General features: G+C 38.4%; 1 protein-coding gene and 1 long non-coding RNA gene across 4 annotated transcripts; both read left to right on the forward strand.

Annotated features, from left to right (window-relative positions):
• The first annotated feature begins 19061 nt into the window (after positions 1-19061).
• Positions 19062-32328, forward strand: LOC110877393 (receptor-like protein EIX2). 3 transcript variants are annotated; one of them, XR_004866488.1, is made up of 3 exons: positions 19062-21933; positions 27733-27786; positions 32126-32328. XR_004866488.1 is itself a non-coding variant. In XM_035977326.1 (2 exons), exon 1 carries the CDS (start codon positions 19116-19118, stop codon positions 21930-21932), a length of 2817 nt encoding a protein of 938 aa, XP_035833219.1. In that variant the 5' UTR covers positions 19062-19115; the 3' UTR covers position 21933; positions 27733-27790. The 3 variants fall into 3 exon arrangements, 1 of the variants encoding a protein (XP_035833219.1); XR_002557005.2 differs by having other exon boundaries at positions 19247-19386; XM_035977326.1 differs by lacking the exon at positions 32126-32328 and having other exon boundaries at positions 27733-27790.
• A 228-nt stretch (positions 32329-32556) lies between these two features.
• LOC118481972 lies at positions 32557-34751 on the forward strand. The gene is made up of 4 exons (XR_004866490.1): positions 32557-33567; positions 33665-33765; positions 33874-33999; positions 34321-34751. It is a non-coding gene; the product is annotated as an uncharacterized LOC118481972 (long non-coding RNA).
• Positions 34752-72089: the final 37338 nt, after the last annotated feature.

Below are 72089 nucleotides of genomic sequence, written 5' to 3' on the forward strand. Positions count from 1 at the left end.
GCTAGGTAAACTGTACTGTTCACTGATTTTCCTGGGGTGTCACATCCTCCCCCCGTTGATCTGGAATTTCGTCCCGAAATTCCGAAGTAGTAGCTTCAGCCTCAGTAGTGGTTGCCTGGTTCCCGAATAACTGGGGGTACTTTTCTGTCATCCTGTTTTCGCGTTCCCAGGTGTACTCTGGGCCACGTTTGGAGTTCCAACGAACTCGGACAAGAGGGATTCTCTTGTGTTTGAGGACCTTCACATCCCGGTCCGTGATTTCAACTGGTTCCTCAACGAACTGCAACTGTTCGTCGATAGTGAGTTCCTTGAAAGGAATGATGAGGTTTTCATCAGATAGGCACTTCTTTAAGTTCGATACATGAAAGACATTGTGAACTGCCCCGAGTTCAGCTGGTAAATTCAACTTGTAGGCTACCTTGCCAATCTTTTCTATAATTTCGAATGGTCCGACGTATCGCGGATTCAGTTTGCCCCGTTTGCCAAAACGTACCACACCCTTCCAGGGTGAGACTTTCAATAGCACCCGGTCCCCGACCTCAAATTCCAATGGCTTTCTACGCTTGTCCGCGTAGGCTTTCTGACGGTCGCGTGCTGCCGCCATGCGTTGTCGTATCTGTGCAATCTTTTCTGTGGCGTCCACTACAATCTCTGGACCCGTGATCTGACTATCCCCCACCTCTGCCCAACAGAGAGGTGACCGACATTTACGTCCGTACAATGCCTCGAATGGAGCGGCTTGAATGCTGGTGTGATAACTATTATTATAAGAAAACTCCACCAAGGGGAGGTGCTTTTCCCAGCCGTTGCCGAAATCAATGACGCATGCCCTAAGCATGTCTTCGAGAGTTTGGATTGTTCGCTCAGACTGCCCGTCCGTCTGAGGGTGATAAGCTGTGCTCATGTCTAACTGTGAGCCGAATGATTTGTGCATCGCTCTCCATAATTCCGATGTGAATCGTGCATCGCGATCCGAAATGATAGAGATGGGCACTCCGTGCCTCGAAACAACTTCTTTAAGATAGACGTCTGCAAGTGTGGAGAACTTGTCCGTTTCCTTAATCGGCAGGAAGTGTGCAGACTTAGTGAGTCGATCAACTATGACCCATATCGTATCGTTCCCACGCTGGGATCTAGGTAGGCCTGTAACGAAATCCATGGAAATTTCTTCCCATTTCCACTGAGGTATCTTAGGCTGCTGAAGTAGACCAGCTGGTTTCTGATATTCGACCTTGACTCTTGCACATGTCAAGCATTTTCCAACATACGTAGCAATGTGGGCCTTCATACTAGGCCACCAATAGGTAGTGCTGATATCGTGGTACATTTTATCCGACCCTGGATGTACCGAATAGCGAGACTTGTGTGCTTCATCCATCACAAGTTCGCGTAGACCGCCATAGAGTGGGACCCAAATCCGGCCCGTTACATAGTAGGCGCCGTCTGCCTTCTGTTCCATTTGCTGCCGTGAGCCGCGTAAGGCTTCAGCCTTGACGTTTTCGGGCTTCAGTGCTTCTATCTGAGCAGCTCGTACCTGAGCAGGAAGGCTAGACTGAATCGTAAGCTGTAGTGCTCGCACGCGCTTCGGTAAAGTGTCCTTTCGACTAAGGGCATCAGCCACCACATTGGCTTTGCCTGGATGATACTTGATAGCGCATTCATAATCGTTTAGTAATTCGACCCATCGCCGTTGACGCATGTTCAAATCCTTCTGCTTAAGGATATGCTCGAGACTCCTGTGATCGGTGTAAATCGTGCACCTGGTACCGTACAGGTAGTGTCGCCATATCTTAAGCGCGAAAACAACAGCTCCCAGCTCTAAATCGTGCGTCGTGTAGTTGCGTTCATGAATCTTGAGTTGACGAGAGGCGTAAGCGATAACCTTGTCGCGCTGCATTAACACACATCCAAGTCCCCGAATGGATGCATCACAATAAACCACGAAGTCATCTGTGCCCTCTGGCAATGAGAGGATAGGTGCACTGCAAAGTCTATCCTTTAGGTGCTGAAAAGCAGTCTCCTGGGGCTCTCCCCAGCGATAGGTAACACCCTTCTGTGTCAGTAGCGTAAGCGGCTGAGCAATCTTCGAGAAGTCTTTAATGAATCGCCGATAATAACCTGCCAAACCCAAGAATTGGCGTATTTCTGTCGGTGTACGCGGTGCAGGCCAGTTCCTGATTGAATCTACCTTGGATGGATCGACATGGATCCCATCCCTGTTCACCACATGGCCTAGAAAGTGGACTTCATGAAGCCAGAAGTCGCATTTAGAAAGTTTGGCGTACAGCTGTTCCTTCCGAAGGAGTTCCAAAATAAGGCGGAGATGCTGCTCGTGCTCCTCCTGACTCTTAGAGTAAATCAGGATGTCGTCGATGAATACTATGACGAACTTGTCGAGATAGGGTTTGCATACCCTGTTCATAAGATCCATAAATACAGCAGGCGCGTTCGTTAACCCAAATGGCATAACGAGAAACTCGTAGTGGCCATAACGAGTTCTGAATGCAGTCTTAGAGACGTCCTCATCCCGGACTCTCAGCTGATGGTACCCTGACCTCAAATCTATCTTCGAGTAGTAACACGACCCTTGCAGCTGGTCGAATAAGTCATCGATGCGCGGAAGAGGATAACGGTTCTTCACCGTCACCTTGTTGAGTTCACGGTAGTCAATGCACATTCTGAATGTACCGTCTTTCTTTCTTACGAAAAGTACTGGAGCTCCCCAAGGCGAAGAGCTCGGACGTATGAAGCCCTTCTCCAAGAGCTCTTGTAGCTGCTTTGACAGTTCCTCCAATTCTGATGGGGCTAGACGATATGGTGCGCGAGCTATGGGTGCTGCTCCTGGAGCGAGCTCGATCTGAAATTCGACTTGACGATGAGGCGGCAAGCCAGGTAAGTCTTCAGGAAACACCTGAGGGTAATCACGTACAACTGGTATATCCTCCAGTTTCTTTTCCTTTGCTGATGCGTCTGTAACGAGAGCCAGAATGGCTGCGTGACCTTTTCGTAAGCACTTCTGAGCCTTCAAGAAAGAGATGACGCCAACCACAGCACCACTCTTGTCGCCTTGAACTTCTAGAGGTTCCTGACCCGAACGAGGAATGCGAATAACCTTTTCGCTGCATAAGATTTCTGCCTGGTGTTGGGACAACCAATCCATCCCAATCACGACGTCGAAGCTACCCAAAACTATGGGAATGAGATCAATAGAGAAGGCTTGACCAGCTAAGATAAGATTACAACCTTGAACTACGTGCGTGGCTTCTAGACTTTTACCGTTAGCTAACTCGACTACATGTTTGGTGGGTAAAAGTGTTGGTGCACGTTTTAGCAGTTGACACATTTTCACAGACATATAGCTTGTATCCGCACCCGAATCAAATAAAACAGTAACGTAAATATTGTCGAGGAGAAACTTACCCATAACAACGTTGGGATCGTTCACTGCGTCGCCTCGACCTAGCACGAATGCACGACCACGAGCTTCATTGCCGTTATTGTTGTTGTTCCCGCCGTTGTTATTCCCATTGCCCTGGTTATTGTTGTTGCGATTCTGGTTCAACTGAGGGCAATCGCGTTTGAAGTGACCTTCAGCCCCACACTGGAAACATCCTCGGTTCCCACGCTGTGGCTGCTGCTGCTGCTGCTGGTTTTGTGGAGCTGGTTGCTGAGGCTGCTGATTCTGATTCGCAGGACGAGGGCTCCTGCAGTCTTTGGCCTCGTGCCCCATCTTAAGACACCTTTGACAGCGACCCTTGTTACATGGGCCGTGGTGATGCCTGTTGCAGTTGTGGCACCTGGGTTGACTACCCTGATATCTCCTCTGTCTGTGACCACCAGAGGATTGCTGACTGGGACTCTGATAGTGGTCGATTTTCTGTTGCTGAGCTTGTGGCTGAACGGTCGCTGAACCTTTACTAGAATCTCCATCCCATTTTCTTTTACTGTCACCAGATGTAGTAGGAGTAACTGAGGTGGTGACGTTAGCAGTAGCGTTAACACGCTTGGGCAGTTTATTCTGATCAACTGCCTGATCGGTGATACGGTGAGCGAGACGTTGAATTTCCTGTATGTTTTCGAGGTTAGCCGACGTCACGTGGCTCTGAATTTCTGGCGCCAATCCCTTGAGGTACAACTCAATGCGCTTGTATGGAGGGTCCACCATAGTTGGACACAGAACGGCCAGCTCATTAGACCGTTTAGTATACGCCTCGATTTCCGATCCAACCATTTTCAAGTTATACAGCTCGTCTTCTAGCTTGTGAATATCTTCCCGCGTGCAATACTCACGCTTGATGAGTTCCTTGAAATCGTTCCATGGGGTGGCGTTAGCAGCTGCCAACCCTAAGATCTGGACTTGGGCGTTCCACCAAGTCAATGCTATCCCTTCCAAAGTACCGGTAGCAAACTTGACCTTGCGAGCCTCAGGGCACTCGCACATTTCGAATACTGATTCTAGCTTCTCGAACCAGTGGAGGAGTCCCACTGCTCCTTCTGTGCCGCTGAAAGAGTTCGGACGACAGTCCATGAAGTTCTTGAACGTGCAGACAGGCTGCTGCGCGTGTTGACCTAATGTGTACGAATAGGACGAGAGTTAAATACGAGCGTTAATGTAGGATCTAAAGATCCTAGTGTGTGCCTATACTGCAGGATATACTACCTGCTTGAGCTGCTGCAACTGCCGCAGCAACTTGAGCTTGAACAAGAGCCTCTAGCTGGGCTTGTGTCATGTTGATTCGTCCAGACATGATCTTCATAGTAACAAGTAGCATACGTAAGAATGGTTCGCGGGTAGGGCGATGACAGAAAAGCGTAGGCATATAGGTGTTCTCATGAAATCAAAGCATGTGTATCTAAGCGTAATGCGAGCAAAGTTCTAAACAATTCTAGCATACAGGCAATAAACATAAACCTTATTACCTAAGATGTCGAGTCTTGCACGTGGAGCGAAGCGTCGTTGTGGATCATTGAGAGCACTGTTCTGGTTATAGTCCGGTTTTAATAAAAACGTTTTCCCCATATTAAAACCAAGTTCTCTATAACCAATGGCTCTGATACCAATCTGTCACACCCCCAAAATCCACCCGCGGAATACCACCGCTTGGGAGCGTGACTGACCAGGATCAAGCCATCAATCATATCAAACATAGCATTTAATATAAAAGTAATTAACGTAAGTCTCCATGACATGATTGATGTTTCAAAACCAAATACTGTTTTAAGTAGCGGAAGCAATGTAAAGTAAACCCAAATAAAGTTATAAGTTCAATAATGTTCATGATCCATCTGCCACAACGACCTGCTCCTTCTTTGTGCAAGCTCCATAATTTACCTAAGGTCCTGTAAGGCATGCAGCAAATAATCAACAAACTAGTTGAGCGAGTTCACAGAAAGTAAGTTCATAATGTAATGCATAAGTATAGCTAGTGGGGGCTTCCCATACTAGTGTGTAATAAAGGTGGGGGCTTCCCATGTTTATCTTGGCTAATGAGGGCGTCTCATTAACGGTACTTACTAGACTAACTTCCGACCATGTGTTCTTCTTTACCGAGAACAGGAAAACGTACAGGGTCACGTAGGCTTTACGTGACGTGCCCTTCCCCGAGGACAGTGGTACGCGTGGGGGCTACGTAGGCTTTACGCAGCGTGGCCTTCCGACCTGGAAGCCAGTAGATGGTATTGGGTTACGTAGGCTTTACGTAACGTGTCCTCCCGACCCGGGAGACATATGGCAAATATACTGGGTTACGTAGGCTTTACGTAACGTGTCCTGACTAACCTGAGGACGATGGTCTATAGTCTGGTATATGCGTAAGTACGAGTAATCATTCCATATCCAACATATCCAACCCAATTCCCAACCCGGGAATCCCATGCCTTGGCTGTGTGAACTCACCTTGGTTTGCTCGGCAGATACACAAGGAATATAAGTAGCAAGTAAATGGTCACTCACGTCCTATCATGGTTATTATACGAGTCAGGTTCGTATATAGTACGTATATAGCAATCACGTATAGTCATGGCAAACATGTACGCACGTAAGCAGATAAGACATAGCATGTGAGGATCCAATTGTCTAAGTCCAACAATACCCGGCCCAATAGCATAAGCAGCCCAATAACAAAACAGTCCAGATTCTCAATCGGCCCAAATAGTAAACGTATATCGGTCCAATAGCAAACAGTCCACAATTCAAATCGTTGGGCTCAATAGATTGGGCCCATGACAGTGAAGGCCCAACAGTGTGCGTGCAACGGTGGTCTCGAGTCGCAACGGAGATCTCGAGTCGTAACCAGAGATTACGAGTCGCAACAGCTGGTTGCGAGTCGCAATGATGGTCTCGGTTCATCATGGTCTGGTTACGAGTGGTCATGTGCTGGTTGCGAGTCGCAACGGGACTCGCAATCGTGGTCTCGGCTGGTGCTGTTGTGGTTTCGAGTCGTGACCACGAGGTTTCGACTCGCAATCTGAGTCGCAACCGTGTGACGTGTGTGTGTAACCGGTTTCCATAAATCCTGCATTGACTTATCCGTGATTTCAGCTAACAGTTTGGTCAGTTTGGTAACCAGATCAATTAACAAAATTCTCAACAAATCAATAGCATGATATCGATCAAACAGAACAATTGCAACACAAATTCATAAGAACCCTAATTATAACATGCATGAACAACCAACAATTCATCGACAAACCAACATTCAAGTTAACCCGATGCATACTATAGCCGATTACTTGTTCATTCGGTAATACTACCAGATCATCGATCCTTATGCAATTCATACATTCGCACATATATCCGGTTCATATCTAAGCCAATTACATGATCATCAAAACAGCCGATTTCTATATATCAATACATTCGGTTCTAAACTAATCACAACTACAAACTGATTATATAACAATACATTCAAGGACCAACATAACCACATAATCTAACCGGCCCTAGATCATCATCATGCAAATTCTAATCGGTTCGATTTAAGCATGTAATCAAAGCATCACTTAACACACAAGCATAAAACATCATACTAACCGATTACAAGAAGGAGAGTGTGATCCGAGCAAGGGTGTTCCTTGGTGCCGTCGGGTTCCAAACGAACGAGAGAGAGAGAGCAAAGCTTCTAGGGTTTGTGTGTGTGTTTGTGATTTGCAAAAGTGGTAAAACAAAACCCCTAAACTCAGTTTTGTGTGTTGCGAGTGGGGAGTGGGCCGAGCCCACTCGATTACCTAATGGACCCGAGAACAAGGAGTGACCCAAAGGGCTCGTGTACTCGGTCCGCATACATACGACATACGTACGCACATAATGCATATAACATAACATCTATCATGAAATCAATTAATCATTCAGGTTTATAAAATCACATATCGTGCACAAACGTTACATCAAAGTAAGCCTAAAGTTCGAGTTGTCACAACTTTCCTCTCGTATTCTCAGCTGATGATAACCTGATCGCAAATCGATCTTCGAGTAGTAGCTTTAACCTTTGTCTAGCAACTCTTGGAGTTGTGTTGACAACTCCTGCATCTCTGACTGTGCAAGTCGATAAGGTGCCTTAGCCACAGGCACGGCGCCTGGAACTAAGTCAATGTGGAACTCCACTTGCCTTTGGGGTGGCAATCCTGGCAAGTCTTCTGGAAAGACTTCAGGATATTCCTTTACTACAGGGATGTCTTTGATCTTCGGCTCAGCAGCTTCCTTATCCACGATGTGTGCCAAGAAGGCAACACATCCCTTCTGTAAACACCTTCTAGCTTTCAGACAGCTAATGATTCTCAAAGGCGTATCACGCTTCTCCCCGTGAATTACGATCGTCTCTCCATCTTCTGTTGGGATGCAAATGATCTTTTTGTGACAAACAATCTCAGCCTTGTTGCTTGACAACCAATCCATCCCTACTACCACGTCGAAGCTTCCTAACTCAACTGGTAGTAGATCCAAAGTGAACTCGCGTTCCCCCAGCTCAATCACACAACCTCTGACAACTTCATTAGCTTCGACTAGTTTTCCATTAGACAGTTCGATCGAGTATGGAACATCTAACTTACTAGCAGTTAACCCAAGCATACTCTTAAATTATAACGATACGAAACTATAGTTGGCACCAGTATCAAACAGAACAGATGCAAAGCGTTGATTTATAGGGAACGTACCAGTGACAATGTTGGGATCCTGGCGCGCTTCCCTTGCTACAATGTTAAACACTCTTCCATGGGCTTGATTCAGCTTTGGGCATTCTTTCTTAAAGTGCCCAACTTCTCCACAATTAAAACAGCCCGGTCCGTGACCATTACCACCTCCGTTTCCAGCTTGAGTGTTGTTTTGGTTGCGATTCCCATTACCAGCTTGATTCGCAAGTTTCCCTGGTTTCCATCTCCACCGTTTCCTCCTTGCTGGCGGTTTCCATTACCATTCCCAAACCTTCGATTACCAGTACGCCCTGCACCAGTTCCGGCCCAACACATATCCTTTGTGTGGCCGTTCCTTCCACATGATTCACACTTCCTCAATCTACATTGGCCATGATGATGGCGCTGGCACGTATTGCACTTGGGCATAGTACCCATATAACCCTTCCATTTATTTTCAAAACCAGTTGCAGCTTTTCCCGGTGTGCTTGATTCACCTTTCTTGTTCGCGTTGCTTGTACCCTGCTTGAAGTTCGAGCATTTCCTTTTATTTTCACCAGACGACTCCACGTGAGTCTCTTTCTTCTTCTGCTCAGTAACGGAAAACTTGTTCAAGCGAATAGCTTCCTCAGTAAGAGCCACACTGAGATCGATGGCTTCTGTGATGGTTGCGGGCTTGGAAGTAGTAACCATACTCATGATCTGAGGTGCCAATCCCTAGATAAAGCGCTCGATACGTTTGAACTCCAGTGTAACCATGTATGGCACTACGTGGGACAAATCATGGAATCTCTGAACATACTCTGCGATCTTGAGAACTTTCATTTTTAGGTGCCAGAATTCAGTCTCCAGCTTCTGAATTTCAGTACGCGAGCAGTACTTCCTTCGCATGAGCTCTTTCAGCTCATTCCATGACATCGCATAAGCAGCAGCTTCACCAAGAGTTTGCACTTACAAATTCCACAAAGATAGGGCTCCATCCAGAAATAGCCCTGAGATGTAGGTCATTTGTTGCTCAGGAGCACACTTGCTCATTCTAAGAACAGACTCAGTCTTCTCAGCCTATCTAACAAACGCAACAGCACCTCCTGTGCCGTCGAAATTCACGGGCTTGCAATCGAGAAATTGCTTGTAAGTGCACCCTGCACATACGTTTGAATTTACAAATGGTACTAGCGAACGTGCTAAAAATATCCAAATGTATCATAGTATATCTCAAACGACTTAACATTACCATTAGGTGGATTGTTATTGCTATGGTTTTGAGAGATATTTCCACTTGTTTCTGCATGAGAAGCAGCATACTGCGCGATAGCGGCAGCAATGATTCCTTGAAGTTCTGCCTCATTAGTGGGCATGCGCGGATCACGTCTTGGTGGCATCTTCTAAAAGATGTTTCGCGTTGGTCAGGTCATAGTAAGTAAACGGTATACGTACGCAACAACAATATCAAGCACATAACATCTCATGTTGCAAATAGATCAAGCACATAACATCACATGTTATAGAATATAAACAATCATCCAACATCACATATATTGAGAATACTGCGATTGTGCTATCATAAATCAAGACCATAGTACAATGTTTACAAGTTTTGTGACTGTATCATACATCAAAAGTGACTAAGGGCCACATCGCCCTTGTCTGATCTGTCTAGTCAAATACAACAACAATCAAGAACTAAACATCAAAAGTAATGTCATCAAAATGCGGTCTTCCAAAAAGCTGTATAGTCTGCACAATCGCGGTCCTCTCACCAAAATTCTACCTGCGTCGAATCAAAATGCCTATGCTGATGGCGGAGGAGGAGGGGGAAAACGAGAGTAATACAGGCGACGCATATGTAACCAATCCTGCTCTAAAGCACGACTGACACGCAGCAAATATGCTATCTGCTGCTCAGAAGTCATGAAGCGAACGTCTGAATCGGGTGAAAGTGGACGTGGTGCGTGCGGTGCTGAAAATGGGGCCTGACAATGACATGGTGGTCGTTGAGCTCTCTCCAACTCCTATATGCGACGGGTCAGTGTCTCCTGCTGTATCATCAATGATGTGAGTATGTCCTCCGTAGAATACCCAACATGGTATGGGTGGTACGGATCAGACAGTGGAATGATAGGGGGGCGTAGTCCATAGAAGTGATCGCTAGATGGAGTGAAGGATGGTGTAGTAGATGGTGCAACAGTGGGAAACTGTGGTACAAATGGAAAAGGTAATGATAGCATGGGTGGAGCAGGAACAGGCAGCTGTCTAGATGACCCCTCTCCAGGACACGGTGGCGGTATGTCTAGAAGGAACGTAACAGGAAGATCTGTGCGATGAGCATCTGTGGTGTGTGGGGGGAAATAGTAGGATATCAGTGGGTGCTGAAATGGGTACTGAAACGGGTGCTAAAACGGGTGCTAAATCGGGGGCTGCTGGAGGTGTAACAGGTAACACGAATAGTGGGTAATCGTCATCGTCATCGATCCACCCGTTACGGGTGTCGGCGTAACGTGGATCTATATGGGTAGCAAAAGGTGCACGGTCGAACAGCACCGGCATAGGATCAGGAAATGGTGCAACAACAGGATCCTCTATCAAGAGTGGGCGTCAACAGGAGCGTCAGCAGCAGGTACATCATCAACAAAAGGTGCAAAGGCTGGTGCATCATCATGAACAAGGTCATGCTCTAATGCAGGGTCAGAAGCAGCTAAAGGCTCTGGGGCCACAGCAGGCTCCGGGTCAACAAAATCCATGTCAAAATCAGCTGGATCATCAAACAAAGGATCGATAGGGGCTACAGGCTCCTCTAGGGGTTGGTCTAAGTGAATGAACTCGATATCCTGGCCAGGATCAAAACCAGGGGGAAAGACAGGATCAAAATCATCGTCAACCTCGTGATCAAACTCAAGATCATGTGCGGGAGCAGGTGCAGCTGATGACGCCATGTCAGGGTCGGCGTCGTGGGAGTGATGCTGCACTCCCTGAGTGTGCAAAGATGCAGACGCCACAGACTCAAATGAATCTGGGACAGGTGAATGAACAGGAGCCTCCTCTGCAGGAGCATCAGCAATGGGCAGGATGACATCAGCAACAATAGGGGCCCCGCCCTCATGATCAGCCTCAAATGGGTCCTCCTCAAATAGATCGATGTCATCGTCAGAAACAACATCGAGTGGCATATCTACGACTGGATAAGCAGCAAGCGGTATAGGAGCAGGGATCACCGCAAGTGGTAAGTCCCCGACAGGAAAGCCATCAGCAGGCTCAGGTCCGATGTCAGGCAGCGCAAAGGGCTGGAAATCGTCATCATCGGTACTGGTAGTGTCGGAAGTGTAGACCTCTCGCTCTGACGAGACTCTGTCATCTGATACGATCGCCATAGGATCTAAAGTGTCTGAAACTCCAGTGTCTGATGAAGAAGGCATGATGTCTGTAACACAATCACACATATGTACAAATAATCAACATATAATCAAATAAACATGTTAGTCACCAATAAGCAAACAAGTAATTCTCCTAGTCTCACTAGACTACCCTCCCAGCCTCTCAGACTGAACCTCCTAGTCTCTCAGACTAACTCCCAGGCCCCACAGACCAAAACCTCCCCAATCTCAAAGATTGGCCCCTCAGTGTACATGACTGAACCTCCCCAGCCTTTAGGGCTGAACTCCCTCAGTCGCCACGACTGAACCATAAATTTTGAAAAGTGCTCATACTTTTTGTTTGTAAAAATGTTTGTGTCCTGGATCTGGACGTAATGTATGCAATGTAAAAATGTTTTCGTGAGAGCCCTAGTGATCATAGTCTAGACTCGAGAAGGAATCCTAGTTCGCTGTGATCAATGCTCTGATACCAAGCTGTCACACCCTGGCTTTGCGGAAGCGTGGGTTTATTTGGTGTGACTTCTTAATACCATAGCTTAATCACAACAAAGCTATATGAAAGTAAAACCATGATGATCATCCATTAATTCAAGTTTTGAAAATAAAACATGACAACATTGTTTTCAAAAGTCGACACATGCAACGGAATTACAACATGACATAATAAAAATCTTGTTCATACGACACAATCAAAAGACTTGAAATAAACACAGTTTAAGACTTGTGACTCGTCCAAGCAAAAGTCACAAACCCTAAACTTGGATGACATCATTTCTCCTACGCAGCTTGATGACATAGCATACCTTGCCAGATCCCTAATTTCCTGAAATACATGTAATTTGAAAAATCAACAAAAGTTGAGCGAGTTCATGTAAAAGTGAGTATGAATAAACCTTTAAAGTGTGTATAAAAGTCCCTGGTATGTAGCAATAAGAAAAAAGAGATCACCAACGGGTTGCAAAGCCACTGGTATGTGTGAGAAAGTGCAGGTAAACTCAAACCTAGCAAATTTGTACCGGGCTTCCGGCTGTAAGACACAGTCACCTCTATGGGCCTCCCCGGCCTCAGGGGTGTGGGCTCGCTACACCCAAATAGATCTATCACTGTTGTGTCCCTCGGTCCTAACAAAGAGGATTAATGGCCTCGAGTGTTGTACCCACCCCTCACATGATCTAGTAATAGTATAAACCCTCCCTACGCTAACCATACCATGTAATAAATGTTTGTAATAGTTGTCGCATATATTTCACCCCCGAAGTATAAAACTGAAAACAGTAAAGAGAAAAGGGGGACATGAACTCACAGAAGTGCGTCTCGAAGTAGTCGGTCCCAAATAAACCTGCTGCGTGACGACCTACACGTACTAACTTCTATTAGACGGATTGCCATGCCTTGGCTTAAGGTTTAACGTTTTTGGGAAATAGTTAGACAACTATTTCGTATTTACACTTCTTAATTATTTAATAAGTATATTCCTTCCCAAGGATGGGGGTATTAATACATGTGTGTTTTATAATTCCGAAAATATATTTTTATGTCTCTCTTGAAAAATATATTTTTAATTGCTTTGTCTAAAATGTTTTAATTCCCAAAATATATATATTTTTCCCAAAAATATTATATTTTATTCCATAAGTTTTCCCAAAATATTATTTCACCAAAAATATACTAATGTGAGTATTTTTCCGAAAAAAACATAAGTTACATTTTTAAAGTTCGCGTTGTATTACGATACTTATATAACTTAAATACTTATTCTTGTGAGCGCGTTGGTATTATTTTGGGAGTCGTAATTTCATGATATTTCAAGTTATATTATTTTTACCCTAAAAATAATATATATCTAGTTCACAAAATAATCACATAGTCACATAAGCGTTTTACTATAAAATATATATTCTAAATATATACTTAACGAGTTTTATTTACGAAAATCCACCTCCGGTACTTGGTATTTTGTAATAAAAATCATGGCGAAGTTTATTTTGAAAAACAAGTTAAAAGTATATTCGTAAAAATATTTCTAAGTGTTATATTTTTAGAAAACTTTCGCCAGAGTTTCCTCTGTAAATGGAGGTGTCCATGCTTTTAGCATATCATTTTCTTTTTGTAAAATCCATCAAACAATTTACCAATCGACAACATACAATGTTTATTCATCAAACTTGACAAAAATAAGACTAAACCATAACTCATGAACTTGAGAGTTTTGTAAAAACATGTAGTAAACCACCGACACATTTAGTGGGTCTTGTTATCTTTAAAAAAAAACATGTTTAGTTTCCCAAAAACTTTATTTTTAAAGAACTTGAAGTTTCACAACTTCTAGTCAAGATTTACAAAAATACTTCTTTGTTAAATTTCTTGTTACACAAGTGTTCATACACTTGTTTATTTACCAAGTATGCTTCTAGTTTATAAAATATCCGGGTTTTAACAAAACTAGTATTTTCCGCTTGGTTCTTCTGAAAAACCACTTGTAGATCTTTAGATCCACAAGTTTACAACTTCATTTTACAAGAAAAATCATGTTTATTCAAGTTTCAAGTTCATGGTGGATGGTTTCATCATCTTTCTTATTTCTAACACCAACACCCTTCTAGCTCATGTTCTTGAACATGATCTAGTATGTCTAGATGATGATCCATCCTACTTTTAGTAACCAACAACATCAAATAATCACAACCACACAAGATTCACATGATTTACACACATATCTTCTCTTTATCCACCATTAATCACTTATGTTCAAGGCTTTAATGCAAGTTCTTTAGTGTTTCTAAATTTTAACCATTAAATCAACTATTAACCACCATAAACAAGATCAAGATGATGATTAGAAGCACTTACTACTAGCACAAGGCTAGGGAAGAAACAAGATGTAAATGTGGTGGATAAAAGAAAATGAGAGTGGTTCTTGAACTTCCGTAAGCTCCGAGCTTGTTTGTATGATCTCTTGCTTCTATGGATGTATGAAAAATGGTTGGAATGGAGGTTGATGGTGGTTGAAGGTGGCGGCCGTGAGGGGGGTTATGGAGGAGAGAAAGTTGATGTTGTGTGGGTGTTGAAGTGAGAGATGGGTTATCTTGTGGGTGTATATATAATCCAAGTTCTCATATTACCCAACATGTATAATGTTCACTAGATATCCAACAAAAACAATAAAATAATCAAGGAAAACACAAGGGTGTGTCCCACTCTTTTGACCGTCGAAGGTGGGGGGAGGTATGGGTTGGGGTGTAATGATATAGTTAAGATTAAGTTGAAATCTAATGGTTTTAGTTAGTAGATTAAGTGTGTTATGTAATATAAAGGGTGTTAGGGTGTTCGGGGACCCTAACTAGCTCAAAAAAGTGAAAACAATGTTTTTGGTAATATTTTTATGTTCCGGGTAAAGTCCGGTTGTTCGGTTGGATATTAATCCGTTAAAGTGTTAAGTAAAGCTATAAAGTGTCGTTTATGTTATTTTTAGTGACACATTAAATCCCCGACACTTTGGAAAGTGTCTAGGACTATTTTACCAAGTTTTTGCACTTTACTAGTTATATTAAAAGCTGAGTTTTTTTATGTAGTGCAGAATTTTGCAATTAAAGTGTATTTTAGGCAGTTTCGGTCACTATAACTATCACCTAGTGACGCAGTTTTATGATCCTCACCTCCCTACACTCCCTAATAGTGTAGTAATCTATTCCCGGCTCATACTGGTCTCAGAAACAATGTATGTCTAGTGCTGGCAATGTCAGCATGTTTACTGGGTTATCCGCTCACTGTGCTAACTGTTCTTTTGTGCATCAAGTTTGTCACTATTGTTTGTGTGTAATAAATGGAGTGACAGTAATAAAGTATGATGCATGAATATGTATGTATCAGAAAACAGAAAGCAGTTTATTCATAATTGTAATCAAGCACAGTAATTAGGTACTAATTAAATATTAATTAATTTGTACGGATACCTGGATTTGTGAGGGTTGTCACACTAGCAAGATCATATGATGATCAACATCATTTTCACAAACAAACGATGATCAACAAGTATATCAACACATAAACAACTTAGTTTCTTCATGATTCAAGCTTATGTTCTAGTTCTTTTCTTGTGATTCTTAGGGTTCTTCATGATTAACTTTATGTAACATCTTTTAACCACCTAAAATAGAAGTAAAATGGAAAGATCATGGTTCTTACCACTAGCTCAAGGCTAGGGATGATCAAGAGGAGAAAACAAGTGGATAAAAGCAAATGAAAGAGGTCTTTGAACTTCCGAAAGCTCCAAGCTTCCTAACTTAGCTCCTTACACCTTAATATCACTTGGGAATGGATGGATTGGAAGTGAAAATAGAGGTAGTGTGGTGGTTGATCATGGCCGTGAGGTAAGGGAGGAAGAAGAAAGATGATGTTGGTGATATGAAGATGTAAATGAAGCTTAGTCTTGTGGTTATATTTATAATATGCCAACACAAGTTTACCTAGTGTATAATATGTTTAATAAAGTGGAAGCAAGATCAAATAAATTAACCAAATATAATCAACGTGGGGCCACACGAAATCCGGTTATATGTTAGGGGGGGTCTAGACTAGGTTTCAACCAAATTAGTTAGTTTGTGCTTAGTTTTCAAGTATATAGTTAGGTGTTTAGTTATTAGATATTTATATAGTGTGTTATGATGTTCGGGGACCATAACTAGCTTGGTAATGCTAAAACAATGCTTCTAGTGAAAAATTGGTGTTTCAGGTAATGTCCGGTTGTTCGGTTGGTTACCGGTTCGTTAAGGTGCTAAACTTCGCAGTTTAATGTGCTTTATGTACCCTTTTATGACAGTTTCGATTCCCGATACTTAGGAAAGTATTCAGGACCATTTAAGCATATTTCTGCATGATATTAGATTGTTTAAATGCTGAATTTGCTGATTTTCTGCAGAATTCTGCAGTTTATGTAAGTTTTAGACACTTTCCGGCACTTAAACTATCTCTCGGAAGGCAGTTTGTGATCCTTACTTTCCTACACACTATACTAGTGTAATACTTCGTTTCTGAATCATTCTGCGTCTCAATACAATGTCTGTCTGTCTACTGAATTCTGTCTGCATTTTTCTGATTTGTCTGATAACTGTGCTAGCTTTGTTTCGTGCGTCATTTCAATCAATAAAGTTTGCATGCAATATTGTTATGTCATTTGCAATATATGATGCACATGTATGTATGGTAACAAAAATCAGAAAGCAATTCAAGTCATAATTTGTAAATCAGCACAGTCATTAATCATTAATTATTGTCTAATTATTGTACAGATGCATGCAAATTTGACAGTTGTCACAAACATAATATGCAACGCTTTCTTGTCCCTCTTAATCTTCTCTTTCTGAATGTTCTGTTCATTCTCTGATGCATTTGACGGAAGTTCTGTATATCCTTCTTCCACTATCGTCCATAAATCTTGTGATTCCAGTAAAACTCTCATTTGTATGTGCCAATGATAGTAATTCTGTCCCAGTAATTTTGGAATCTGGGTTTGGATTCCTCCGTTGGTCGTCATGTGTTGATATCTTAAAAAAACGCAGGGTTGTGCACTTGATAATGTTTTGCAGAATTGTAATTGTTGATCGGTGGCTCTGATACCACTTTATTGGAATAAATACTCTACCAGACTTGGATTCCGAATGAGAGTAATTGAAGATGTTCTTGATTGAATTGGTAAATGAATTCGTTACATTATGTTTACATATAATGATAACCGCCTCAAACTAGGTTAGAGAAATAATAATAATGTTACATACTTTATTTATAATAATAAAACTAATAAAGTATAATCTAGCTTATAAATCTTGTTCGTCTAATATAAATACTATTTTGGGTTTGGGGTTCCACCTTGTTCGGGTTAGTCGAGTAATGCCATAATCGGGTTTCAGTTAGTTTTATTTAGGTCGGTTTTAGGGCTTCAGTTAAAAAACCCACCCCTGCGTAGTTTGAATTTCTTCTTTACGAGTTATGAATTGTGTAGTGCAGCTACATGCCTTCAATAGGAATTATAAATATATTGTTCATTTTACATTCCTAAACATCATTAAAAACGTTTGGTGTGATAGTGGTGAAGAAATCCTACCACACCTGCAGAAGTTGCTGAATTATTTGACTTATTGGCGGCTATTCACGATCACGAGTGGAGTAGATGGCAAGATCGCTGGATATGGAGGGGAGATAGCAATGGGTGGTTCATGGTCAAGATGGCTAAAAAGTTGATCTCTCACAGGTTTGATTCGGGGCTTACTTTTAAAATGAAATGGATGGGTTGTACTCCTTTAAAGTGTAAAATAATGTCATGGCGAGCGGAGCTGAATAGGCTTCCAACGAGGCAATGAGAGTGGAGTTGGTTAGGCTTGGAATTCACATAGATGAGGTGTCGTGTCTTCTATGCGCAGCAGAGCCGGAAACGTCAATTCATCTTTTCACAGGATGTATGTTCACCTCGGAACTGTGGTCAAGGATAGGAAGTTGGTGTAGAATGTCTCATATTTTCGCGTTTGAGACAAGGGACCTTCTTAAGTTGGCAGATTGTTATACGAAGACTAAGAAGGACAATCAGATCATTCACGGCATTATAATTACCATGTTGTGTCTTTGGAATGAAAGAAATGTGCAAAATTTTGAATCGTAAAACTCGGAGAGCAATCGAAGTGGTGGAAACGGTTAAGTCATGCTCGTTTTTTTGGTACCGGCATAGGTCTTGATTGAAATTGTTTGATTAGAATGTTTGGTATAAATATCCTTTGGATTTGATGTCATTTTGGCTTGGCTAGGGGTCCTTGTTTTGAGGACTTGCTAGTGGCGTTTTTTCTTTGGTTGAATGAAGGTTATCTTAAAAAAAAAAAAAAAGAAAAAAAAGCCCTTGGGATTCGAAGAAATTTACAAATTCAAAATTCTATATGTGCATTAAATTTTTTGATTGATACGTGTTTAAATCTTTAAATCTGGAGAAGACTTGTAAACATAAATATGAATTCGTCAACTGTTTGATTTTTTTAAGTTTGAATTCGTCAACACTGACACTTCAAAATTTGGTCACATACTTTAAATAGAATTACAAATATGCATTTAATGAACTTGTGGAGTAATATGATTCCGAATTTAGAAACTCAATTAGTCGTTAGTGATAATTATTTTTTATTTGATTTCCCTTTGAAAAACAATTTCGGTTAAGCTAAAAAAGATATAATGAAATGTTATCCGAAAAAGATATATAACCAGTAAAAAATTGATAGCAAAGTTAGACGTGCAAAAACCTGCAGCCAGATAGGGTTACCAGCATGTGACCACAAACTCTTTCAAGACTTTCGAAGATGACTCTAAATATGCTGTCACAGTCTTGTAGACAATTCTAGCTAAGTAAGGTATACGTTGTTATTTAGAAAAATTGGGTTATAATATCTACTATTACGTATGCTGTCACAGTCTTGTAGATAATTCTAGCTAAGTATGGTATACGTTGTTGTTTAGAAAAATTGGGTTATAATATCTACTATTACGTGTTTCATTTTTTTTTCCTTTTATAAAGGAATTATTTTATTATATGCCATATATCCTCCCCTGTTTTGAGACTGAACTTCATCCTATTCCAAAATGAAAACCAGTTTTCTTCTCATTTTTACATCCCTCTTATTCCAAATAATTGGTTTAAGCATCATTACAGCTTCTTCAAATGTTACATGTATCCAAAGGGAGAGGCGGTCCCTTCTTGTTTTCAAACAAACCCTCACAGACACATCTAATCTTCTGTCAACATGGAGCGGAGTAGAATGTTGTCACTGGCAGGGAATTGGGTGTGACCGTCTGAATGGTCATGTTGTGAAACTTGATCTTCGATCTTTGAATTTCAGCAGACGCCTTGTAGGTAAGTTGAGTCCTTCTTTACAGAATTTGAAACATCTGCGTTACTTGGACTTGAGCGTAAATCAATTCTCAGGAAGCATTCCTGAATTCATGGGTTCGTTTAAACATTTGGAATACCTTAATTTAACACACTCAGGTTTAAGCGGGGTAGTTCCTCATCATCTAGGAAATCTCTCAAGGTTACAATATCTTGATCTTAGTCATGGTCCTCTCATGGATGATCTTGATCGTAGAATTTCATATGGATATGATATTGGAGCCCCTAGGCCTGTCATAGATGATTTAGGATGGGTGTCTTCCCTGCGGTCATTAAGGCACTTGGATTTATCATATATGTCCCTTGAACATATTGATTGGTTCCATCCAATCAACATGCTACCTTCTTTGCTTACACTGAACTTGGCATCGTGTGATGTCAATATCCCTTCAGTTAAAGTCGTCAATTTCACGTCTCTTAATTCACTGGACCTCTCCTCCAATCTTATTAATTCAACCATTCCTGTCTGGTTATCAAACCTTACTGGCCTCATGCATCTAAACTTTGAACTCAACCACTTCCATGGTAAAATTCCTGATTTCATGGGAATGTTCAGCGCTCTTGCTTCCATCGACCTCTCGACCAATTCCTTTGAAACTTTGATGCCAGATACGTTATTTAATTTGAGCAGCCTCATTCATATGGACCTTTCGGGGAACAAGTTTTCTGGTCCTATTCCCGTAAACCTTGGACTACTCTTAAGGCTAGAAGACCTAGCTCTTGGTGATAATCAATTGAGTGGGAACATTACCTTGAGTCTTGGGGAGCTTTCAAAGCTCAAGACTCTAGATCTCTCCGAAAATTCGTTGGTCGGGGTCCTTTCCCAAACTCATTTCACCAAGCTAAAGAATCTAAATTGTTTGATGTTGTCTGATAATTCGCTAGCGTTGAATTTCAGCTCTCGATGGAGGGCCCCCTTCCAACTACAGGTACTCTATGCAAGTTCCGTCAACATCGGACCCCAATTCCCGAAATGGCTTCAAACACAAACAAATCTTCAGAGATTAGATCTTTCTAACTCGGGTATTAGCGATACAATACCAGAGTGGTTTGAGAACATCTTGTCTCATATTCTTGACTTGGATTTGTCATATAACCATATCGGTGGCAAACTGCCACGATTTCATTTCAAGAGTAGTGCCCAAATATTGGATGGGATTTCCCTAAAGTTGAACTCAAACAAGTTTGAGGGGTCACTAGCAAACTTTCCAGAAAATTTGTTGATTTTGGATCTATCAGATAACTTACTGTCAGGACATGTGCCCCAAACAGATGGAGCAATGAGCCCAAGTCTCCAAGTTGTTAATCTCTCAAAAAATCGTTTCACAGGAAACATTCCAGTACACTTATGCAATGTCCTTAGCATCCAACTTTTAGATTTATCACAAAATAAGTTTTCTGGAAGGCTTCCTGGATGCTTAGGGAACTTAACTAATTTGCAGGTGATAAATCTTGCAAATAACACCATAACCGGTGTTGTTCCAAGTTCCTTGGGTTCTCTAATACAACTAAACTCGTTGCACTTGCACAACAACAGAATTGAGGGGGGTATCCCGCTATCCTTACAAAACTTGACACGACTTGTTACAATGGATTTAGGGAAAAATATGCTCATGTGTGATATCCCTTTTTGGATTGGTGAAAAGCTCTCTGACCTCAGAATTTTAAATCTGGAGTCGAATAAGTTTACAGGAAAGATTCCTTTACAGCTTTGTAAACTCCATGCTCTTCAATATTTAAGCTTGGCACATAATAACATAATCGGAACAATCCCTCATTGCTTTGGGAATTTAAGTGGTATGATCACGAGTTCCAACTGGATAACATTTGGATCGATGCAAACCTATGATGAAAATATTTTGGTTTCCACAAAGGGAAGGCAACAATCGTACACCAGAACAGTACTAAGGTTTTTTATATCAATAGACCTCTCTAACAACAATATCGTTGGAGAACTGCCTGATGCTCTAATGTATCTTCTGGGGTTGAAGAGCTTAAATCTCTCTGGAAACCTTCTAAAAGGACATATTCCAGTAATCATTGGAAATCTAAAGCAACTGGAATCTTTAGATTTGTCGATGAACAACCTGTCTGGTCGGATTCCCCAAAGTTTGGGTAGCTTGACCTTTCTAAGCTACTTGAACCTGTCATTCAATGATTTATATGGCCGAGTTCCAGCTGGAAATCAGCTTCAGACTCTTGATGACCCAACTATTTATGAAGGGAACAATGGACTATGTGGGCCACCAGTTTTAAGAAGTTGCAATGAAGATGATGTAAGAGACAATCATGTTGGTAAGAATGAAGGTCAAGATGATACTGAAGACTTGTGGTTTTATACTGGCATGGGCCCAGGGTTCTTTGTTGGATTTGTTGGACTACTTGGGAGTCTGCACTTCATTACTAGGTGGAGATTGGTTTACTTTGGGACTCTTGAAAACGTTTACAGTTGGTTAACGTTGTCAATTCTACTTAATCTTGGTCACCTAAGAAGGAAACTTTTCAAATGAGGTATGTTCTTTAACATCAAAAAACTAGAAAACTAACATTAAAAAACCAAAAATTAACAATACGTATATTCTTTAACAATATATATATTACAAGCAGAATTCTTTAACATGTCATGACAATTAAAAAAAACAATTCTTGAAGATAAAGAAACATACCTGTTTCGGTGAAGTAGCAGAGGAGAAGGGAGGAGATCGATGACGTGGCAGGGGAGGGCAGAAGCCGCAGCGACGGCGTGGCGGAGGGCTGCAGCAGCAGCGACAGCGAGACAGATTGAAGGGGAGGAGGAGGGGGCGCGACGGCGAGGTAGGGGCGGAGGAGGGAGGCGATGGAATGGGAGGAGGAGGGGATCGACGGTGTGTGAAGGGGAGAAGGAGCTAGGGTTTTTTTTTTGAGGTGTTTTGTGTTTGTGTAACTGGGCAAAAAGAAAGAAGAGGCTAGAAGACCCAAGTCCACATCTGCCCCAAGAAGAGGTCTGGAAGACCTTTTTTAATAAAATCACTTCGAGAAAACAAACACACTGCAAACTCAAACGTCTGCACGTGGTCTGCGTGGGGCAGACATAAGAGGTCTTGAACAACTTTTCACAAAAAAAAAAAAAAAACAAACACCCCCTTATACTGTGCATGAGTCTGTTATTAGTTTAGCTCACCCTTTCCCTATATATAGATACTAGATGTCTAGCTTGTACTTACACTTTTAATATGTTATGAGACATGATGAGTTTGCATACCTGATTATCATGTATTTCATGGTATAAGAGCTCAAGAATCTTAGGTGACCTTTACATTGATTTTCTGGCTAGATCTCATCTCTTTCGGCCAAACTCTGTCTTCTCCGATGAAGATTCTTCTCTTCCGGTGAGATTTCTTTCTTTCTATTGTTCTGTTTCTTCCCTGTTAGATCCTTTTTCCTTCTTCATCCTCTTCTGCTACTGTCATCAAATCATGGCAACAACAAGTGATGTGTCTTCTAATTTGACCTGCAATCCTTCACCACATCTACCGAATTTCACACATTGCATTCAAATAAAACTTGATTACAGCAATTTTCACAATTAAAGCATCAAATCATTACTGTTTTGTAATTTTTTGGACTATTTTGATATTTCATAATCATAACAAGTGACGGACAATTCTGAAATTTCTCAATCACAACACACCTACACGAACCATTAGATCTGAAGGTCGAGAACTTTGGGTCAAATCAGACGGATATGTGTATGTGTTTATCATTGCTACTATGTCTCCATCTCTTCTGTATCTAGAAAGATGTTCTACGTCATCTTCAGAAATTTGGAAAAACCTTGAAGATTTGTTTAATAAACAGGTTTTCGTGAAAGAAAATCAATTTCGGACATAATTTGTCTTCTAAATCAGGAATTAAAGTCACCTTTGGACTCTTTATCACGAGCAAAGGAATTTGCAGATTGCTAAGAGCCTAAGATGCCGTCACATACACAATTTTCAATCAACGTCCGGTTCAGCAGATGCTTGATGGATTAAAGGAAGATTATAAACAGTCTGTTCTTAACATCTAAGATAATGATTTCAGTTTTCATAATCGTCACCTTCAATTGCAGCTACGGTAGCACTTCAAATTAAGCAACCGCGTCCAGAACATCATCAACATTAGGCTATTTGCCAAATTTGTTCAAAATCTGGTGACAACACCATTAACTGCTATCACTGATTCACTTCCAGGGATTCAACGTTCAATAATCGTAATAGTGGTGGCCTTGGTGACTTGGTCAATTTGGTGGCAAAAGAGGAGGTCAACCGTGGAATCCTGGTGGCTGTCGTAATTTTCACCTAATATTAAAGATACCGGATGGATCAAGGGTTCAATGGGTGTTTAGGATTCCTTATTTTCATCAACTTATAATTTATTAACTTTTTGAAAAATTAAAAAGAACTTGTATTGGGATTGCTTGTGTTGTGGGCGAAGAAGTTAATAAGTCACAATTTCTGACTTATTAACTTTTTAGAGAAGTAAAAAAGTACTTGTAATAAGTAATCCAAAACAAGCTCTTATTTTGGGCTCAGATGAGCTACTTCTCACGTTCACGGTCATAATTTTGTTCCTTCCGGGTTATCCACCACTCAAACCAGGTCCAATTCTTGCCCACGCACAATTTGGGCCTACTAACTCAACGGTGCCTATTCATTTGATAATTCTTCAATGGATCCGAGCATCATACGATTGCTATACATGGTTTCGGCCTCATGCGACCGCTACGCATTACTTTGGGCTTCATGATACTTCCTCGTAGGGTGTTAAGAATTCGTTTCGAATTCAGAAAATTCGAAATTCGATTAAATTCGAATTTATAAAGAATTCGTCTCGATTATAAGAATTCGAATTCGATTCAATCCGAGTCAAGTAAATTGAATACAATTTATAATTTCAAATTCGATACGAAATTTGAATAAAAATTATACATTTTTATTTATTATTTTTATATATAATACATATATAACTTTCATTGGTCTATATTATAAATTATTTTCAAAATTTATTTCAACTATTAAAATTACTCATTACTAAACCCAGCCCAAAAATAAAACTAAGTAACAAATCTATCAATAGATTTCTAACCTTAAAAATATTAACTTGTAATGTGGAGTAGGTATTCCCGACTTCTCGACTTGAATGTTAAACTTATGGTACTTGATTTGAAACTTTTTAATGTGAGATCGTGCTTTATGACTGCTTTAAAATTGATGTTTCATTTTAATAGTTTTTTACATGTTTTAAAAGAATCTGAATCAAATTGAATTTATTTGATTTCGAATTATTCAAATATGAATTGGGTTTTTTTACTGAATATGAATTCGAATTGAGTAATTCGAAAATTTGATATTCGATTCGATGAACACCCCTACTTCCTCGTTTGGATTGGGCCTCAACACTTTGCTTCTTAGGCTAGTCAGCAGTCTTCTCCGCATTTCGGGCTATGTGCAGCTTTATCCGGTATTTGTGAAGGTGTTGATTCATGGATTCCGGATTCCGCCCACATGACTGCAGATCATTCATTCTCTTATATTTGATTCTGCTCCATACACTAGTTCCGAGAAAGTTGTTGGAAACTATATGTCTCTTACTATCTATCACATTGGTACTACTTTACTTCATTTATTTGGTCATTATCTTATTCTTAGACATGTTCTTGTGCTTCCTAGCTTAGCCAAGAACCTTTTATCAACCATTCGGCTAGTTACTAGTTAATGATTATCCTATTGAAGTTATTTTCACATATTTTGGCTTGTCTACTCAGACTCTGGTTGGACAACTCCTCCACCATACTCATGGTAATGCACATCAGCTACACTAGTTGACCGCTTTCACATAGAGAGACCTGGCGTTCCCGACTAGGTCACCCATATGTCACTATTATGTCTAGATTTTTGTTTTTGAGTTTACCGGATAAATCCATGAATAAGCATTGTATAATTTGTAGTGTATTGAAATCATCTAAATTACCATTTACTTCTATTGTATCTCATTCCACTTTAACTTTGCACATTATTCATTGTGATATTTGAGGTACTTCGCCGGTTGTATCTAGATCCAGATATCCATAATTATTACATTTATTGATGAGTATAGTTGGTTTACATGGTTTTATTTATTAACTTATCATTCTTAGGCGGTTGATTCATTTTGTTACTTCAAAATAACCTTTTCTCATGCACCATCAAACATATTCAGTGCGATGGTGCTCTTGAACTTATTTGTGGCAAGATGATGGCTCGATACCTTTCTGATTCTTGTATTGCCTATCGTCATGGTTGTAAAAGTCCCGCCTACGCTCCGAGTACTCCCTGAGTACTCGCTACAAGGTTGGTTGCCGAGGCTGGAGTACTGTTCGTCTAGGCCAATTACTCCCCGAGTAATCTCCGCCTAGGCCGAGTACTCCTGAATCTGCCTAGGGAGCGCCTAACGACTTTTGCAACCATGCCTATCGTATCTCATGTCCATATACACCCCCACAAAATGGGTTGCCCAATTGAAAAACCGTCATCTTTCTGAGGTTGCTCGTGCATGGTTTTTTCATGCTTCTTTACCAAAGAAGTTTTGATATGATGCGTATGCCATAGCCGCTTCATCATTCCTCTCTGTATAAGGTTGTATTCGTTTCACGACCGGATTACACCATTCTTCGCACTTTTGGGTGTGTGTGTAATCCATTTCTTGCTGATACCCGACCGAATAAACTCTCACCCAATTCTACTCCATGTATCTTTGTTGGCTACGCTCCTAGTTATTCTAGACTCTAGTTATCTTGGTTATGATCCTCATACATGATGTACCTTCACTTCACAACATGTTATTTTGCATGAGACTTCTTCTGCACCTATTTCATCCTTATTAATTCCTCCGCCTTCCTCATTTGTTTCTCCTTCTCCTTCTTCATCTTTTACTTCTTCTTCACCTTAAAGGGATAAGCGTAATCATGAAGGATATATGAGCCATTATAAAGCCCAGCTTGTTGCCAAGGGCGTTCACTAGATAAAGGGTGTTGATTATAACAAGACATTTAGCCTTGTAGTTTAACCACTACTATCTACCTTATTTTCCTGTTTGTATTTTCATGTGGACAGGCTATTCGAAAAGTCGATGTCAATGTCTTTCAACATGGTGACTTATCTAAGATTGTTTACATGTAACAGCCTCCAACCTTTGTTGACTTCGCTCGACCTCATTATATTTTTTTACTGTAGGAGGCCCTCGATGGTCTCAAGCAGGCACCCCAAGCTTGGTTTTTCAAGCTACCATCTGCACTTATTACTAGTGGATTTTCTGAGTCTAGTTGACACCTCAATTTTTGTGTATAGTCAAGATTCCATTATGCACAATGTCTTGGTCTATGTGGATGATATTATCATCACTAGGAGCTCATTTACATTAGTGATGGATTTGATTTGTCGCATATGCACTGAATGATTTGGGCACCCTTTCATATTTCTATGGTCTATATGCCATATTCTATGATGATGTGTTACAACATTAATGATGTGTTACAACATTCCTAGCAGTGGTATTTACTTGATTTATTGCAGCACATTGTTCTAGCTGAGTGTGGTTTGTTATCTACTCATGTCACTTCCGGATGACAACTCTCTCGCCACACTGGTATTCCATTGGTCGGTCGAACTTTATATTAGAGTACTGCTCGTGGTTAGTATCTAGTTTTGACTAGACTCAAGATTGCTTATGCAGTATTAATGTGTCCCAGTTCTTAGAGACACCTACTACCTACTGATCGTAATTGGGTTGTGGTTAAGCGTATTTTAAGGTATCTTAGAGGCACGATTTCTCATGGAATAATTATTTTTCGATCTAATAGTATTGATCTCCATGCTTATTCCGATAGTGATTGGGCTGGATGTCCTGACGATCGTATGTTGACTACTGGTTACCATGTTTTTCTTAGGCCCATTGCCTCATCATTTGGAGCTCCAAGAAAAAGCATGGGGGGGGGGGGGATATTAGTGTATATTATATATGTTGAGTTGTTTAATCTGTTAGGGTTGTTGAGTTAGATATATTGTGCATGAATCACTTATTAGTTTAGGTCTCCCCTTCCCTATAGATAGACATTACATGTCTTATACTTACACTTTTGATACATTATGAGATATGATGAGCTTCCAAACTGATTATGTATTTCAAGTATAAGTATGTAAATTTTAACAAAAACTAAGGTTAATTAATATGCCAATATCCATTTAATTACACTAAACAAAACACAATACTTCCATGTAAAAATATCTAATTTTTAGTCAATTTGGCATGTAGGTTGTTACAATCGTCAATATGGGTGAACTTGAGATACTACTGGAGTTCATTAAGGTACGCACATCTTGAACTTTTTTTTATAAACTGAATCTTTTGACACTAGGGAATCCAATATTACACGAATATATTTATACATTTGAACCTCTTGCATGCAATAGGTGTTTTCTTACTTGATAAGGAGAGGTTTAGATTTATTTGAGAAGAAAATTAAATTAAGAAGTAAAAGAAAAAACAAAAGAATAATTATAAAACATTAAATAATATGTTTTTTTTTCTAGTTTATTATTATCTTTGACTTAATTCGTCATAAAAACTATCATTCTACACACTAAAATTTTTGGATGCACACATCAAAATTGTGTTTACACATTTTGGAATTTATTCTACACATATTTAAATTTATCCGACACAGCGCGCAATTCATTCTACACACCTCATAGTTTATCCTACACTTTAAACTATTTTTTTTCCTCTTTGAAAAAATATATTTTTTTTAAAATACGTTACAAATTTAATGTAATTAGATATTAAAAAGGATGGCTAACAATTAATAATCTATTTAAGTTTCTCAATATACTTTTACAATAATATTAAACATAAAAAATAAATAAAATAAAATAAAAATTCTTATTGGTATGTTATTGGTTGTTAAAATCACATGTTCGAATATTTGCAATTCTAGTAACATATCCGTTGGGTCTCATACATACCCAATAAACGTTAGTTTGTTAAAATCACATGTTCGAATATTAATTACATTTCTTATTGTTTTAAATTTGATACAATTTTATTACCTAAACAAATTAGATTTTTTGAACATCATGAAATTAGATATATAGAAGCAAATAAGTGGATTAGTAATAACTCTACTAAGAGAAATAGAATGTTTACAAGGATGGTTTAAATAAATGGGTATATGTGTTCCAGGTAGAGAGCCAAGTACTACCTAATATCATACTTACAATTTTTTTAAATTCGGGATTATATCTGCCTGTCCTAAATCTTTAGGGTTTCAGCTTAACCCCTCGGGTCGGGCAGGGGTGGACCCACAACGAGCGGTTCAGTTCTCGAACCTAATGTTTTTTAAAAAATTAATAGATTCGATATATTAAATTTTATAATGACCCATAAATATAATTAGGTGGGAACCATAAAAAAAGGAAATTTGGTATAATGATAAACCCCCACGTTTTACCAACAAGAGGTGTCATGGGTTCAATCGTTGTGTAGTCTATTTTTTCTGTTTTTTTTTTAATTAATTGATTTTTTATAGTTTTATTACTTGAATTTTGTTAGTTGTATTTTTTTTAGTTTTATAACTTAAATTTTGTCACTTGTCTTTTTGTTTAAGGATTAGTTACTAGGAATATTAAGTTTAGAAATTAGAATATACTTTCTATTTAAGGATATTAGTTACTTGTCTTTTTGCAATTACTGATCTATTTAAGTTTACCAATATACTTTTACATTAATATTAAATATAAAAAATAAATAAAATAAAATAAAAAATTCTTATTGGTTGTTAAAATCACATGTTCGAATATTTGCAATTCTAGTAACATATCCGTTGGGTCTCATACATACCCAATACACGTTAGTTTGTTAAAATCACATGTTCGAATAATAATTACATTTCTTATTGTTTTAAATTTGATACAATTTTATTACCTAAACAAATTAGATTTTTTGAACATCAAGAAATTAGATATATAGAAGCAAATAAGTGGATTAGTAATAACTCTACTAAGTAGGGCCGTTCAAATCGCTCGCCGCTCGTCGCTCGCTCGACGCTCGTTCGGAAATTGCTCGGAAAATGCTCGTTCGATTTGACGCTCGGTTGTAAACGAGCCGCTCCGCTCGGTTCGATTTGTAAACGAGCCAAGCATGAGCAAAGGTCCGCTCGGCTCGGTTCGGCTCGAATTATTATTTTTAATTAGTATACACATAAATATACATATACATATATACATACACATACACATACACATATAAACATGTATATACACATGTATATACTCAAATGTAAATTATAAATATATATACAAACACACACCTATATATATATATATATACACATTACACATACATATATACTTAAATATAAATTATTTTTATAGTTTTATATATACCACTATATTAGATTTTGGTTCACTATATACAAATTTACAAGTACATCTATACGTACTAGACCAACCACACCACTAAAAAATTAATATCAAATCTAAAAGTTAAACCCTAAACCGATAAACAACAGTCTGCTTATCATCTCAATATTTCATGTCGTTACCCTAAGTCGATCATCTATTGCTCTCAACGTAATTGCTCGTGCAATATGATCATCATCTCGTCGGCTACAACATTGTTATTCACAAGAAAAATATTATACCATGAAATGTGCATGTTTTTAAAGACATAAAAACTTGAGACCAAAATTGTCACTATCTCTCTCTGCAAATTTAAATCGGGCAACATGGTTTTCCAAATTGCTCGAATTTCGCTCGATGCTCGCTCGGAATATTTACTGCTCGAAAAACGCTCGTTTGATTTGAGGCTCGGTTTTAAATGAGCCGCTCCGCTCGGTTCGGTTTGTAGACGAGCCAAGCACGAGCAAAGGTCCGTTCGGCTCGGCTCGGCTCGTGAACAGCCCTACTACTAAGAGAAATAGAATGTTTACAAGGATGGTTTAAATAAATGGGTATATGTGTTCCAGGTAGAGAGCCAAGTACTACCTAATATCATACTTACAATTTTTTTTAAAGAGTGAATTGCAAGTTTTGTCCTTTATCTTTAGGCCATTTTGCAAGTTTTGTCCTTTATGTTTAAATTTGACGAGTTTTGTCCTTTATGTTTAAAAATCAAGCATGTTTTACCCTTTGGGCCTTAAAAATCAAGCACGTTTTGTCCTTTATGTTTAAAAATCAAGCACGTTTTGTCCTTTATGTTTAAAAAATCAAGCACGTTTTGTCTTTAAAAATCAAGCACGTTTTGCCCCAAAGGGTAAAACGTGCTTGATTTTCAAACATAAAGGACAAAACTCGTCAAATTTAAACATAAAGGACAAAACTTGCAAAATGGCCTAAAGATAAAGGACAAAACTTGCAATTCACTCTTTTTTAAATTAATCTCTTATTCGGGATTATATCTGCCCGTCCTGAATCTTTAGGGTTTCAGCTTAACCCCTCGGGTCGGGCAGGGGTGGACCCACAACGAGCGGTTCAGTTCTCGAACCTAATGCTTTTTAAAAAATTAGTAGATTCGATATATTAAATTTTATAATGGCCCATAAATATAATTAGGTGGGAACCATAAAAAAGGAAATTTGGTATAATGATAAACCCCCCACGTTTTACCAACAAGAGGTGTCATGGGTTCAATCGTTGTGTAGTCTATTTTTTCTGTTTTTTTTAGTTAATTGATTTTTTTATAGTTTTATTACTTGAATTTTGTTAGTTGTATTTTTTTTAGTTTTATAACTTAAATTTTGTCACTTGTCTTTTTGTTTAAGGATTAGTTACTAGGAATATTAAGTTTAGAAATTAGAATGACATCACATTTTTATTGTTTATTGTCTCTTCTAATAAGTAATAATTATAAACTAGGATCATCCCGAAAATTTGAACGTTGTCGTGAAAATTTTGAGGGAAATTAGCCTGTAATAATCCTACCTAGACCTTATTGGCCATCAATAATCCCACCTTAGAATATTCTCTCCACCAGTTCCACCTTTCGCCTATTTTTTCTAGAATGGTCCCCGTTAAAAAAACTTAACGGAGTTAAGCTTTTTTCCAAATTGCAAACAGATTTTTAGGGCTTTTGATTAGAACGACGATACGAGTCTATTGATGTAAAACTTGCCTCGAAACAGTGCTCCTAATTTAATTTAGGCTTCTGCACTGAGTTGTATTAAACTAAAAAAATGTTCCACGTCAATTTTAAAACAAAAACATAAAACCTTTTACCTACCAAGAAGCTTTGTGTTACTATATTTGTTTTGTTCTTTGGTCTATGCGTAACTCCTTATGATATCTTAAATTTCTTAGTCGTTGCTATTGAAACATCGGTTCCGATAATCAAATATCTTCTTGATGGTATACTACCATTCCTCATATTATTAAAACAAATTCAATTATCTTCGTATGTTTTCAGATCCGTATCATAAGATTTATGGCTTGACACGTTTTGAAGATTACCTTACAACATTATTTAGAATAGTTAAATTGTTCCTACAATCCAACTAATAAAAGTATCTTAAATAATGTTAAGTTAAGTTTGAATACAAAAGAAAATATTTCTCACATATAGTTTATTCATTATATCCGATTTATAATATTTATGTTTGCCTGTTGAAGTGAGCGATATTCTTAAACATACTTTTCCTTTTCTTGTTCATCAGGTTATTACTATCAATGTTGTGAATGGAGGGTGGCTCAAGCGTTAAAAGCCATTTGTTTTAATAAATGTAACGAGTTAAGACTTTTAAATTCCTATTAAGTTGTTAAAACCTCTTATGTTTTGAATATTTATAAAATTATATTTGTAAAATTACCATTTGGATGTTATAGGAAGAATGAATAAAATGTAAGATTAAATATATTATAATGTGGTATTTAATCTTGTATGTGACAATTCGTATTTTTGACTCTAATATAATTATAAGCATATATATATATATATATATAGGGTAGGGTTCTAGAGTGAACAAGGGTTAACTTGTGAACAAAATGAACAGATCTGGGCCCTTCATTTGTTAGATGAGCAAAATTTAGGATAATGACAAACTTGTAAATATAAAAGAAAATATAATAAAGAAAAGGGGTGCATAGGGGCATTAATGTAATTGTGTACTGAACTAATTTTGGGAACCTGGAGAATTTGAAGAGGTTTTGTTGAAAAGTTGAAAGATCTTCTCCTCAAACATCGCAATTCTTTGTTGTAGATATAATCTCATTATATCTCTCTAGAAAAATAACAGACATTTCATCTAAACATCCTTCTCTCATAATCGATAGCGAATTAGGGTGGTTCTTCCCTTAATACTCACGACTCTGCATTCCGATTAGGTTTAGCATCAAAATCGACGGCAAAGGTAAGTTTGTTTCCAGTTATTAATTTCCGGTTGTGTATGATTCGAACTTGTTTAGTGAATACGTAGCGGAAAAGTTAGGGTTACTTTAGTCCGATGTGAAAAGTTAGGGTTTCTTTAATCCGATGTATAAAAATCATTTTGGAGTTGTTTTTGTGTTGCTTAATCGGAAGGATGTTGTCGTTTTTGTGGTTTGATTGTAGTGTATTTAACTACTTCAGGATTACATAAGGACAAATTGGTCTATGTACATTTGTGTATAGCAGTTATGTGTGGGTATAATTTCTTCGATGTACACCTGTGTATAGCTTTTATGTGTGAGTATAAATTTCCCGACTGTACTCTGTTTTTTTGGCATTATTTGTTACATCCTGATGTTATGCTTTTGGATTGTGTTTGATGATTGACGTTGTCTGGAAGTACACATGTGTATATCCTCTGGTTTTAGTATAGAGTTCAGTTGTGTACTTGTGTACTGATAGTTTATTTGTGTTTGTTTTTTGGATACCCATGAAACGTGTATGTTCCGTTTATATTACTCTTTTAGTATACAGTAGGTACATAATCTTAAAATTATTGTACAGTTGTGTATTATGCTTCGAAAGATGATTTGTGTAAAACTTATACGTGCCTATTAAAATTCATTTGATTACATGAATATAAGATTAACACCTTCATTTAAGTTTTGTACTTGAGCAATCCCATCTTGTGTATATTTTGTAGGTACAAAAAAAGGGATACAATGAGGAAAAGTAAGTTTTAGGAAATTTAAGTATAACAACGTTTTATGGTAGGAATTCAAATTAGTAAATATAATAATAGTAACAACTTTTTTATGTATTCACGTAGGGGGAAAAGTGAGAGGATAGCCTGTATAAAGGCTCGTAGCCTTAGAAATACAAAAGAAGACCCGATTGAGTGTTCTGACGACGATGTAACGGAAAACATAGGTGAATTTTAATTCTTAATGTAGCCGAAACTATAGTTTGTCTTGTTTAACATAATTCCTTCAAGATAGTTTTATAAACGGTGTTTTTAACGTAATTATGTTTCAATAGTAAATAAGATGTCAACAGTAAAAAGGGACCATAAGGAACCGTTACGTGATGGAAAGGATGGGTCGAAGCTGCATGTAGATAGTGTCCCAGTACAAAAGCTTGATAATGGGGATCAGAGAAATAAAGGTAATTTTGCGTACAGAAGAGGATTTTTTCGATTTATCATGGACACCCATTATTAATTTTTTTACTCGTAGGTTGTGTACTATAAACTAATTACATTTATTTTCGGTTATATCGGTCAGACATAGCTTTTTAGTTTGTTAAAACTGGTGTTATGAGTATTACGAAGTACACATGTGTATAATTTCAGATTAATCCGTTGTACACAAGTGTATTTTTCATCTTACACATGTGTATTGTTATGTTATACATATGTGTATTAGTGTATGTACACAATGTACAATTATCTATCGTAGCTGATATAGCTTATACTTTATCGAGCAGGGACTTTGTGTTCGAAATCGAATCTGGTGTTGGACTGTATCATTTCCTAATGAAGATTTACAACCAAGTCAGTGGATTGAATTGATGCTTCCTTAATTTCTTTGCGCCAATGCAACAGTTGATAAATGGAATATTGGCTTCCCACTTGAGTCGGGCCCAAAGAAAGCAGCATTGACACGTTTAAGGAAGAAATACGCTGTGAAGCTGGTTACTTCAGGCGTTAACAAGCATCGTGACCGCATATTGGATGAAGCCAAACAATACGGGAAAGCGTGCAAATTGGGTTAATTAGTATGTTTTATGGTTGTAGAGAATAATATACGTTTTATGGTCGATTGTTTTGCTAATTTTTTGGTCTGTCATGGAATGTGTGTTTGCTTGGTTATGGTTGTAGACAATAGCATACGTTTTATGGTCGATTGTTTTGTTAATCTTGATTCTGTTATGGAATGTTTGTTTGCTTGGTTAAACACACGTTGAGGAACTAGTATTGAGTAGGAAATATAATATGGATAACTGGAACGTACCCTATTTATGTGTACAACTATAAAAAAATATGTGATTCACATATTAGCAGAAAGTGGTGATTGCCCTAGTTTTCTTAGTACACTTGTGTACAGTTAATTAAAATGCAAAGTATACATGTATTAGTAACAGTGGTTTACAAGGTTTTTATTCACAACTTGTATTGTGCAATTGAATGCGAATTTTACATTTGTGAATATGTGTGTACAGTAAGTACATAGGTCACTGGTGTTAATTAGATGATTAAATAGTACACATGTGTATATATATACTTTCGGATTTCTCTTTTAGTACTTAAACAATAGGCTAGGGATATGAAAATGGGTTTGTTCAAAGTTAGATTTAATCATAGTAACTAGAAAAGCATTAACAAACATTATGAATAAAGGAAATGATAGAATGTAATCAAATTTAGTAGTAGAGCAATGTACATTTGTGTACATTTATTTACAATGTAATGTACACATGTATGTAGTTCCAGTATATTATAAGGCTTTTGTTCACAAGCTGTAAGGTGTCCGTGAATGCACTCTTAACATTTGTGCATATGTGTGTTCCGTAAGTACATGTGTATATATGTAGTTTCATACTTTTTTTAATACTTGGACAGTGGAATAGGAAAATGAAAATGTGGTTGTTAAAAGTTAATATTTGCTCAACAGTAACTAGCAAAAGCATTAACAAACACTATGACTGAAGTAAATGATAGATTGCAAAGTATTAAAACACAGTCAACAAATAAATGTAAGTGTGTCATGTATTAAAATTGGAAAAACTTGGAAAATGTGATTGTCAAAGCATATTCTAATTTTTGCTATCGTTGGCTTCGCTTTCTGAATCGTCCGATCCTAGCACCATGTCTTCCACATTTTCTTCTTCCTCGTCGTCCTCGTCGGTAGACGAGTCATCCTTAGTTCGATTACCTTTTTTCAAAGGGTTGTTCCTTTTATCGTGTTTTCAAACTCTTTTTCCACAATAATTACATTTCCTTCATGGCCAACTTTTTCTTTCTTAGAAGTACCCAAACGTGTATAAAACCCTGCTAGTTGTGCGTAACCCTCAGACATTGCAATTGCGGCTTCCATTGTACTAAATCTCGACTTTGTAACGGGTTTGCAACCGGGGGGAACAACTAGCGTCCAATACCTACTTGTCACACCCCCAAATTACCACCTAGGGAGTGTCCCTGTTAGGCGTGTGACGACTAGCACTGAGCCACCAATTACATTGAATCACAAGTTTGAAATAAAGTTCCATCATTTAATAATACTGAAATCCCAAACATAATTTGTTCAAAAACCATAGGTTCAGCGGAAGCGTTAATGTATCATACTGTAAATACTATCCAAACAACCACAATAAATAAATGTCTGATAACTAAGTTCATTAATGTAACCATGACCACTCTCGCCCTCCAGCCAGCAAGTTCCTGTGTTCCCAGTACCTAAGGACCTGCGAGCATGTAACACACGTATCAGACAAAGCTGGCGAGTTCACAGTTTTAGAAAACGTTTGGTACCCGTTGTATGTAAAACAGTTTAGTAACCAATGCGAGTAATATTGTTAATATCTCATTTCCGAACAATGACGGCTCCTGAAATACACGACTGCCCTTCCCACGTACTCCTATCTAGTACTGGGCCAGACTGGGTCATTAGTTCACCTCCGTCCTCTTACAGGCACGGGGTGAGGGTGCCAAACCTAAGTAGCGCTACTAACTAATACCCGATGAGGGACTTACAAAAGATGATAGGTGAGAATATTAACCAATATACCCGTTTTTACCCAAAGACTTATTCCCCCATAGAATACCCACTGACTGTCCCCAACCACTGGGACGCATGCTCGAATGTAGTGAACTCACCTTGTTTTGCTCGGTGGAATTATTTACTCGTTTAACAACAGTGATTAACCAAGCCCTATGATAGTTACACATAACAGTCAGTTTGCATATCAGCACAACACGTATCATTTCACATTTAATCATCAACTAGTGTACACAAATACAATGTTAGCACCTCAATATCTTTCGGTTCACATTTTTCATTCGACACATCAACTATCTTCCGACATACTATCTTTCGACATACTATCTTTCGGTTTTCAGTTATGTTTCGACACACAGTTACCTTTCGATACAATGGTTATGTTTCGACACACCAGCTATCTTTCGGCATATCAGTTATCTTTCGATTATGTTTCGACACATCAGCTATCTTTCGGCATATCCGTTATTTTTCGATACAATTAACAAACAGTTACAGCATCTTTCGGTTACGGTAACCCTAATCATGCGATCTAACTGTTATCATCCGGTTCATATGATTCAACAATGATATTCAAACAATTCATGCTCATACAAATATGTGATCGTTAATTTTCCAATCATTGCACATAGCATGTAATACACCAAAGGCACCTACTTAATTACCAATCACGGCCGACAGTTGCAAGGCATCTCATTAGGTTATTGGACCAATTATGACATGTAATAGTTATTAGAACAATATCGATTTACATCACAGTATTCGGCGGCACATGTGTTGAATCGGAACTCGTGACCCTAATTTTCATTATACAACAATATCATTACTACTATCAAAGCCGTAACAGAACTCGTACGTATCAACACATAACCTAGGATCTTAAGCATCGGCTATCATGCAACCATATATAATTCAACAGTTTGTTTATCATGATTGTATGTTCACACAGAATCATAGTTAGCATGGATAAAGAATTACTAACCAAAGCTTTAATCGAACAAGCTGTTATCTCGAAGGGGGGTCCTTGACTACTGCCGTCGCACAGGAGAGGTTTCTAGGGTTTGGAATATGATTGAATGTTTTGTGCTAGGCATTTACGTAATGTCTTATAACTGATGGGGGGGTTTGGGCCGGTGCCGAGTTGGGCCGAAAGTTAAGGCCTTTCGTCGAAGGATTGGGTCTTATCTCGAAGGATCCTTCCTAGTCCGAAAGATTGTCGAAGGATCTTATCCTGGGTCGAAGGATAGGTCTCGGGTCGAAGGATAGATCTTACGGTCTTGGGATCCTTCGAAGGTTAGATCTTTCGGTCGAGGGATCCTTGGTTGAAAGATGTGTTAGCATAAATCAAGTATTTCAATGCGTTACTCACTAACAAGTTTGCAACATAATCCCACTGGCACAATGATCTAGGATATGTAAATACAACAAAGGAGTCGGGGAATAGGATAATACTAACCTCAAGAAGTCGGGTTGTCACATCATCCCCAACTTGAAAGAAATTTCGTCCCGAAATTTAGCAAATAGGTACAAGAGAGTGAAGCGACAATTCAAGATCGTTGCGGAATTTCCTCAGGTGTTACATCATCCCCAACTTGAAGGGGAATCTCGTCCCGAGATTCACTAGTTTTGCTTGACTCTGCCTTGTCTTTGGGAAAGAGGTGAGGGTACTTTAGTTTCATCTGATCCTCGCGTTCCCACGTGAACTCCGGTCCACATCTTGAATTCCATCGGACCCTAACAATCGGAATTCGACTGTGTTTACGCACCTTGACTTCCCGATCCATGATTTCAATAGGCTCTTCAACAAACTGTAGCTTGTCATCGAACTTGAGCTCTTGGAATGGCACAACTAGTGTCTCATCAACCAGACACTTCTTTAGTTGAGAAACGTGAAACACATCGTGAACGTTACCTAATTCCGCAGGTAACTCGAGTCTGTAAGCGACTTTACCGATCCGCTCTAGAATTTTGAATGGCCCAACGTAACGGGGATTGAGCTTGCCACGCTTCCCAAAGCGTACAACACCCTTCCACGGTGAAACTTTCAACATGACCCGATCATTAACTTCGAACTCTAAAGGCTTCCTACGCTTGTTAGCATAACTTTTCTGACGATCGCGTGCTGCTGCCATACGATCCCTGATCCGAGCTATATTTTGTGAAGTTTCCAGAATGAGTTCAGGACCTGTGAGTTGGCTGTCACCTACTTCAGCCCAACAGAGAGGAGAACGACATTTCCGCCCGTACAATGCCTCGAACGGAGCTGCCTGAATACTTGTGTGGTAGCTGTTGTTGTAGGAGAACTCTATTAACGGCAAGTGTTTCTCCCACCCCTTCCCAAAATCGATCACACATGCCCGCAGCATGTCTTCAAGCGTCTGAATAGTGCGCTCACTCTGACCATCCGTCTGTGGATGGTAAGCGGTGCTCATGTCGAGTTTCGAACCGAACAATTTATGCATAGACTGCCATAGTTCAGAAGTAAAACGCGGATCTCGATCTGAGATGATAGAAGTTGGCACTCCGTGCCTAGCAACTACCTCCTTAAGATATACTGCTGCAAGTTGCGAAAACTTATCTGTTTCCTTAATTGCTAGGAAGTGCGCCGATTTCGTGAGTCGATCAACAATTACCCATATAGTATCGTTTCCAGCCTGAGTCCTCGGTAATCCAGTAACGAAATCCATAGCGATCTGTTCCCACTTCCATGTGGGTATTACTGGCTGCTGCAGTAGACCCGAAGGTTTCTGATGTTCCGCTTTAACTCTAGCACAAGTTAAGCATTTACCCACGTATGTGGCTATGAGGGCTTTCATATTCGGCCACCAATACATAACTTTAAGATCGTGATACATTTTGTCCGACCCCGGGTGAATAGAATATCGTGACTTGTGTGCTTCATCCATCACAAGTTCTCTAAGATCACCAAACAGAGGAACCCATACTCTTTCCATGATGTAGTAGATACCATCAGATCTCTGCTCAAGCTGCTTTTCCATACCGCGTAAACCCTCAGCTTCGATGTTCCCTTCCTTCAATGCCTCAGTCTGAGCCGTACGAATCTTATCAGGAAGGTTGGAATGAATAGTGAGTTGTAATGCGCGAACACGTTTAGGCTTTGCCTCTTTGCGGCTGAGTGCATCAGCTACTACGTTAGCTGTACCTGGGTGATATTTGATGGCACACTCGTAATCGTTGAACAACTCTACCCAACGACGCTGTCGCATATTCAATTCTTTTTGGTCAAAGATGTGCTGAAGGCTCTTGTGGTCGGTATAGATGGTGCATTTCGTGCCGTATAAATAGTGTCTCCAAATCTTCAGCGCAAACACCACTGCTCCTAACTCCAAGTCGTGTGTCGTATAGTTCTTCTCGTGTACTTTCAATTGTCGAGAAGCGTAAGCTATCACCTTCTCGCGTTGCATCAACACGCAACCGAGACCCTGAATCGAGGCATCACAATAAACTACAAAATCCTCAGTGCCATCTGGTAGAGACAAGATTGGCGCGCTGCATAACCTTTGTTTCAAAATCTGGAAAGCATCCTCCTGCTTCGTCCCCCAAGAGTAAACTACTTTCTTCTGTGTTAACGAGGTGAGTGGCTGTGCAATCTTTGAGAAGTTTTGAATGAAGCGACGATAATACCCTGCTAGACCGAGAAATTGCCGCACCTCCGAAGGGTTCTTTGGTGCCGCCCAATTTCTAATGGCGTCAACCTTGGCAGGATCCACATGTATGTCCACCTCATTGACTATATGCCCCAGAAAATGTACCTCCCGTATCCAGAAATCGCATTTAGAAAATTTTGCGTACAACTGCTCCCTCCTCAGGAGTTCTAGGATAAGGCGTAGATGCCGTTCGTGATCCTCCTTGTTCTTGGAGTAAATTAGAATGTCGTCAATAAAAACGATCACGAAGTCATCAAGGTAGGGCTTGCACACGCGGTTCATGAGGTCCATGAAGACCGCTGGTGCGTTGGTTAACCCGAATGGCATAACCAAGAACTCATAGTGACCGTATCGCGTCCGAAACGCAGTTTTGGGGACGTCTTCCTCTCTGACTCGCACTTGATGATAACCAGACCTTAAGTCGATCTTAGAGTAAAAGCTCGACCCTTGTAACTGGTCAAACAGGTCGTCAATACGAGGCAAAGGGTAACGGTTTTTAATTGTCATCTTGTTGAGCTCGCGATAATCTATACACATTCGTAAGGACCCATCCTTCTTCTTTACAAATAAGACTGGAGCTCCCCAGGGGGAAGAGCTAGGTCGGATGAAACCCCTATCCAACAGCTCTTGAAGTTGGTTTGATAGTTCCTGCAGTTCTCCTGGCGCAAGACGATAAGGAGCACGAGCAACCGGGGCTGCCGCTGGGGCGAGGTCGATCTGGAATTCCACCTGACGATGTGGAGGTAAACCAGGGAGTTCCTCAGGAAATACGTCAGGGTATTCACGAACAACTGGAAGATCCTCAATCTTCCTTTCTTCAGACGGTGAATCAGTGACAAGAGCTAAAATAGCAGGATAGCCCTTACGCAAATACTTCTGAGCCTTCATTGCCGAAACAATACTAACTGGGGTCCCACTGCGATGACCCTGAACTGATAGAAATTCCCCACTAGGAAGGGGAACACGTATGATCTTCTCCTTACAGAGAATCTCTGCTTGATACTTGGACAACCAGTCCATCCCAACGATCACGTCGAAGCTTCCAAGAGTAATAGGAATTAAGTCAATGTCGAAGACTTGACCCAGAAGATCGATTTTACACCCAAATAGAACATGTGTAGCTTCGATTGTTTTACCATTTGCGATTTCTACTATGTGTTTCATTACGAGAAGTGTAGGACTTAACCCTAACTGGGAACTAAACTCTAAAGACACGTAACTCCAGTCGGCGCCAGAATCAAATAAAATAGAAGCAATAACACCGTTCACTGAAAACGTACCAGTAACCACGTTGCCGTCGTTCCGCGCTTCCCCAGCTCCCAACACAAACCCGCGCCCACGCGCGACATTACCCGCATTGTTCCCTGCATTGTTGTTCCCGTTACTACCCCCTGTGTTCTGCTTCAGCTGAGGGCAGTCTCGCTTGAAGTGCCCCTCGGCCCCACACTGATAACACCCTCTCTGAGTACCCTGAGTTTGCTGAGGCTGTTGCCTACCCGTCTGCTGCGCTGGCTGCTGCTGAGCTGGAAGTGTGGTCCTATAATCCCTGGCCATATGGCCTGGTCGATTACATCGATGACAAACCCGAGCACACTGTCCCTTGTGATGATAGTTACACTTACTGCACAAGGGTAGCTTCCCCGCATATGATCCCTGCCCTGACTTGTTACTCGAGTTCTGATTCACTGATGCTGTCTGACTGAAACTGCGGGTGCTGCCAGTATCCGTCTTCTTCTGAGGCTGTGCAGAGTTGGACCCTTTGTCCGTATCGTTCCACTTACGTTTGCTATCAGCAGCAGATGCAGTGGAAGTAGCGGCAGCTGTGGTAGTGCTAGAAATACGAGGTGGCAATGAGTCGCTCTCCACCTCCTGGTCAACGATCTTATGTGCCAATCTAACAATCTGAGTTAGGTTATTGAGGTTCGCTGCTGTAACTAGACCCTTCACCCGTGGAGGTAACCCCTTAATAAACAACTCGATTCTTCGGGACATGGGTCGGGACAAATTCGGGCACAAATCAGCTAATTCATACGACCGCTTCACATACGCTTCAATTTCAGACCCCACCATTTTCAGATCATAGTACTCATTCTCTAACTTCTGTATTTCGTCTCGAGGGCAGTATTCCTCTCTCATCAGTTCTTTAAAATCGTCCCACGTAGTGGCGTTCGCCGCCTCAATACCTAGCAGTTGAACCTGGGCATTCCACCAGGTCAAGGCACCATCCTCAAGCGTGCCTGCTGCAAACTTTACTCTATCCCCAACTGGGCAGTTACATATCGCAAACACTGACTCCGCCTTTTCGAACCAGCGTATAAGTCCTACAGCCCCTTCAGTGCCACTGAAGGTCTGTGGCTTGCAATCCATGAAAGTTTTAAAAGTGCAGACCGGTGGGTGAGGCTGGTTTTGTGGCGCTGGCTGACCTATTAACGAGAGAAAATATACCAACAAGTAAGACTCAAGTTTACGATTCAAAGGAAAGGAATGTCTGGTACATGTCATACCAGCCTGATAAGCTGCCAAGGCTGCAGCCACCTGGGCGTTGAGTAATGCTTCTAGCTCAGCTTGGGTCATATGGATTTCGCCACGCCCACCACCGCGGCCTCCACCACGTCCACCACGACGACCTCCACCACGTCCGTTCATGATTCTATAAGCATGGGAAGAAGGAACGAATTAACAGACCATTTCAAGCGGATGTCAAGTATTGCTATAGTATTCACAGTTTTCGAGGTTCTAATACAAGATTGACTAACAACGTGGGATTCCTTTTTCACACTAGTCGAGATTTACTGGGACTCACATGCACCCCACGTTGTTATTATGTGTGCACCCATAATAATAACCTGTTTTGCATGCTTATCTCAGTTCCTCCCTACTCATGTTAAAAGGTTTCCCCAAATTCATGCAGTACGACCGACGACATCACAACATAGAGCATGTATGTTCAAGTAGAGTCCTACCCTTAAAACACGTAGCATAAACAGATAGCATAGTAATTCGTATTGTAATATCAAGTGTGCGTTCGGGTGTGATACTAATCATGAGCATGTGCTAACTATGTTATGCAATAGTAAACAAGAGACGAACCTCGCTGCCTGGAGCTGAGTGTCATGGTCAATGTCGTATCAGTTCAGTTATAGTCTGGTTTTATAAATCATTTTTAAAACCAAATTCACTATAACCAGTGGCTCTGATACCAAACTGTCACACCCCCAAATTACCACCTAGGGAGTGTCCCTGTTAGGCGTGTGACGACTAGCACTGAGCCACCAATTACATTGAATCACAAGTTTGAAATAAAGTTCCATCATTTAATAATACTGAAATCCCAAACATAATTTGTTCAAAAACCATAGGATCAGCGGAAGCGTTAATGTATCATACTGTAAATACTATCCAAACAACCACAATAAATAAATGTCTGATAACTAAGTTCATTAATGTAACCATGACCACTCTCGCCCTCCAGCCAGCAAGTTCCTGTGTTCCCAGTACCTAAGGACCTGCGAGCATGTAACACACGTATCAGACAAAGCTGGCGAGTTCACAGTTTTAGAAAACGTTTGTTACCCGTTGTATGTAAAACAGTTTAGTAACCAATGCGAGTAATATTGTTAATATCTCATTTCCGAACAATGACGGCTCCTGAAATACACGACTGCCCTTCCCACGTACTCCTATCTAGTACTGGGCCAGACTGGGTCATTAGTTCACCTCCGTCCTCTTACAGGCACGGGGTGAGGGTGCCAAACCTAAGTAGCGCTACTAACTAATACCCGATGAGGGACTTACAAAAGATGATAGGTGAGAATATTAACCAATATACCCGTTTTTACCCAAAGACTTATTCCCCCATAGAATACCCACTGACTGTCCCCAACCACTGGGACGCATGCTCGAATGTAGTGAACTCACCTTGGTTTGCTCGGTGGAATTATTTACTCGTTTAACAACAGTGATTAACCAAGCCCTATGATAGTTACACATAACAGTCAATTTGCATATCAGCACAACACGTATCATTTCACATTTTATCATCAACTAGTGTACACAAATACAATGTTAGCACCTCAATATCTTTCGGTTCACATTTTTCATTCGACACATCAACTATCTTTCGACATACTATCTTTCGACATACTATCTTTCGGTTTTCAGTTATGTTTCGACACACAGTTACCTTTCGATACAATGGTTATGTTTCGACACACCAGCTATCTTTCGGCATATCAGTTATCTTTCGATTATGTTTCGACACATCAGCTATCTTTCGGCATATCCGTTATTTTTCGATACAATTAACAAACAGTTACAGCATCTTTCGGTTACGGTAACCCTAATCATGCGATCTAACTGTTATCATCCGGTTCATATGATTCAACAATGATATTCAAACAATTCATGCTCATACAAATATGTGATCGTTAATTTTCCAATCATTGCACATAGCATGTAATACACCAAAGGCACCTACTTAATTACCAATCACGGCCGACAGTTGCAAGGCATCTCATTAGGTTATTGGACCAATTATGACATGTAATAGTTATTAGAACAATATCGATTTACATCACAGTATTCGGCGGCACATGTGTTGAATCGGAACTCGTGACCCTAATTTTCATTATACAACAATATCATTACTACTATCAAAGCCGTAACAGAACTCGTACGTATCAACACATAACCTAGGATCTTAAGCATCGGCTATCATGCAACCATATATAATTCAACAGTTTGTTTATCATGATTGTATGTTCACACAGAATCATAGTTAGCATGGATAAAGAATTACTAACCAAAGCTTTAATCGAACAAGCTGTTATCTCGAAGGGGGGTCCTTGACTACTGCCGTCGCACAGGAGAGGTTTCTAGGGTTTGGAATATGATTGAATGTTTTGTGCTAGGCATTTACGTAATGTCTTATAACTGATGGGGGGGTTTGGGCCGGTGCCGAGTTGGGCCGAAAGTTAAGGCCTTTCGTCGAAGGATTGGGTCTTATCTCGAAGGATCCTTCCTAGTCCGAAAGATTGTCGAAGGATCTTATCCTGGGTCGAAGGATAGGTCTCGGGTCGAAGGATAGATCTTACGGTCTTGGGATCCTTCGAAGGTTAGATCTTTCGGTCGAGGGATCCTTGGTTGAAAGATGTGTTAGCATAAATCAAGTATTTCAATGCGTTACTCACTAACAAGTTTGCAACATAATCCCACTAGCACAATGATCTAGGATATGTAAATACAACAAAGGAGTCGGGGAATAGGATAATACTAACCTCAAGAAGTCGGGTTGTCACACTACTGCCATTGGGTGTCTCGTATAGAACATACTGGGAATACATAAACAAAGCATGACTCTATAGAACCAACACAAAACAAGTACAATACCCAAACAACTCAGATCCAATTTGAACAACAACTGCAGCTCAGACTTTGAACTTTGAACAATCTGCAACTGACTTTTCCGATTAAATGTTTGCCAGAATCCAATCCGTTTCCGATTAATGTTCATCGGAATACAAGTACAATAACCAAACAACTAACGATACACACCTGGGTTTTAACAAAATCAAGTGCCCCTATTCAGATTAGAACGTTCGTCGGAATCCAATCCGTCTCCGATTAATGTTCGTCGGAATCTTATGCCATCTCCGATTAATGTTCGTCGGAATCTTATGCCGTCTTCGATTAATGTTCCCGGAATAATCGAGCTTCTGATGAAAAATATGAACGTGATGAATTGGGTTTATGAAGATAAATATGGGTGAATTCGATAAATCTGGTGAATGGATTCGATAAATCTGATGAACTAGGTTTATGAAGATAAATATGAATGATAAAAGTTGAATTCGAAATATGATGAACTGGGTTTATGAAGATAAATTTGAATGATAAAAGTTGAACGTGATGAACTGGGTTTATGAATATAAATATGGTTGAATAGGGCGAATCTGATGAACTGGGTTTATGAAGATAAATATGAATGATAAAAGTTGAATTTGAAAATTGACTTACGGAATTATTGTTCTTGTAAGGTTGTATAGAATCATGGAATAAAATTAAAAGATAATTCAGATTTCCCTAAATATAGGAACATGTAACTGAATATTGATTTGTAAAGAATAATAAATTGATAAAAAAATAAATGTTATATTACAATCCTATCCTTTTCATCTAAAAAATAAATGGATGGTCAGGATTAGTTCACTAGGTTCACAAACAATGATGTTGTTCACTCATGATCCTAACCCTATATATATATATATATATATATATATATATATATATATATATATATATATATATATATATATATATACACACTATAGGTATGCCCCCGCATTGTCATGGGTATTTATGTTTTTGTCGCAAGTTGCGCGACGGGTTCCGCGTATTTTACCAATCACACGGAGCTATAAACTTGAGGTTCCAAGTGAGTGGTTTCAACTTAAAAGTTTGATTCCAAGTGCACTATTTTTTTTTAATAAAATCGACTTTTTCCATCTCAAACTAATTATGTACACTATCTCAATGCACTTGGTATAAATTATTATATCATCACGTGTTCTGGGTTTGTTAATTTCCACTCCATAATTATTGTAATTTTTGGAAATATAGACAGAAACAAGAGAGAGAAATTACTCAAACTGCTTAATCAAAGACATGTAATTCAACATCTTCTCAATAGCTTCATCATCGTGTCCAGTCCCCTCGACTGAAAAAACATTACAAACTTTCAACGGATCCATAATAACACCGAATTCCTCGGATTACAAATGTTCTGGTATGGTTTAAAGTACCTTGATAGACGGAACTATAGTTACACATTATAGTTGCTACACTTTAAATGCTTGAACATCAGAAAAGTTCAACTATAAGTGAAATTCAATGAAAATTGCAATACTATTAAAACTTACAAAATATTTTATAAAAGAGAATAAATTAAATTTAAATCTAATACTAATAAAAAAAATATACATAATGCCACATGGCATTCTAATACTAAAATAAGAGCCTACTTAATGTCACATGACATTCTCTCATTTAATTCACAATTATAGTACTATGTCGTTAAGGCAGGTAGACAGCATTCCACGTGTAAACACAATCAACAAGCATTCATTTAGTCACGTAATACATGCATAACGGTTAGCGCTTAAAGTAATTGGCTATTGTGTTTGATTGTGTTTTAGATAAGTAACGTATGTAACACCCAAAAGTGCAAAAGCAAAAAGGGTTCGAGTATACTCACAGCGATTGGTTGATGGATTGAAGGGAGCGCTTGAGAGTAGGGTTAGCCTGAATAGTTCAATAGCATAACGATGAGTAAAGCGTAGAATGGAAACAAGTGCAACTGAGTCGAACAGCCTGGTCGATCGAATAGTAGGTTCGATCGAACGGGTTGTTCGTTCGGTTAGACAGTCCGTTCGGATAGCCTATTCGATCGGCTGGTAGGCTCGATTGGTTGGTCTGTCCGAGTGGATTGTTTCTTCCTTTGAGTAGGATGTGTTTATGTATGATGGCTTGTCCTTTTGAAGTTTTCGTTGTAGTATTTGAGAACACTGAAGTGTCCTTACCTTTCAGGTCGATCGATCGGACGGTCTATTCGATCGGTCAGCTTAACCGATCAGTTAGGAACCTTAGAAGTGGGTCCTCAGTGGAATGTCACCTGATCGGACAGCATGTTCGATCGGGTGGCACTCCAATACGTCGAACGAGTTGAAAATCGATTAAGGGAATTATAGTATCTCATGATCCGAAGAGTAATGTTGTCAAACAGTTGTTCGATCGAACATCACTTCGTTTAATACTCTGCTTCATGGAATTGTCAAAATGTGGGGCCATGTGCTAGCCGATCGGCTGGCCTGGTCGATCAGCTGGTATGTCCGATCGGTTGGGCTGTGCGTTCGAACAGCCTGTTCGATCGGTCAGCTTTCTGACTTGGTTAGCCTGCTTGTTTAACACTTGGTTGTTCTGATTAGTTTTGACGTTATATCGAGGTATTTTGACAACGAGCTGAACCATGGAATCTTTGTTCTTACTTGTTTCCCCTGCTGGGACGGGAATCACCCAAGTCCAGCAGGTGGACTGTTCGAAACGGTAGTTCAACGTTTAACCCAAAACCGGTGAAGCTCGTAGATAGAATCCGAATCTTTAACCACTCGACCATTAGAATGATCAGTGAGTTGGCTCAAGCTCCGTTTCTACCGGTTTGAAGGCACTGAGTGTAAAAGAGTTGAAAGAAAGTTGGAAATCATTCTTTCAATCCTTCACATCATGTAAATGTTTAGATCTGTGATAGATCTTAGTTTGTTTATGTGGAAATCAGCTAGATCCAAGTGATTCTTGGTGGATTGAGGCCAAAACATGAAGTTCTTGAAGAACACCATGATTACATCATCCTAGAATGCTTAGATATTGATGATTTCACGGTTAGAAATCAAGATTTGAAAGATAGAAAGGTGTAGGAGCATGTATTGATCAAGAAAGTACAAGATTTAGGATGAAAACTTACCGAAATCGGAAGAAATCTGAGAAAAGGAGGGGAGCACGAGCTGGTCGGTCAGAGGGTTTCCAAAAGTGAAAAAAATGACAACGACAGGCCTATTTATAGGCTTCCAAAAGGGGAAAGAGCTGGCCGATCGGCCAGCCATCCCGATCGGACAGCCTGCTCGATCGAACAGCCTGTTCGATTGGTTGGGCTGTTCGATCGGCTGAAAGCCTGATCGATCAATAGCCTGCGCTGAGTGTTCGGTGCGACGATTTATGATATTTCGATTTCGAATGAAGACGATACGAGTACGATAGAGTTTCCTATTCAAATTACGTTTAATCCCAACCACTATATCTACATACAAGCATCTATATCTCATATAACCTCTTTTCCACTAAGTATCATGATTCGATTTCGATTCGAGTTTCGTTTGATTCGATTGATTACACAAAACATAAAGTAAACATGTACAAGTAACACGTAAGGCACACGCACACGTACAATAACACCAATTTCGCATAATTCGAGTTTCTAGTTCGATTGATGATTCGATTAAGTTGATTATTGATTGATTAACTTTATCGCATTGTTACTTCCTACTATTCACAATCGTAAATCGTTTCGCGTCGATTAAACATTCGGTTACTTCGATTCCTTTTTGATTAACAACACTTACTCCACATAATACAAAACATAAAATAGACTATTTACAGTCCAAGAAGTCAAACTTGACTTGGAATTTGACTTTGAATTTGACATTCGAAAACACGGGGTGTTACATATAAAGGCCCATCTATTGAAAACCACTAGCACTGCTCCTCCAACTGTTCTGTTTATTGATCAACTGCACCCAGATAATGCCTAAAAGGGGGAGAAAATTCAGGAGTGGAAAAAGAAGGGTATAGATGATGGTTTGTGTGTTGAACCAGAAAAGGATGTTATGACCAGAAACATTCCCTTGCCAGATGGTAGCAAAAAGGTTGATGTTACCCAAAATGCACTTGATGAAGGAGTAGCAAGTGTAAAAAGGGACAGAGCGGCAAAGGGTATGTCTAGATGGAATGAGGAGAAAAGAGCTTACATGGAGCTGAATGCGCATGGTTGTTCTGGGCTAAAGGATGCTCAAAATCCTGTGCCAAAAAGAAATCTCACTAGAAAAGTGAGGGAACCCAAGTCCACACCATCCAGACTCACAAAGCATAATCCAAAACCACTGTCCAAAAGCCCCCAACATCAAACCTCCACCCAAACAGTTGTTGTAACTCATGTTGTATCAACATCTGCTGGTACTTTAGTTGTTTCAACATCTGCTATCACTTCAACACACACCACTTCAACACACACCACAACCACTGCCTTACCACCACCACCATCACCACCAAAAACAACATCTCCACCATCACCTCCTGCCAAAAAGCAGAAGATAGCAGATGTTACAAAATCTGTTGTAATGAAAACAGTGGTTGAAACACCAGTTGTTTCAACAGCTGTTAGTCAATCACAATTCACTGCCACTCAAACCACCACCACTGTTCCACCCAAAACATCATCTGCCTCCCCTACAATAAAAAGAAGAAGGATTCTCATACCATATGATGATTCTCCATCACCCCCACCAACATCTTCAAAATCTTTATCACTTGTTACATTACCCAAGCCTATTCCTCTCTCATTAACTCAAATTCTAAAGCCCTTACCTCCTGCAGTTGTTCAATTTCCTCTTGAACTTATAACAGTCAGAGAAGAAATCAAGTCTTTTTATTATGAGGACGACCCTGCTAAAAGGAGTTTGCCATCAGTTGAAGGATATCTGAGGCCAAACAATATTGAAGAATATTTGAAAGTCAAAGCTAAACAAGCAGAGGATATCTCAAAAAGAAATGCTCAAGGAAAATCTGATAGAGAAATTCAGCAGAATTACCAATTCTTGCTCACACAAGTCAGATCCTTAGAGCAATTTGCAAAAAATGTGTGTCAACAAATCTCAGAGAGAGCAGATGAAACTCTAAGAAAAGACTACATTGAAAGCATAATGGCAACTAAGAAGTACAAAGGAGAAAAACACATGTACAAAGAGTGGACCGTTCCTGAGATTGAAAGTGAAGCAGCTAGAATTCAAGAAATGATTAAGAATAAGGTCAAGCACACTCCTCCAGATTGGGCAAAGTTCAAAAAGAATGTACCTAATAAAAAGGTAGAGCTGAGGAGAATAAAAGAGGAATTAGCTCTTGGAATCAAGTGATGAGATGGAAAGAAGATAAAGTCAGGGCTACCTACAAAAGTTTGGAGAAATTAAGAAAGACAGATCCTACTGCTCCACAAAAGCCTGCTATCCTGAAGCAGAGGTTTTAAAAAGACCATCAAAGCTGCAAATCAGGAGATCCACTGCTCCAGCTGGTGCAGCCATCTTTAAAAGAAGGCCACAAAAAACAGTTGGGTGCTGAAACAATCCAAGATGTAATGGCTGGTGATGACCTTGTAAAAGAGGGCATTAAGATAATGATTAAAGAAGATCTTGGATTGGAACAATCTGCAAGTACTGCTCAGACAGTCATGAATAGGCCTGCATCACCAAACACCTCATCCAATAAAAATCTCCCAAGAAACCCACTAGACTCAAAAGTACTAAAGTGGAAAACTGACAAACAGACCCACGTACTGACATTGTTCAAGTCTAGTGGAGAAGTGAAGAAAATATCAAGGGAACAAGCTCTTGGCCTGAGTCTTGAAGATTTGCAGGATCTCCTTGATCCACCACTTAGCAGGGATGATGATGACACAGATGCCTTAGCCTTTGAACTTCAACTCAAAGGGCAAATAAGGGAACTGCTGATGAGGCAATAAAGATCTACAAAATAATGAAGAGTTTTGGCATTATCTGTTCCAGGGGGGAGATTGTTGGGATTGAACCCTACCAAAGGAACATATAATTAAAGCCAAAACTGGATCAGAGTAGTGGATCCAGAATAAGCAGATGTTATGGATACAAGTCTCCCCCCTTGAAAGTGGTTTCAATATCTGCTGATCTCCTATCTACTGATCGTACAAACTGCTGACCTACAAACTACTAATCAAGTAAAAAGTCTGATAGAAGACTAAAGCTCTGCTGCTCAGTCTATTGTCTTGGGTCAAGCTCTGCTGATCATGAAAAGTACTGCTGGGTTCACATCAGTGGAAGGATGTAGCAGTAGTTTAGATGTCTTTATGTAATAAAATGTAATAACGGTAGTTAGCATAGCAGAGGCTGTATAGATCAGAGATTAGAGTATGTTAGGAGGTTTGATGTCACTTTCAAGGTGACGTCAGCTTAGATGCTTCAGTGGTTTGCTCATGCCTATAAATAGAACACTGCTCTGTACTGTTCTATTAGCTCTTTCACCATCTTATTCCTACACGAACAAATATTGTGAGCCAGGCTGAGGGGGAGTTTGTTGCATACTTGCAAAATTGTAATCGTTGTTGAAATAAATTCAATCATTCGGTTCAATGTTAAGCTTGTATGTTAAAAGCAATTCTCCTGTTTGATTGTGAAAAGTTTACTTCCATCTTAATTCCGTTGCACAACTCATTCATCTTCATTTCAAATTCAAACGTAAAACACAATCAAAACCAAACTCAGATCCTAACACATTCACTCGTCAACATTTGGATAATCGGAAGAATTAGCATATTTTGTGAGTATACTTGAACCCCCTTTTCGTTTACCACCTTTTGGGGTATAACATGTTAAACTATATACTTACACTAAAACTTTATTCTTTAATGCACAAGCATTCCTTATACACGCATGCATACTTGTTACTTGATACTTTAAACTTGGGGTTATACATTTTGTATTAGACTTATCATTAACTTCGTACGAGTTTATCCTTAACATATATAGCGCTATACGATTAACGCACCGCCTGTAAACTTTGGGTTATGTCACGAGCTTATAGCGTTTCATCATTGGTTTGATTAGTAAAACATATGCCGATTTTATTGTTTATCTTGTTCCAATAGCATGCCGTGTGGAATTGTTTAAAACTTATCTTTGTATGCCATGTATGAAAACCTATATACTCGCCAATACATATTTGTATTGAACTATACTTTTTAACATGTTACAGGTTGATGATGACGATGCTATGAAACTGAAGTAGTGATGATGCCTAGATACACATATAGACGTTTTAGGCTTTAATATGTTGTATAAATTTTGTACTTGTTTGTTGTATTGTTTTCCTTGTATTGAACATGTTGTATTTTAAGTTCCATGTATTTAACACTTTTTCATGAATGAAATTATATTATTTTTAATTCTATTGTCACAATTAGCGTTATGTGTGATGAGCAATCTATCTTCGTCTCACTCCGATGTTTCCGCCATCGGTTTTGGGGTGTGACAGATTGGTATCAGAGCCATAACTATAGGGAATTAGGAAAATTGCTATGCATTTTACCTATTCTATAGTTAATTACCAAATTCGTCCATACTTGATTCATATGCTAATCTCTTGAAACGCCTCTTATGTGTTGATATCTTGAAATGCTTTACGTGCATATACTTTTTTTAATAATTCAAACATGCGCCTTCCTAAGGCATTTTACTCGTTTATACAAAACTTAAAACCACTCGTAACACACAAACGAGACGACTTCACCAAAATAGGCGTGAAAGCCATAAATTGGTGAACGCCTCTCAATCATCTATTCTTTTTACATGAAATTCGCCACCAAGTTAGGAGTGAAATCCTCACCTTGATGGAGAATTTCCATTTCAAATTCTAGTGGGCCCTCGTCAAAGTGTCGAAATGAAATTTTGACCCGACGAGTACCAACCACGTTTAGGGTACGAAATCATCAAATTAGGAGTGAAACCCGCACCTTGTTGACTAGTCCCCGCTCCTTGATTTTCAAAAATCCCGCAAACTCTTGAATTTTAGATTGATTTGGAACATGTAGTAACTGGAAGAGTGAATACCGTTAACCGAAATATCAGTGAGAGTATTCCACCTATTAGGCCAAAGCATGTTTCTCAAATTCAAAAGAATTTTCGACTACTTTGGTTTAGTCAAAGTTCCGTTTAGGAACACTCCAGATTTTAATCAAACCTATGTTTTACTAGCATCGCTTTTATATGATGTAATTCTCTGGTTTCAAATTCAAATTTCTTTTGAGATTATTTTCTTATATACACATCATACCAAATCTTTTCGTACATTCATACGTTATTCACATCCATGATTTCAAAAACGTCACAAACTCGAATTCTATTTCTTGTAACCCTAAAATGGAGACATATCATCGAGATAGGAGTGATTTCCTGACCTTGACGATCAACTCCGCTCCTTTCTTTTCTTAAAACGATCTCACCAACGGGTTCGGGGTGATTCCCTTACCTAGGGGATCATTACCAAAATCTTCCTTCAAAATACTTTATTATGCAAACACGATCATGTTTTACACCTAAATCTTTTATCATTTGTCAAAACCTCTACTTATATCCACTTCAAAATGCATTGTTTTATCAAATGTAGTTCTTACCCTATAATCCATTTTCACATAACTCACATACATGAAATTCTTAATCATACCTTAGGACGTTATTACCCGAATTTCAAAACCTTGCGAAATGCTACCTATCAACTTAGCCGGTCCAATGAACCTCTTGCCCATAAACTCCATGCTCAACTTAATCACTAAAACACGCTCATGTCATATCACTATACTAAAGACTTGTATTTTCAATCGGAAATCAAAACCAACTTTTCGCACACGCTTACAAAATATTACGAATACTATTCGATCGTTTACTAAAACTCTTTTCAAAAATTACTAAGTTCCTTATGCTAAAATTCTTTTAGGAACAACGTTTTCACCAGAACCCTCAAATTTCTTATTTTAACGCCGGATTCTTTAAAATGATGCAAACTTGCTATTTTTAAAAACCTTTTCATGCACCGCTCCATACATCATTTCAATTTCAAAACTCGTGGACAAGGAAACTTCATAGGACTAACCATTTTCGACTTACTTAAATCCTTCTAAAACAAGAGTAGAATTTCCGTTCTTTACAAAATACGTCACACATAACCAATAAGTATTTTGTATTCTTTTACGTTCAGAAACTAAATTCTACATCCCGAGACAAACTCAACCTATTTTGATCCAATAAACTCAACGTTTTGCTCAAACAACTAAACATACATACCAGCGTACACCTTTTAGTCAATATCAGACGACAACTTCACGTATCATTCATTTTACATGCCCACAAATTTTTGATCATTTAATAGGCTCAAATTCGTTGTATTCAATTTATTTCCTACACACAATTGTCATTATTTATACCCACTTACATTCATACTTATACACATTTTCATGTTCATACACATACGTTTTATGTTCATACTTACTCATACTCATACTATTACTTATATTCATACTCATGCTTACAGTCATACTCATATTCATACATTGGTACCTATACGTGAGCATAACCCGAGGGGTTCACTCACGTTGGTCTTACATACTTAAACATGAACATGCTTATATACTACATTCTTATACATACATATTCTTATTTTTTTAAATTAATGTATACCTCAATTCATACACAACTAGTACAAGCTCTGCGGATCATGCAACGATTAGTATAATCGCGGGTGCACACGGGATTATAGTGATAGGCACATGAGAATCATAGAGTGTACTACTGTGTATGGTAAGGCACAGAACGTAACATGACTCGAATAACGAAATGGACGTAACATGGTGGATACGCCACTGGTACTTCCTATATATAAGTTTTTACACTGTGTTAACAAAACTTTTGTAAAACGTGCCATGAGAAATTCGGTGTTTTGCAGACCATATTTAGACCTCAAATGCAAACTTCCACAACTCACAAACGCATTGCTAAACACGTGATATCTGATTATCCACAACGAGGCCTCATTCCTAATACAACGAATTCGTTTGTCCAATACACATGCCAGTCTTATACTCATATTCGTTTATTAGATCGACCATTCACTCTTGTAACTCCGTCATTCTTCGTCTTTCATACAAACCCCATTTACAATCAATCGATTTAAATGTTCAAAACCTAAAATACTTTCTTACTATTTAAAGTTATTTTTCCAACCTTCATTTTAAATACAAACACACTTAGTTTCCTAACTTTCTCGAATAATTTCCTATAAACATGTGATTTACGATTCCTCTTTGAAACCAATGAAACTTTTTGCAGTGCGGCCACACTTTCAATCGAAATACTTACCGTTTTATTCGAAAGTTAACTTCTTGGATATCATATTTTAAACTCGTTTGCCTATGCGCACACATACACGTTTTACTTATGCTTAACGCCTCAACTCATTTTGGTCAAACAAACTCCTTTTACAAAACCTATCCTTCCATTCTTCAAAATTTCGTACTTTTCTAAACGTTTGAAAACTTCCATGTCTCAATTTTAGACAATCATTCTTTTAGCGAAAATGCTTTTTCTCCAAGGTCCTACTCCTGAATAAATTTCGGGACGGAATTTCCTAAAGGAGGGGAGACTGTAACGCCCGACTTTTTCATACTTTTCATAATTAGAAAGCTTGCCTTGTAATGCCATTCTTGGAAACCTCGTATTCCTTGTAATCGTCTTTTCATTGCAATCGTTGTAAAATCCGAGACATGGATCATAATAAAATTTGGATTTCTTTAAATCCATGTTCTACATACTTCATACATGTTCAAACATTTTGATTAATCATACGTGTTATACTTTATTCACAATTCATGCAAAACATGCTAAACTTACGAATACTTGACATACATGCTCGATACATGCGAATACGATACTTATTCACGACATCTATACTTATTCATACTTGTTTTATATTCTTTTATATGCGTAAATACTCTACATACCCTTACAATGCACCCTATATGCTTAAAAGACCTTAAAACAACCTAAAACACTAATATATGGAACTTTAGGGGCCAAAATGTAAAAATAACAAACTTAATCCGCCAACCAGGTCTCTCACCAGCCGCGACTCGCCCGCCAGAGTGGCTCGTGTAACATCCATCAAAATCGGGTCTCCGAATCTGACCCGGATTGTAAAAACGGACCCTTATCAATAAAATAAAAATAAGAATTTTTAATATTTTTATGTAATTAATGGTCACGTTTTGCGTTGGATTAAATCCGGAGTAAAAATGGAGGTTTATAAGCAAGACAGTTAATTCGGTTAAAAAATTATAAAGGAAATAATTAATTACGTTAAAAATGGTAGTTGAAACGACTTCTGAACTTTAAAGGGTAAAATTGTCAAAATGACAAACTTACAAATTAAGGAGGGTTGTTTTTGTAATTAGTGGAAACTATATATTAAGAAACAAGTTAACTAGGTTAGTAAACCTAGTTAAGTTAGTATTTATTATATAGTGTTAATGTTAATGTTAAATAATGTTAATTAACTAAGTTTTTTTTTTGTAAGAAACAAGTTAACTAAGTTACTTTATATGGTTAAGCTCAGTTAGCAGCAGTTAGGAAGTATAAGGGGTGTTTGTGAATATACTGAAACTATTATTTAAAATAAAAGAAAAAAATAAGAGCCCGACAGGATTCGAACCCGCGACCTGACGCTCATCAAACAACCGACAAACAAACAAACTGAGCTTCTTGTTTGCTCTTGAATAATGTGGATCCTGAATTTTTATAACAAAAAAAATATATAAAACAATAATGTATCGGACGGGAATAGAACCCAGAATCCCGAGATATAACCAGCGTGCAAACCAGCTAGACTACATGCCAATGATGACATAACTCATTCATTATTTATTTATCTTGACCATATCGGAGACCTGCATCTCCTTCTTCTTCAGTGTGACGCAAAATTAGAACGTGGCACCAAACCGTCTGAGTTTCGTATGACGTATTGACTTCTTTCAGGTCGCATCATGTCACAATAATAGGGGAGATCCGTTTCATGTCATAAATTCGTTCGTTAATGCCCTTTAATTAACTTATTGAATCTAAAATCCTTACACCATTAGAGTTTTTGTTAAACCATGTTGGGTTCTTTCTCAAAACATAAAATTGTTTCATGAAACTTATACCACTCGAATGTCCTGCAAAAACAAAGCAAAACCTATCTGAAATTTCCTTGTTTCATCATCTCTACATCACGAATTTAATCGAAGAACATTCTAGGGCTCCAAACTTCACGTGCCGATATCTCCTTCAATTCTCAACCTTTTCAGGTGATTCCAAAGCCTGAACTTATTTATTTTTCGTGCTCTACAATTTTCTATTGTCAATTTCTGTATTTTAAGTCTCTAGGAATCCGAATTGAATTCTTGACGAACCTAGGGTTCTTGAGTTCTTGAAATTGGGGCTTTTGATCTTATACACCTATTTTAGTGAAATTGAATTTACCCTACTCTTCTATATCATGTCAGATTAGTTCATGTAATTTTTAGGTATTTATGGACTTCTACAGGAATCATTATGAATGTTTAACATTATTTATATAATAAGAATTATATAAAAAAAATAGAAATTCATTGAACAAGATTCATGAATAATATTTTTGATAATTTTGGAGGATTGTGATATCATAGAATTTTTATAGATTATATAAATTTTGGTGATTATCCAAAAATATGTAATTAAATTATAAAGTACAAGTTTGGGTATTTTTAATAAATCGATGATTTTAAAATTTAGATTTTAACTCTATATATATTTATAAATTTTCGAATCAATAAGATCTTGAGAATTATAGTTATTAATCTATCTACTATAATAAAAGAAACCAAGTTTGGGACAATGTCACTCAAAGAGGGCATTTGATTAAATGGGTCGTTGGTACGGGTATAATTCTTGACCCATGACAACTTTCGGATCCTATTATATCCGTACCCACGCCTTTTTTTCCTTCTCATCTTTACCCTAATAAAACCTTTGGCAAGCAAACAACGCCCCCAAATCTTCCCTATCTATTGTTGATTACTTTCGTCGGCCTTGCTAGACTGGAAATTGATGCAAATCTGATGTGAATTTGATGATAATATGAAAAGATCTCCGGTTGAATTTCTTCTCTCTGATGGATGATTAAATGCGAGAACATTTCTAAACGCGAACCGTAGAGTTGATGATGCAGGCAGTGGTTTTGCGAGACTATCTACGGGAACCGCCATTAACGACCTCTGTGTGAGAGATTTGGAGTCAAATCGAGACTTATGAAGAGCAGACTTTGGCTTCAGAGAGAGAGCCTCCTGAGAGAGAGATGAAGGTATGATGGGTGAGTTTGTTACTTATTTACCCTTCGTGTGTGTCATTCTGTTGTTGATCGGAGTGCTTGCGTTCTCGATCCGTCTTTTTTCGGTAAAATTACTGGACATCGTTTTATGTGTATATGATGATATAGTTTCGATTTGTGTATACTGATATGTTTTTGTATGTTTTTGATGTGTTTTGAAACGTTTTTGTTACAGGTTATTAAGTATGAGAGTGTGATTCATGAATTCAATCCGTATTTCAATTACAGAGTCACTCAGGTTTTGATTTTACGTTTTGATTTTTACGATTTGTTGATTTGGTAGAGTTTACTGGATTTGAGTAATCTAGGATGTGTAATTTTACATGCAGGGTGATTTTTTGTTCGTTTGTTGTTTTAGTTATTGTTGTATTATCAGTTTGATGAGGATTTGTATCATACTCAAATGCAGAGATAATATTAATAATAATATATATTCTTTGTATGTATTAATTTCTCGATATCTCTTGATCATTAATAAAAGAAATCAATATCTCTTGATCATTAATAAAAGTTATCAGTTTAAAAAATTCTAGATAAATCAGTTTTTAATTTAAAAATTCTAAATAAAATCAGTTTTAATGTAATTTTTTATTATTTGATAGATTTATTCAACCTGATTATATACGTTTTTTTTAAGATACGGAGTTTTTAGTATTTAGTATACAAAATTACATTTTTTTAATCTGCGTAATACACAAAGTTTTTAAAGATATAAGTTTTATTATTTAATATATAAAATTACATTTATTTAACCCGTGTAATACACGGGGTTCTAACCAAGTATGTACATATGTTTTAATCTCGTAGTAATCATAATTATTTATTTTTGACTAGTAATATAACTTGATTTTCTTCAAATTATGATTTATAAATTCTCAAAACAAAAGTTCCCAAATCAAGAAATCGAATCACTAGACCCATTGTTGTTGTTCCATTATTTAAAATCTTGGTTATATTTATTCTAGGGTGATTTAGTCATTTGTCCCACCTTGTAAGCTCGTGCGGTAATTCTCGTGGATTGTTTCTTCACATCCTGTGAGTAGATTCGACTCTTTTCCCCTTTTTGCCATTAACTCTTTTTGGGGTGTATCTCGTGCTTGATTTCAACTTGATTATTTAAATTGATAACATACTACTCGATGTGTTTCTATGTGTCACTTTTTGCTAATTTCTATTGTTTCTCTATACGTGCATCTATATGTTACTCGCTTTGTGTCACAGGTTTCGCGTGGATCCACCTGGCTGACCGGTTCCCCACGGCCATGGGTTGAACTCGGTATCGCCATCATTGTTTCGCAGTTTCGCAGATTCGCCTTTCGGGGCTTGAATCTCTATGTGTCTATGGTTACTAATGTTGTTATGTTTGTATTGCTTATGAGATATTTGTTGAATTCTTGCTATATTGAGGGACCTAGTTTCACATTTGATAATGCATGTTATAAAGTAAAGTTTTCTAAAATTAATAATGAAAAAAAAAAACGTTTTTAAATAAATAAACCGAATCTATCCACCAACATGTTTGTTGACCCAAAACTCTTTTACGCGTGATACAGGTACACAAGGGTGGGTGGATTTTGAGTTGAATACATGTAGGATTGCTTTAGTAATAAACCGGCTATGATATGTTGCTTTTATTTATTTGATTTTGTAACTTGACATTAATATTTGAATTCTATCTTATGTGTGACAAATTTAATTTGGTGACTTTAAATATTAAACTTATAATAGTGTCATAATGGAAAATCATCATGCCCCGTACCTTTGCGCTGCGGGTCGGGGTGTGACAGATTGGTATCAGAACCAATGACTATAGGGAATTAAGATAGGTTATTAGACCCTTAGACTTAGTCTATAGTCGATTAGGTATCTTATGTGCTTAATTGTTTGATTGTCTTAGCTAAAAAAAATTATTTAAAGTGCCCATGATTTAAATTTTCTAGTGTCACACACATATGCATATGCCTGTGAGCACATTAAATTGTTATATGCTAAGTACTAGATTATTACTCCATGTATTACACGGGTTGAAAAAATGTTATTTTCCATATTAAATAATAAAACAATATATCTTTAAAAACCTCATTTATTACACCGGTTGAATAAATGTAATTTTATATATTAAATAATAATAAAATATTATATTTTTAACAACCTCGTGTATTGTAATTTATGTACCAAATAATAAAAAAGTTGAATCTTTAAAAACTCTATGTATTACACGAGTTGAATAAATGTCATTTTAGATTAATAGTATATTAAATAAATATAATTTTGGATAAAGTCTTATATATAAATTTTAAATAATCAATATATTTGATAAATAATAAAAACTAGGATTACGACCCGCCGCAATGCGGCGGGAATTCTTTAGTTATAACTAAGTCAATCTAGGGCCCACACGTTATGTTAAACCTATCAAACGGGGAAAATAAACGATGTAAAAACGTTCACCCACACACGCACATTATGTCGTGTTAACTCGCAAAATTTAGAACGAAACGTAAAAATGTTAAACCAAAGATGCACGTTGCGATGTGTTAAGTCACAAAATTTAAAACCAAGCATAAAGCGGAAAAATTGCGGAAAATGAAAACTATAAAGGACCAAAGTTGAAGTAAAAAAAGTTATGAGGATAGATTGCAAAAGATAAAAAGTTTTGGGTTAAAAGTAAAAAAAAAAACAAATAGTTTTGAGTTAAAAGAAATTTATGAAACACTTTGGGGGTAAAAAGTAAAAAAAAATCAATTTTTTTTTTGAAAAACCCCCAAAGCCAAAGTTACGATAACCATATGCATAACCATTTTTTCTTTAAAAACCTCCCAAAGCACACCCCGCGTTGCGGCGGGGCGTAAAACGGTGTCAAATAGTACTAATGTCACACAATCGTGTCATCGACCACCAACACTGACTCGACCTAGGATATGCGTGTTGCGACAAACCTGTCAAACATGGAAAAATAAAGGTAAAAACGTTGAACAACACATGCGCGTCGTATTAACTCGAAAAATTTAGAGCTATACGTAAAACGAAAATTTGCGAAAGGTGAAAAGTATGAGTGACAAAAGTTGTGAAGTTAAATTTCAAATAATGAAAAGTTTTGGGTTAAAGTTAAAAAAACAAATTATGTAAGGTTAAAATTGTAAAAGGCAAAAACATTTGGGTTAAAAGTAAAAAATCAATTTTTTTTTTGAAAAACACCCAAAGCACAATGTACAAGTGATGATGCACAAAAAAGTTGCAAACTTATATATGGAATAATACTAATAATAGTAAAAAATCTAATTTATATACTAAATAATAAATATAAAAGAAAGGCGGAAAACCAAAAAAAATAGGTGCCTCCAATGAATGACACGTGTCACATATTGATTTCTTTAATTATATATAGTATAGATATAGATAGATGTTCACATCATCGATTGTTTCAGTCGATAACATAATTTGTTTTCTTTTTATGGATCCATAACCAACGGTACAAATGTGACAAACAACACTACAAAAAGGGATGTGGATATGAAATACCGAGTATAAAGTTAACCGAATAGACTATAAAGAAATTGAACTAAAGTAGAGTATATGGTCTTAATATGGAGTAAAGTGAAATAACAAAGTAAAGTGTGAATGGTCTAAATATGGAAGAGTGAAATAAGTCGTTTTATATTTAAGATTTATGAATATATAAAAATCACTGAAATTAAACTAATAATATTTATCCATAAGATATTAAACTAATAATATTTAGTAGGAGTGTTATCTATAATATAATATATTAAAGTAAATAATATTTACTAGGATGATTATCTATAATTAATTTGAAAAGATTAAACTATAATAATAATAGAATGATTATCTATAATTTTTTCAACTCATGTGTGACCAAAGGTCTAGTCATCGTAGGTATCATACGGCCACATTCAGGTTTAGTGGCTGTAGCAGCTTAAAAGTGTGGCTAAAGGGTACTACTATTTCTTGCTAGAATAAGACAAAATTGTGGCTAAAAGGTAGCAATGGCCACTTATGTTTACTTTACTTGTGACGTTTCTATTATATTGTCACATATATTTACTAAAAATTTTGTTTTAGCCACATCAATTAAAAAAGTGTGGCAATAAAGGTTGTTATAATCAAGCATTTTGTTCATTTAGTGTGGCTAAGGGGTAGCAACGGCCACATAAATTTATCGTTAGTGTGACTAGTTCTATGATGTAGTCACAAGAATTTATTGCAAGTGAGTCGAAAAAGCATTACTAGACACACAAAACACTTTTGTAATTTTAAGTGTGACTATTAGCTAATATTTAGTCACACATAGTTGTTTTCCCATGACGTTTGGTACCATCCTGTCACAAAAAAAAATCAAAATGACTATGTTGTGGCTAATGGTTACTTATAGCCACACGAAATTGTGTAATTTTAGGTGTGACTATTGTCTATCATTTGGTCACACGTAACTTCTTTACCCATGACGTCTGGTATCATTCCGTCACACAAACAAGAAACAAAGTGCCTATGGTGTGGCTAATGGTTATTTAAAGCCACACAAAATTTTGTATTTTTAAATGTGGCTATTGTGTAATCTTTGGTCACACATAATTTCTTTTCCCATGTCGTTTGGTATCATTCCGTCACACAAACAAGAAACAAAGTGACTATAGTGTAGCTAATGGTTATTTATAGTCACACGAAATTTTGTATTTTTAACTGTGACTATTGTCTAACTCTTAGTCACACATATTCTTTTCTGATGACGTTTGGTATCATTTCATCACACAAACAAGAAACAAAATGACTATGGTGTGGCTAATGGTCATTTATAGTCACACGCAAATTTTGTATTTTTAAATGTGGCTATTGTCTAACCTTTGGTCACACTTAACTTCTTTTCCCATGACATTTGATATCATTTTGTCATACAAACAAGAAAAAAGTGACTATGGTGTGGCTAATAGTTATTTAGTCACAGGAAATTTTGTATTTTTCAATGTGGCTATTGTTTAACCTTTGGTCACACATATATATTTAAGATTTTATGTGGCATTTTTTGTGTAGTTGCCCATTTTATTTTTATTTATTTATTGTAAAATAAAACTGTTTTAAACAGGAGAAAATCTTAAAAACACATGATATTAACCTTAATAACCCATAATCCATACACAAGTTTTCGGTTTAAATACTTATTAAAGACATAAACTTATCATCAAAACCTATCTGCAAAAGTTATAAAGGGAAACGACCACATAAACTAAGAATTGTTACTAGGATGTTTTCTTCAAGTCCATATTTGAAAGTGCTGCAAATTTGTAACTGGGCACCATGATGTTGTCGTGGTGGTGGTGAGTATAATTGTAGCTGGTGGCTAATTCTCATGTTGTATATTTTGTCTCACGTGACTCGAAATCTTTAGGAAGAAAAATTCTTGAAACCTCTTCACATTGGCCAAAGAGTTTCCCAAGAGTATTCTTAATTTGCAACAAGTAAATAATAAAACTTTAAACATGTGAAATTTAGTACCATAAGAATCTAATACATTAATATGTAGACTAGTGATAAAAACATACATCAACAATGCTTTCATCATAACTAAATCACCTTGCAAAATGCAGTTAGTGCTGAAGTCTGCGCTCTCTTTTGGAAAGACCTCTCATTGCTACAGAAACAAATATGAATTCTCAATCAAATATCGATTTTCTAACCGGGTGTTAAAACACTTATTGGCAAAGAATCATACCCGGTACCAGGAGTGTATGCACCTTTTCTTTGCTAAATCAAGTTTCACTGGATGGTCAAGTAACCATTCACCATTAACTTCCAAAGCCTACAAATAGAAATTTAGAATCATATGTTGAAAAGAATGTCATAAAATACTTGGAAAAGGATACCAAGAAGGGAAACAAAACATACCTTTTAGGCAACCTCAAGAGGAACAAGTTCAACATGGCTGTAGCCTTGTAGCCTGCAAAACGGACCTGATATAACATTTGGATACACGTTAGGCAACTTGTGACACATTTAACTCATTTTATTTTTAGTTATATTTTTTATACTTGACCCACTTAATGTCAGCAATAAAATACATCTAGGGTTGTTAACGAGCCAAGTCAAGCCGAGCTAGGCCCAGCTTGAGCTCGGCTGGAATTTAAAAACGACTCAGCTCGAACTCGAATTTTAAATCGAGCTAAAATTGGGGCTCGAGGTCGACTCGAATAAAACCAGAGTCAGCTCGACTCGTCTTGGTTTAGCTCGATCTAACAATGAATCATTGTGTTTACTAGTCTGAAAAACACTTACAAGTTAAGACTTTACATAACTAGGAAGCCGTAACTACAATCTAATTTAGCCAAATGGCTAGATATGCAACTTACTTGGTACAAAGGACCAAATATTGAAGTATAGATTGTTAATTCTTTGCTTTGAGATTACCTTGGATTTTAAAGGTTGGGTGCACTCTCAGACATTGTTTTGTTCTGAACGATGTGGGACAAAAGAAAAGAAAGATTGAAAGAAGATATCAAAGTAATATATATATATATATATAGTAAAATGTTCTCACATAATGGAAAAACACCATTACTAATTTACTATGAGTCTAGGAATCATACTCATGTCATTTCCAACATTAAGGCTGAAATTATAATGAGATGCATTTGCCGTTAGTTGATCCTCGGGTCATAATTAATATATTAACACCTACATAATTGTAATAACATGCAAATTTTCTACATAAGCTATGCAAAGAAGATTAGTTTCATGGCTAGGAGATGCTTACTACTCTAGGATTAGGTTAATACACATAAAAATTAGAATATATATATATATATATATAAAATAATTCGTGCCGGCTCGTTTACAACCGAGCCAGCTTCGAGTCGAGCTTTTCTCGAGCGTGCTTCGGGCAAGTTGCGAGCCACCAGTGTTTGAAAAAGCATGTATTAGCACTATGAAAAAGCATACCTTTTAATTCAAGAAAAAAGAAGTAAGTATTGAACTAGCATAGGGAGGAATATCAGATACGAATTTATGTAATATGATCTCACCTAATGGTTCTTTTGGATTGGTTGAGACTTGAGACTACAGAAAATGTAATGGTTGTGTGCCCATGCAACCACAAAGGAAATGTCATGTCTTCATCATTCATGGACAACTCCAGCCTGTAGTTAGTAAGTAAACTAATGTAAGAGATAAATATATAACCATAACATACATATAAAAAAGAGTGACATTTGACAAAGAAAATATGAATTGCTGCATATTATTATACACGAAGCTACCAAAGTGTATCTTTTTCACTTCTATTAATGCTAATCAAAGATCATAACTAAGAAAAAGCTAAATTAACAAACATGTAAACCTTCTAACAACAAATGAGTTTGAAGCCTCAAGAAGGAAGGTGTAGCTCATACATCAATATCAAGTCACATTCAACCGTCATTCAAATCCAAATCTTTGTAAACAAGCAAAAATGAACTAATATGAGTGTACACACAATAAATTAGATACAATTATAACCATTTTTAACAGAGTGGATAGGCATATGAATATTATATTCATTTACATGCTAATTAATATTTAATGAAAATTTTACACATAAGGCATTGCTATGGGCGATATAAATCATGTGGTGTATGAATATTTATATAAATACTTTTTAACTTTCAAAGCATACTTAAGATATAGTCATACACCCTAACCTTCCAAACGACTAAACCTATTATTGTTCAACAAAAAATATATATTAATAATCACATATAGCATATTATGTTAAACTATTGTGTATATACGACAACTCACATTTGCATAGAGCCATATTCACAAAGGAAAGATGGTTAAATACAACTCACTTGTATTGAATATAAAAATTGAACACAAGTGGTTGCCCACATTATAAAAAAGAGGGAGTGCACTATTAACTTATGATTTCCATGGAAGATAGATTGCTTATGTTTCACGAAACCAAATTTGTAACAGAACTTCCTTACTTGTTTCGAATAGTTGTGTGATCTGGGATACTGATGCACTCCACACATTGTTGAGAAACCTACATGGATAGATGGTACAAGATCAAAGATAGATAGAGATAATTATGTAAAGGATTCACAAATCAAACCCTACGATGTAAAACCAACTTTAATGTGGTAAAATAGTCATATAACAAAACCAAATCGACGATTAAAACCTGATTTTTTTTGTTTGTATTAGCGTTTGTACCATCAGATTCCCAAATACACACAACAAAATCAACTTTAATGTGGTTACATCATCCAAAACCCTAATAGCCCCAATTCCGTTCAAAACCTTGATAAAAATTCCGTTGAAAACCTGTTTCGGCTGAAACATTCGAACATAACAACCACCATGTCACCACGTGTACACCCCCTGCCCTTTCGAGACACCGTTCTCCCAACACCCGTCATAATGGCATCTATTCGCCCAAATTTTAACCCCTCTGACGTCCATAACGACGTTTCTTGATGGGGGTAGCCTGTAGAGTAGGCCAAGCTCCAAGAAAATTAAGGAACAGAGAGAGAGCTGGGACAATTTTCTTCATATCTTTCAAATGCAAACATAAGAGAATTTAAATATGCAGTTCACGTGAGACATGTTCCCATAGGGTCCACTATCTCCTTATTTCTAGGAACACAATATGCAACTACTCCACTAACAATCATGCAAAACAAACATGCAGAATATGATGAAAACAAATAAAACATGTGGAAATTAATAAGTGCAATGGGCTCAGTCCATGAGTTTGGCGGGTTTCTTCACATTTCTTTTGGGCCGGTTGCGCAATCCACTAGACGAAGTTAACTGGGCCGCATCAACTGCCCCTCCCTTAACAACCAGATCGTCCTCGAGCTGCGACACATATTCTTTTGCAATTGCAAATTCCGGAAAACGAATGATGAGATCTTCATAGCATTCCCAAGTGGCTTCCTCCAGTGAATTATTCTTCCAATTAATTAGGAGTTGCAGCTTTCTTGCTTGCCAACGATGGTCTAAAATACCTTCTGGTTCAGGAGGGTCTTCTTTGAAGGTAGCAGCCGGCGGTAGCGGAACAATTTGTGGGTTCCCATGGGCTAGACGTAACAGGGACACATGAAACACCGGATGGATACGAGCATCCGGAGGTAATTCGAGCTTGTACGCGACCTCTCCGATTCGTTCCATCACTCGGAAAGGCCCATAAAAACGCCTTGATAGTTTCTTTGAAGACCGAATGGCCACCGAAGATTGTCTGTAATCTCGAAGCCTTAAGTACACCATATCATCGACCTTGAACTGCTTATCAATGCGATGGGCCTGAGCTAAACTAATCATCCTTTGTTGTGCTTTCCTCAAATTTTCTTTCAGTAGCTTCCTCAAGCGTTCATGCTCAATCAAACTAGAATCGATCGAAGCTGTGGTTGAGCTCCCGGGTGTGTAATGATTTATGTCCAGAACGGGCCTGCCATATAAAGCTTGAAAAGGGGTCATATTAATGGCCGAGTGGTGAGACGTATTGTACCAGTACTCGGCAAGGTATAAATAGCGATTCCAAGTATGTGGCACATCACTTGCAAACGAACGAAGGTACGTTTGAAGGCAGCGATTGACAACCTCCGTTTGGCCATCCGATTGAGGATGGTATGTGGTTGAATACTTTAGTTTCGTGCCCATTTGCCTGAACATTTCCTGCCAAAAGTTGCTTAGAAAAAGAGAATCTCGGTCTGTGACAATACTTTTAGGAAATCCATGCAACTTATAAATATTATGTAGGAACAAGGTGGCTAAAGTTACTGCTCCATATTTGGTGGAAGGGCAATAAAGTGAGCAAATTTTGAGAACCTGTCAACAATTACCCATATTGCAGATTTACCTTGCGACACCGGAAGGTGGGTTATGAAGTCCATAGAAATATCCTGCCACACGGTGGATGGAATAGGAAGTGGTTGTAGCGACCCGTAAGGTTTATGGTTCGGGTATTTGACCTGTTGGCAGACTTCACAGCTTCGAATAAAAGATGAAACAGCTACCTTTAATTTGGGCCAACTGAAGTTTGCTGAAAGACGTCTAACCGTCGCTTTAATGCCTGAATGACCACCCACTGTTGTAGCATGATACTCATGAAGTAACAGATTGCGAACATCGTCGCATGCGGGAATAAATATCCTGCTGTTGTGTAGAAGCAACCCATCTTTAAACGAAAAACGATCATCAGTACCTTTCATCATTCTAGCTGCCAAAAGCGATCCTTCTGTTGACTGATAATAGGCACGTAGGCGATTTAGCCATATTGGTTCGGTGGATGAAGTTGCAAACAACACAGGACTCTCAATTCGACTTAGCGCATCGGCGACCCGATTTTCCTTTCCCGGTTTATAAAAGATTTCGAAATCAAACCCCAATAGTTTCGTAGCCCAACAGTACTGTTCAGGTGTTTGCACCACTTGCGTAAGAAGGTGTTTATTAAGACTTCTTTGGTCGGTGTAAATGTGAAACTTCCGACCAAGTAAGTACTGACGCCACTTCTTGACCGCTTCCGTAATAGCATATAGTTCTCGTACATATGCCGATGAAACTTGCATACGAGGACACATATTTTTGCTAAAGAAAGCTATGGGCCGATCCCCTTGCGACAATACAGCACCAATAGCCACATTGGAAGCATCAGTGGTGACCTCAAAAGGTCGATTAAAGTTTGGTAAAGTGAGGGTAATGAGAGATACCATAGAAGCTTTAAGCTGTTCGAAGGCACGAGAGGCTTCGGTTGTCCATTTGAAGTTTGGATTTTTGAGCAAATCAGTAAGGGGTGATGCGATACGAGCATAGTCCCGAACGAAGCGTCTGTAATAACCCGTTAACCCGAGGAAACCCCTAAGGTTGGTAAGAGACGTCGGTTCTGGCCACGCTTGGATTGCTTGTAACTTGTCGGGTTCGGCTTCAACACCATTGGATGAAATCACATGACCCAAATAAGATATAGAATCCACCCCAAAAATGCACTTTGAAGCTTTAGCGAACAGTTTATTGGCAGCCAAGGTTTGAAAAACGGCATGTAAGTGGTGGTAGTGTTGATCACGGTTGGGGCTATAGATCAAAATATCATCAAAGAACACCAGAACATACCTACGCAATGCGTCACGAAACACTTCATTCATAGTAGATTGGAACGTGGATGGTGCGTTGGTGAGCCCGAAGGGCATTACCAAAAATTCATAATGGCCATCAACAGTACGAAAAGCTGTTTTATGAGTATCTTCGGCCGCTACTCGAATCTGATGGTAACCCGAAGTGAGATCAATCTTAGAGAAAACCGAAGCGCCATGCAACTCGTCTAACAATTCATCGACTGTGGGAATCGGAAACCGATCTTTGATGGTTATGGAATTTAAGGCCCGGTAGTCAATGCAAAACCGCCAAGATCCATCTTTTTTGCGAACAAGAAGTACCGGAGATGAGTATGGGCTAGTACTTGGCTTTATAATTCCATCTCGGAGCATATCCGATATGAGGGAAGTCATGACTTCCTTTTGATACTGAGGGTAGCGATATGGCCGTACGTTAACTGGGTTGGATGATGGGAGGGTGGGTATACGGTGGTCTTGGGTACGGTTAGGAGGTAGGGTTTTGGGGGTGTCAAAAATGGAGTGAAAGGTTTTGAGAAGATGATGAATGTGAGGGTCTGCATGGGTGAGGGGTGGCTGGATAATGGGTGGGGTCGTAGGGTTATGCAAAAGAATCAATGCATGAACAGAAGCAATATTTTTTTTTAGCCAGTAGGGTATGGAGGGTGGAAGGTGTAACTGGACTAGTGGTGGGTTCCCCTTTAAGAGTGATAGCTTTTTGGCCCATATTAAAGGTGAGTTGTGGAATTGCAAAGTCCGCCAGAACGGGCCCTAAAGTACGAAGCCAAGCGAGACCCAATATGATATCGGCCCCCTCAACAGGAAGAACGAACACTGGGATTTTGAAGGCGGTGTCCGATAGATGCAACCCTAGTGCTGGGCAAATCTTGTCGCAGAGAAGGTGGTCGCCGTTACCCACCATGACTGAAAACCAGGTATTTGTTGGCTTTCCAATTTCAGGTAAGAGAGCAAACGAGGTTGGATAATGTTATGGGTACTTCCAGTGTCGATGAGTACCTGGACGGGTTTATGATTAACATATCCAGTGACACGAAGTGCTTGTGGGGAAGAGATCCCAAAATAAGCGGCGGTAGATAGCGAGAAAAATTGATGAGTGGTATCATGGGTTGGTTCGATCACGGTATCGGGATTGGAATCTGGATTGGTGGGTGTGTCATCCTCATTGTCCACAACTAAAAGGAATTGAGGGGGATTACACTTATGTCCAGGGAAGTATTTTTCCGGACATCGAAAGCATAAGCCTTCGCTCCGACGTTTTTGCAAGGCTTCCGGAGAGAGTTTTGTAAACGGTAAGGGTGGTTTGGGGGTGGGTAGAAGAGGTGCGGAATTGGGTTTAGGAGCGGATGGAATTGTGGAGGAGGTAATAGTAGAGGGGTTGTTGGATTGAGGAAAAAAAGAACGAGGCTGGTAAGTTTTTGGTTTAGAAAGGTTAAGTTTATCTTCAACCCGTTTAGAAAGACCATAAGCTTGGTGAAGAGTGGTAGGTTTGTGGATGGATAATTCGGCCATAATTTCGGGTTTGAGACCGGAAAGATAGCAATTGAGGAGAGCTTCATTTGGTAAACCAATAACACAATTGCACAGCTTTTCGAACTCGGCTTGAAAGGCGGATACGGTGGTAGTTTGCTTGAGTTTAAAGAGGGCAGCCTGATGGTTTTCGTAATCGGAGGGACCAAACCGTAACTCAAGGGCACGAGTGAATGCCGGCCAAGTGCCAAGGAGTCGATTATTAGAGAGGTATTTGTACCAACTAAGCGCTTCACCGGTGAAGTGAAAAGCGGCAATTTGGAGGCGATCGTTTTCTGGAATGGAGTAGTATGTGAAGTAATTTTCCGCTTGGAAAATCCAGTCCAACGGAATGGATCCGTCAAACGAAGGTAAAAGAA

The sequence above is a fragment of the Helianthus annuus genome, chromosome 9 (genome assembly GCF_002127325.2).
Source record: "Helianthus annuus cultivar XRQ/B chromosome 9, HanXRQr2.0-SUNRISE, whole genome shotgun sequence".
Classification (NCBI taxonomy): Eukaryota; Viridiplantae; Streptophyta; class Magnoliopsida; order Asterales; family Asteraceae; genus Helianthus; species Helianthus annuus.

Bases quoted from the DNA above. Each gene is read 5' to 3' on its own strand.
- LOC110877393 (XM_035977326.1), top strand. From the start codon at position 19,116: ATGAAAACCAGTTTTCTTCTCATTTTTACATCCCTCTTATTCCAAATA.